This window comes from Barbus barbus (genome assembly GCF_936440315.1).
Source record: "Barbus barbus genome assembly, chromosome: 3".
NCBI lineage: Eukaryota > Metazoa > Chordata > Actinopteri > Cypriniformes > Cyprinidae > Barbus > Barbus barbus.
In genome coordinates, this window is record NC_136731.1 from 4,012,348 (window position 1) to 4,084,436 (window position 72,089).

The following is a 72,089-nucleotide window of genomic DNA, read 5'->3' on the forward strand; positions in this document are numbered from 1 at the left end:
GCTTCTTGGACCGCAGATGGAGTCAGACTGTTGTTTATCTGAAAAGAAGAATATTATTTACGAGTATTATTTTGATTCAAAACAAGAAATTTGAGTTCCCTTAGTTTTTCAGCTCAAGTTTCAATTCAAATTATGACCGTAATTAATGTTAATCACAGACCTTTTGTTACTCGTAATAACCCATTCATAGTTTGCATGTCTCAAAAATGTTCATTCTCTGTACTGGTTTTTCCAATTCAGTTGGTTCACTCCCATGTCTTTTTCTTACAGGCAGTGTGAACTCGCGCCCCTGGGCAGTCGCTATGTCACGACACACTTCTGCTGTCTTGCGGAGGATGGCCAACTGAGTGATTTCTCGATGGGTGAGGGAGCAGTCCTGAAAGAGAGGTTTGAATGCTGCTACCTGCGGTGGTTGAAACAGGGTCCCACAGAGGAGAAATACAGGCACTGCAACCAGTGAAACCATGACTGTCCACAAGAAGAGGTGCTGTGGAAAAATACAGTTTGAAAATTCCATCCCTGACCAGTCAAGAAAATCTATAGGCATTTGATGAAACATTACACTAAACATTATTATGGCAAAACACCCCAAGTCATTAGGGTAAAAATAAATAGCAGTTTTAAAAAATGTCATGTTTCAATATGCAGTGAGGCATTATCTAATCAAAATGCACTAATTTGCATACGCTTGCAAAAAAAAGAGAAAAAAAAAAAGCCAGGTTTAATTTTTTTTCTTCATTCTGTTGGCATATTAGTTAAAGAAGGTTTTTTTTCTCTCTTTTTATTCCATGAGTCTGTAACACTTTACAATAAGGTTCATTAGTTAACTTGAACTAAGAATGAACAATACGTCTAAAGCATTTATTAATATTAATTTAAGCATTTACTAATGCATTAATATCAAATATTATGTGACTGTACCATCGCTATCTCTCCAGTGTGTTCTTGCCTCTATCCCGTATTTCTCCTCAGCTTTGGCCAGATCATATGTTCCCGTTCTGCGGGAAGGAAAGTGAAGAGTGGCCCACTTGCAGAAGCTCCCCTGCGGTCTCCCTCCATCGGTCTCAAGAGCACCAGGGTCACGGTTCTCCCAGCGTCACAGGATTTCATAATCCTTTCTGTAAATGTGTGGTCAGTAAGGAAGAAAATGTATTTCCTTATTAACCGCTATTACTGACTGTGCCCTTTTCACCAGGGTCGTGCACAGGGGGGTGGCCTGGTGGCTAGAGCCACTGCCCCTCTGCCCTCATTGGCTGAGGTGCCCCTCTCACCAAACCCTCCCCAGTGAACGTGATTTCACCAAGTACAACATGTTGATCCTGGAACAACATTCCAATTATCCAATCAGAATTGAGGGATAATTTTCAGGAAATACTGTAGATCTAGCCAATCATCACTCGACACCGGGGGCCTCATTTATAAAATGTGCGTACGCTCAGATTTGATCTTAGAGTGTGTGTACGCTTAAATCGCCGCCAACGCTCATATTTATAAAAACAGTCTTTGACGTGGAAAAGTGCTTAGCGTCACGTCTGGGTCTGAGCAGACATACGCACTTATTCTTGTCGGTGTACTGCATGTTTTTGGAAATGAAAGCTGTTCTTGTGGCTTGCTGTTCTAAATTAAATAATTTGGACGATGACTGTGATCTTTTACATGTTAATGACATTAATTAGGAGTTGTTTACAAGCAGAGAGCTGAAACCATTAATTTGCGCGTAAATTCAAGATAATTTGTGATTCATAATTTCAACGCATACGTGCGTTTTCTGTGCATACGTTCATTCTATGAATCGCACGTACGCATATCTGAGAGATGATCGTAAGATCAAATTTAGGCAATGAGGCCCCTGGAGTTTAGAAGTTCTGTTCTCACTCATTATTATGTTCAGAGATACTGACCCCAGTGTTCACTCCAAGGTTTGAAATACTTGAATTTGACTTTTTGAAATTGAAGTCCTGGAAAACCCTTGAAAACAGCCATATATTTGAGAAGGTACTTGAATTTTTAAAGGGCAGTATATACCCGATTTAAATATTGTTGAATTATGCTGTGAAGTGAAACATCACCAGGCCATTGGCGCCCTCTGCAGGTATTTGTTATAATACATAATGTACTAAAGTATGTTATGTATAGGTATATTACATTATGTATTTTTACAGTGTTGCTCAATAAAACCATGTAATTACTTGGTTTTTATACTTTATTTGGGCCAATTATTATTGCCTCATCATTAGTTTATATATAAATAGACATACTAAAGACTATTTTTCACTTAGGTCTATTTTTTATTACTAAAATACTAAAAAAAATCAGATTAGGCCTACTCAGTTGTCAAAAATAATAATAACAGTAGATTACTTGATTACCAAAATAATCATTAGTTACGGCCCTAGACATGGATCGTACACATTTTTGCCAATAAAATTCTATGACTTTTAGATAAATATTCATGAATTAATGTTTCACGAAATGGCTATGAGGAGAAGAAAAATTAATGTTTTACCACAGCATATTTTTGCTAAAATAAATGATAAACTTTGTAGTTTAGAATACAAAATAACCATTTATTTAAATAATGCTTGCACAGTTACATGAAATAATACAACAAACCTTGAGAACCCCTTAGAAATGGATTAACGTAATCCATGGGAGATAATTAACATAAATCAATGGAAAGCAACAATGTCCTTAACTTTAACTGCCATAAATTAACCTAGCTCTTTAACAAGATAACATCTTCTTTTGATTTCCGCATCCCCCAAAAACAATCAACAATTATTTCTGAAAGCTTCTCATCAATCTGTTTTTCAATTTTGAGCAAAGATGCTTTCTTTTATTTTGCAGTACAGCAGAAATGGTTGGATTTGGTGATTAAGGTCAGATGCAGCCTGTTCAGCGTATTCATCCGCTGATTTCTCAAGAGCACAAATGTCTGCCTCCATCCTTGCCCTCTTCTTTTTCAAATCTTCCAGCTCATTTGTGAAGGCCTTCCTCTTCAAGTCAACAGCTTGCTGTTCTTTCTTTCTCTTCATCCAGGTACCCATGGTACTTCTGCCTGGTGATTTCCACCTTGGTTACGCCCCCTACAGATCTGACATGGTCGACAATGAACCTCTGAGCCACCAGAGATCTTTCTCTCTGATTCTCAACTATTAATTCTTAGTTGACTGAAAAACCTCTTTCGATGCTTGCCTGCCCCTGTGATAAGGCCAGAAGAATCTTCGCCTCATTTGAGTTACGTAGAGTTCCTTACTTTCAGCCATGCGTCTCGGGTCAAGGCACTGAATGATTTTCACTAAAGTGTGATGCACTGGAGCCTTTTTCAGCAACTTCTCCAGGAGTGTGATCAAGAGTTTGTTACAGTCCATCTTAATCTCTAGTCTCCGCCTTTCTGAAATGTTTTTGGAAGATTTGAATTGGTTCTGTAGGGGAATTTACAGTTAAGCCCAAGGACCCGGTATGATGAACAAAGACCAGGAGACAGAGATGCAATCAGTTCACTGAAGAAAATAGTTTCATCAGCGGAAGCCAGCTTTACCACTCTCGATGGAGTTCGTAGGCCGCTCTGCGTACATGTTCAAGACACTAGCAAGTACAGTCTAGCAGAGGTCACTAATACATTGATAAACAAGATTCTGTTTGGTCGAAACATAGATAAATTAAGAAAATCTCCACACATGGACGTAAAACTCAGAGCATATCCTCTAGTGATTATATTTGGTGACAATTGATCAGAGGTCAGACGCAATAGGTCTCTCCAGAGAAGTATATCTGTTACCCTGGACATCAGGTTGACGGCAAATGGCGGTTTCCTCCTAGAGCTCTCTCTCTTCATCTAGCTGTAAAGACAAACACTCGCACACGTACGCAGAAAACACTTATCTGTACTTCAAGGTTGCCGGGCTCTGCCCTGAATATTATCAAATATGTGTCTGGTCGTTCTGGTTCTCAGAGCTCTGTAGCGTCGACCAGACGGTAACAGTTCAAAGAGAGAGTGTGCTGGATGTGAGGGGTCCAGAGTGATTTTACCAGCCCTTTTGCTCACTCTGGATGAGTACAGTTCTTGGAGAGTGGGGAGGGTTGTACCAATGATTCGCTCAGCAGTCCTGACTACCCTCTTCTGAGGTCAGATTTGGTAGCTGAGCTGAACCAGACAGACATTATTCAAGAAGAAACAAATAATTGAGAGGTGCACTACCAAGACAGCATTACAGTAATTTGAGTCGATTTACAGTGGCGGACCATAATTTGAACCTTTAGAAATTGAACAGGTACAGTTTGTAACAGTCTACTGTAATGTACACATAATAGTTATTTAAGCATAATATACAGTACACTATAATACATGTATTTTACCATTAATGCATCCATGCACTGCATGACTGGTCACAGTCTGGTGGGTTATCATACTGTACAACAGTACAGCTGATTGTAAGAAGACATTTTGACTATATAGTATATATTATGTTACAGTTTATGGCACAAAGTTTATGGAAAGATGAAGGTTTCATGCTGGGCGAGGTCACATGTTCACCGAAGAGCAAGATACGGCTATTGTGAATTTGCGAAATACATCAATCATATCCTAAATGATGCCACAATTTTAGATGCTGTGAGACCTTTAACAATACATTGTGTCCTTAAGAGAAATCAACTGAGAATGAAACGGCTATACAGGGTCTCATTTGAAAGGAACTGACAGTGTCAAGAACCTTCGACATGACTTTGTCGATGTATGCATACCATACTTTCTCCAATATATGAGACTTGCACCTACCATGATGTTGAACGAAAGCTATTGTTGCCAGCAATAATTTGGTGTGGAGGAAAGTTGACTTTTTAGCATCATAATATAGGATTACAACACATATAGAAATCTGTTAGGATATTTGCTTCATGTGATTAAAATAACTAAGCAGATGATACAGTATACGCATGGATCATGAGCCGTGCGGGGCGGGGCTCCGCCCTACAGGGACAATCTGATTGGGAGAAGCAACTAGTGGGCGTACAGAATTCAGCCTGTTAAAACTGTGACAAACGCTTGCTTGCTTAGAAAAATTTGGTTTCGCCTCACTGATTGCGCACTGTGGTAATTCTAGACAGGCATGGTGGGGGTAAAGACTATGATTAATGCTCTGCACAAGGATAAAGGAAAATCAGATCTATTTCAACATGAAATTGAAAGAATAGCTGTCAAATTAGCTCAATTTATTTTGTAGGTTTGAAGAAAGTAGCATTGATGCTACTCTGGTGAGGGACAGGCAGGACACTATTGTGACCTCCCTGTCTCCATCATTAGATTTTACAATTAATGTCAGAGGTGTTGCACATTTTTTAATAACTAGTGCTTTTCTGGGTACTCAAAGCACTTTACATGGAAGGGGGGAATCTCCTCAACCACCACCAATGTGCAGCATCCACCTGGATGATGCAACAGCAGCCATATTGCGCCAGAACGCCCACCACACACCATCTTACTGGTGGAGAGGAGACAGAGTGATGAAGCCAATCGATGTGTGGGGATAATTAGGAGGCTAATGGGCAAATTTGGCCAGGATGCCAGAGTTACACCCCTACTCTTTTTCAAAGGACATTCTGGGATTTTTAATGACCACAGAGACTCAGGACCTCGGTTTAACATTTTCTCATCCGAACGACTGTGCTTTTGACAATATAGTGTCCCCATCACGATACTGGGGCGTAAGGACCCACACAGACCACAGGGTGAGCACCCCCTGCTGGCCTCACTAACACCTCTTCCAGCAGCAACCTAGTTTTCCCAGGAGGTCTCCCATCCAGGTACTGACCAGGCTCAACCCTGCTTAGCTTCAGTGGACAACCAGTCTTGGGCTGCAGGGTGATATGGCTGCTGACAAGGGTCAGTAACCTAGGGTCAGTTTTGTTTGTAGGGTCAGGAACCCCCCAAAAAAGTCCAGGACCTGATAATATTTCTGGAAATGTCTTTACAAAATTGCACTTAACAGCTAGCACTGTTTTTTACTGATCGTTTTAACTGTTCATTGAGTGAACTTACTGTTCCAGAAAGCTTCCAAAATTGTACCAGTGCCAAAAATGCCTACACCTTCAGAGCCAAATGACTTTCATCCCATTGTGTTGAAGGCTCTGGTGATGAAGTGTTTTGAGTGCATTGTGAAAAGGGTCTTAATCTCACAAACACAGCACCTTATAGACCCCCTTCAGTTCTTATCTTCTCTGTTTGATAACCATGGTAATTTCAGTTAGGACCACATTTAGGACAAAAGCTATTACAGAACAGCATTTCTTAAGTGCGTCATCTTAACTACAGATAGGAAAGTAGCATTACAGAAACCTCCTAACTTGACAAAACATCCTAAAAACTGTCTTAACTTTAGGACAACCCCACAGCTCTCTTAACTTCAAAATTATTTGAAAGCTAACGGAAAAAATCTGTGCTGTCCAACAATGGTATTACATTTATTAATAGTTGAAAATGAAGAACGAAGATGTTTAATGGTAGAAAGACTCTTGGAGGACCCAGAAGATGTGTTATATTTTGATGACTAAACACTTATAAGTAATTACAGACTGCCGCACAACATATTACAGTTAGCACAGGAACTGCAACCAGCATTATAGAGACCAACAAGAGTGTCACTGTCACGAGTCCGGGTACTGCACTTCTCCCTGGCGCCACAGGAGGTCGCCATCTCCCGTTCTCCCGGACTCCTCTCCCATATAACACACACCTGCCGCATCATCACACTCAGTACACCCACGGCTGTTCCCCATTAGCCACTGACTATTTAGTCTCCCCTCTCCCACCACTCTGGTGTGGGTTCATTACTTGTCTTGCCATTTTGTGATCTGTCGTGCTTAAGTGTTTGTTGTGCCGTGTTGGCCTTTGTTTGTTTATATTATTAAAAGCCTTACCTGCATTTGGACCCTGACCTCGTCTTTCCACGCCATTCCTGGGGGCGTACCGTGACAGAATGAACCCACACCAGAGTGGTGGGAGAGGGGAGACTAAATAGTCAGTGGCTAATGGGGAACAGCCGTGGGTGTACTGAGTGTGATGATGCGGCAGGTGTGTGTTATATGGGAGAGGAGTCCGGGAGAACGGGAGATGGCGGCCTCCTGTGGCGCCAGGGAGAAGTGCAGGACCCGGACTCGTGACAGTCACAGCATTACTGGTTGAAGTGCAAGTGCCTAATGCTTTACGATTTTTTTGCAAAAGGTGATTTTCAAAGTGAAGTAGCTTCTATTATTTAGTTTACTTCATCAGCAGCTGGAGGAGGGTTGGTTGCTTGGTAAAAGACCTGAGAGTAGATTGTCGAGCTTGATTATGCCATTTAAGATTTCCTAACTAGAGATAAGATACTCTTTTGTAAGATAGGATAAGAATCCCAAATCAAGTTAAGATTTGCTTCTGTAATACGAATTTGTGAAAAATCCTAATTTAACATATCATATCTTAAGTTAAGACCTAAGATAATAAACTTTCTGTAATACGCCCCTGGCCTCCAGAGTAGTGGAGGATGCTGTGCTGACCATGCTGCACCTACTCTACAAGCACCTTGAAAAACCAAAAGCTCATGCTAAGATTTTATTTGTGGACTTTTCGTCCGCCTTTAACTCTATTCATAGATTTAAGAAAGAATCCATCATTCATACCCACTTTTATTAATGGACAGGTACAATCAGTTGCGATTTACAAGTATCTTGGTATGGTTTTGGACTTTAATCTGAGATGAGGCCCCTGGTTTGACAGCATTATCACCAAAGCACAGCAGAATTTGTATTTTTTTTAAGAAACTGGAGTCCTTCCATGTTAATAACAAAATACTTTTGTTATTTTGTGATGTTTTACTTAGATTTCATTGAAAGTATTTCAGTGTTTAGCAGCATCTGTTGGTATGGTAACGCTACTGAGGCTCTGTGGTCTGTAATATATTTTCATTGCAAACCAAAAAGAAATTATGAAAAATGTTACTTATGATTATTTTTTGTAAGTAAAACAATAAAATGATCCAGAAGTTGAAGATGGTTGGATGATCCAGCAAACATGAAACATGAGGCCGAGAATGTAGGGGTATCATCCAACCTGGATCCAGTACCGACAGGTGAGACCATCACCACAATTGATCAACAGCAAGAGGTTCTGACTTCAGCAGGGGAGGTGCTTGCAGAGGTCCTAACCCTGTAACAAAGTAAGAGGTACATAGACAGGTCCAAGTAACGCTGCAGAGCAAAGCTAGTTAGTAAGTCCACATAACCTAGCAATAGAGATTAAATGGATTGTACTCACCCACCACAGCTCCCGTGCATGACTCAAGTTCACGGATATATTCTGCAGAAGAAGTCTGAAGAACACTTGGGTCTGGTCCGTCAGTAGGTAATTCTATGAGACATAGAAACTAACCAAAACATCATAGGTCCAGCATGAGAGACTGCAATGCAAGAACAGGATTCTCCTGCCTAAACTCGGGCAGGAGGAGGGATGGTGGCTTCGGGGGAATTAAGGGGAGGAAGATGAGAGCAGATGTTAATACCCTCAGAGAGAGGCGAGTAGATGTTTCAGGTTTTACTCTTGTCCAGACAAGAGCATTGAGAATGCCTCATCTGGATCACCTCCCTCAAGTCTTGCCTACTACCCTTTGAGTAGTGAGTGTGAGTCACGACACTAGACTTCTGTGCCAGGACCCCTTTGCTCTTTGGGCTTAGACCTGGACCTTCGTGGAATGAAGTACCCTCATTTGTGCTTTGGGGTCAATATGACCCCAATCGACTTTTCTTTAGTTAAAAATAATGGTTCCCTTTATCTCAGTGGAATAAAATCTTGTGACTTTTTCTAAATTATCTATCCATACACACACCAAAAAACTGGGCTTGATTCGGTTGTTCTAAAGGTATGTAAAAAAAAAAGTCACACTCATGACCTTTGGGGTCAATATGACCCCACATTGAAATGAATGGGAAAATAAATAAATAAATGTTTTTTTATTTTTCATTTGTCAAAAAAAATCTATAAACCCAGAATAAACCTGAAAATGTCCATACCACAATGAAGTCCTGGTACTAGAGCACAAATGTAATGTGGAACAAACATGATCACTTGCACACACACATGGAAGCCTATATTGGTCTGCTCCTCCTTGCAGGAGTGTATCGCTCAAACAATGAGGCCCTGTCCAGTTTATGGGAGGCTGAGACTGGACGGGCAATTTTTCGGGCTGTCATGTCACTAAGAAGATTTAGAAGATTGTCTAAAGTCATTCGATTTGATGACAGGGCCACAAGATCTGCTCGGCGCGAAAGTGACGAGCTGGCACCCATTCGTGATGTGTGGAATTTATGGGTTGAGCGTCTCCCACTGATGTGCAACCCTGGCCTGGACATTACAGTGGATGAGTGCCTGGTGCCATTCCGAGGTCGCTGCTCCTTCAAGCAGTATATGCCCAGCAAGCCGGCAAGATACGGAATAAAAATCTGGGCAGCATGTGACGCCAGGACAAGCTATGCATGGAACATGCAAGTTTACACCGGTAAGCCAAAAGGTGGGCAGCCAGAAAGAAATCAGGGCATGCGTGTGGTCCTTGATTTGACCACTGGTCTCCAGGGACACACAGTAACATGTGATAATTTCTTCACATCATATGCCCTTGGCCAGGAGCTCCTGAGAAGAAAGTTGACAATGGTTGGTACTGTCAGAAAAAACAAGCCTGAACTCCCACCTGCCCTTCTGACAACGAGAGACCGAGTTTGCTCCATCTTTGCCTTCACTGAGACACACAGCGTTGTGTCATACTGCCCCAAAAGGGGTAAAAATGTGCTGCTGATGAGCACATGCCACAAAGATGCCAAAGTGACTGACAGGGAGGACAAGAAGCCTGATGTCATCCTAGATTACAATCGCTGCAAAGGTGGAGTAGACAACCTTGACAAGGTATTTACAAATTTTATATTTTGATGCATTTTTTTGCTAATTTTTATTCAAAGTTGGTGACAGAGTGACATTTCTTTTGCCATCAGATATACTAATGTGTGTGTTTGTGTGTGTGTGTGTTTGCAATATTGCAGATGGTTGCAAGCTACAGTTGTAAGCGGAAAACAAATCGCTGGCCAATGGTGGTCTTTTCTACCATCCTGGATGTATCTGCCATAAATGCATTTGTCATTTGGAGGGAGGTAAATCCATCATGGGAGAGAGGGAAGAATTTCAAAAGGAGGCTCTTTCTAGAAGAGCTGGGGAAAGCTCTGGTGTCCCCTCACATGGAGCGACGAAAAAGCCTGCCTCATGCACCAGCCTCTGTAGCAATCCTGAAGAGAAAACAAGATTCTTCTGACGCTCCAGGCCCCTCCACTGAACCTCCATCATCCAAAAGAAAAAGATGTCAGGTTTGTCCACGGGCCAAGGACTCAAAAACAGATAAGCAGTGCGCAAAAGAGCCATCTGTGCTGCACACGCCGTATACCTTTGCCAGATGTGTGTGGACTGATTTTTGTTCATGATACTTGTTCATTCACAACATTCTGGACTGTGGTTTTTTTACAATGTGTATTATGTAATAATTTTTTTGTAGCTTGTTATAATTGGTTTTATGTTCAGTGTTCAGAATTTGATTATCAAAAAATTGTATTGTTATTCAGTGTTCATTCTTCACTCCTGTTCATTTCTGCATATTGCTGCTGTTTTTTTATATTATTAAATTAATATCTTCTAAATTTTTTCACATTTGGTTCATTAAAATAAATAATATTCAACTACAATCTGATTCGAAGTCTTGTCCTTTAGGTGTTTCTTATGTGGCAATTTCTGTGGTATTTTGTAAAATCAGACATTTCAAATTGCTTCAAAAACGACCAAAATTCTACTATTTGAAAGAATATTTATTTTTAATGTCTTTAATAATGTTTATAGATGTATAAATTCACAAAATCTATCACAAAAGTTATAATATGAGCAGTTGGCTACATCCAGTAAAATGAATGGATCTCTATTGCCCTCTTCTGGGTATCTATGGACAAAACAATTTCTTTCTTAAATTTGAATTCCTAAAGGTTTGTCTTTGACCAACAGATGGCAGAATTGTACAGCTAACACCTAGATCAATATCCAGAAACAACTTATATTTAATTTAGATCATTGTTTAAGTATTTTTTTCATAAAAAAATAATATTTTACATGCAAGCTAATGGTATAGTTGAGGAATTGTGTGGTAAATAGGTACAAAAGTACTTTGTATATCCAAAAACACAGCATTACTGTACAGATGAGAAGTAAACAAAAAAAAAAATATATATTATATGTATTATTAAAAATGTACATTTTTTTTACAATCATTCTTTAAATTTTGGGGTCATATATACCCCAAATGCACTGAGTGTGAAGAGGAAACTAAGGTCATATGAAAGTTTAAGGCAGCTGAGCGCACCTTTGTCTCTTTAAAAATCCTAACCACCATCTAGACGGAAGTGCCGAAAGGCTCAGAAGGCAAAACCAAAGCATCAAGGAGAAAGCCCTTCTGTTTCATCCAGATATCTGCCAGGTTTACCCATAGATGTCTCTCCATAACTACCATGGCTGCCATGGATCTGCCAATGGCAGTGGCAGTCTGTTTAGTTGCATGGAGAGAGAGATCTGTGGTGCGGTGCAGCTCAGTCACCTCATCAGGGGATAGACCCTGACCCTTGTCCAGGTCTTTCAGCAGGTCAGCCTGGTAAGCTTGTAGCACCGCTAATGAGGCTGCAGCCTGACCTGCTGCTGCATTAGTGGTGGAAATTTTGATTCTTTCCAGAGACTCGTTCATTTTTCGTTCGTTCACCAAAATGATTCGTTCAGATTCGTTCACTAATTCGTTCAGTGACCATTTTTCCATATTACACAAATACGTCAGCATGTGCGGCAAAATGTGTTGTTCAACTAACGTATTTATTTGTTACAAAATAAAAACCGATTTGGCTTCATTAAAAAGTTTGCCCTTCTCATTAAATTAATAAAATAAGTCTAAATAAGTGATCAAAGTCATTACTCTTTTTATCTTTTAAATTACACTCTTTTCGGATGACCAAAGCACAAGTGTTTTTTTATTTGTTTGCATACTAGGCTAGTTAACATTTAATTGTTTTGGCAGAGATTTACACGTTCAAATCTGAGATTATGTTAAACGAGGAGTTATGTTCTGTATGTAAAATATGAATATAAACAAGCGTGCACAGTACGGATACCTGTGCTTTGCATCCGCTTTCTGCTGATTGATGAACTAGATTGACAGAATGGCCGACCTACCCGGTCAACGAACTGGGTATAGCTACCAGTTCGTTCAATTCGTTCACGAACGGGAGATCTCTCTCTCGTTCAGACTCAAAACAGAGCCATCTCGGTCAATGATGCTATTATATTCGTTCGTTCGATCCAACCAATTACATGCCCCTTCTAAACCCGAGCTGAAATGCTATTTGCTGACGTGAGTCACGTGACGCAAATGAGATGGGATGACGTGACGCAAATAATCAATACTGCCATATTTTTTTATGTTTCACAGTTTTTAAACAAACAAAAGTGCATGACATGACTAACATAATGAAATATTTTTTTATTTAAAAGTATGTAACTGTTTGGATTGGATTGGATTGGATTCAATTTATTGTCATTGCACATGTAGGTACAAGGCAACGAAATGCAATAGAGAAGAAGAAATACAGCATAACATGAGGAAAGAGAGGAGAAAAAAAAGGGTCCTCACACTACGTCCTTGGAAGAGAGTGCAGTGTGAGAACAGACAAAAAACCTCAGCATAAAGCACAGTCAACACAGGAACATAACTTGCATAGTAATCCTAGTTCAGACGAAACAGCCATCCGGCCAGCAGCCATTACAGCGCAAACACACGGACCCGTTATCACTGACAGGATGAAGCGACGAAGGCGTGGGATGGGGGTAGGGAGGTGTATGAGTGTGTGTATGTGTAAGTTCGTGTGAGTTCGTATGCCTTGAAATCCGTTTCGCCAGCACTCCAAACCAGTCGACTCAGTTCGCAGGTTGTGATGCGACATAGCAATTGCCATGGAAACGACCTTGGACAGAGCACAAGCGCCCGACAATAACAAGGTGTTTTTGGGAGGAGGGAATGGAAGAAAGAGCGTCTCCCTGCAGTATTCACCGGAGAGTTGATACCAGAGCGGCCTTGCCAAGCCGTTCTGTTGTGGGAAGCCGGAAAGAGATAAGATTGTTTTGTCTTAGTGCGAAAAGCTGTCTTCCAGTTTCACAGCTATTCTCATTGTCCATTCTGATCTCCATGTCCATCAATTTTTCTTTCCAAAGCCGAGAACTTAGCCGTGATCAAATCCATATTGCGGTTAATCGCCTCAGTCTCCGAGGCGACCGCTCTGCCTACAGCCTCAATCATGACGGGCAGCCGTGAGAGGTTTTGGATAGCCAGTCCCGTCTCCTTAATTTTCTGATAATTTAGGGCAACGCCTAATCCAAATAGCAGAAACCCAGTTATCATTGTTCCGAATAAGAAGATGTCTTCAATGTCCTCCACGGAGAGAGCCGCCAGACACACGACCCGCCATCTCTCCCATGCGTCCATCGTGTAGCCAGCAGCAAACGTCCCAGCGGGACATTCCGGTTCTCCAGATCCCGCTTTCCTAGTCGAGAAGATGGTGTCAATTGCATTTAGAGACCAGTTGATCAGATCCATAATTTCGGTTTTGTAAATAGTGCAGCGAGAGTCTCTTAAGAAGGACAGGACAATACAAGAGAGCAAGCAGGGAAGTTCAGGAGGGAGGGAGGGAAGAAAAATGCGACCGCCTTCGAACAGAGCCAAACGAGAATAAACGTTCAAACATAAAACAACAATAATATAAATAAAAAAAACAAAATGATAAATAAAAATAAATAAAACAATAATATAAAAAAATAAAACAAAGAACCAGTTGTTCGAACGACGAACGTAATAATGAGACGAGATGTATGTATGTAACAGTTCATTTGACTCTTTCAAACTCAAAGCAACTCAATGAAGGGCGTATTCGTTCACTAGATTCAACAAATCACATGCTCCGTCCTCGTATCATACTCGAAGGCTATTGGCTCGAGGTTTAGTCATTCTTTGACAGATGAAACGGTCCAGAGCTACGCATGCGCGCAATAGCGGCGCGCTGCGGTAGAGGGAGGAATTTCAGTGAACGAGAAATATGAGTCAATGGATTACGTGAACGAGAATGATTCGTTCACCTAAAAGATTCGTTCAAAAAGAACGATTCGTTCACGAACGTAACATCACTACACTGGAGCCCCGAGCATCACTTTGAGCACAAAGTAAGTAATGATCTCCTGTTACAGCAAATTCACAACTTGTTTGACACAAACAATATTATGACAACTTGACTGCTGTTAGAGAATGTTTCCCAGATAATTAACATCAGTTTTTCATGAGTGTCTGTTACTTAGCCAACAGTTTTACAGCCTGTTCACTGACAACATCTGCTCAGAACAAGTAGTCTAGGCCTAGTCATATTTTCGTTATCACACAATGACTGACATATTGTCACATTATAAATATATCTCTCTCCAATAGGCTTAATAATTTTCTTAGCACTAAATTAATTAAAGTGTATTGCATAGTTGATGTTATAAACTTTTAAAATCATGTCATATTTTATAATTATATCCTGGCCATGGATGCATAAATCATTGCATCTGTCTTTCAAAGATGTCAGGTAAAAGGCAACTAAGCATCCTTTCATTCACCCTGAGAGGAAAGCCTCCCAAAAAGGGCAGGTTACAGGATGCTGGCCCAGAGAAGGTGGTGAAAATGGTAGGCACATTAGAGGAGGAGACAGAGGAGGAGACGGTGCAGGTGGAAGATGTAGAGACAGTGCAGGTGGAAGAGACGGTGCAGGTGGAAGAGGAAGAGACGGTGGAGGAGATGGCTAAGGCTATTGAGAAATAGAGACCCCTGGTTCCTTTTTTCAAAGGTGACTGGCTTGAACCAATTTGGGAGGCTATCAAAGATCGCAGCCTTGGTTTTAGTGTTTCCACATTCTAATGCTGATGCTGAGAGGGTATTTTCGATGGTTGGTTTGAACAAAACCTCAACACGAAACAGCTTGTCTCTGGACGGGACATTGTCCTCAATCATGACCCTGAAAATGGCTGGGCTTGAGCCGAACTGTTTCAAATGGGAGCCAACACCACAAATGATAAAGGAGTCCAAAAAGGCAACAAACACTTACAACAAACAACACCAGTCATAATCTCTCTCTCTCTCTCTCTCTCTCTCTCTCTCTCTCACACACACACACTCGCACTCATACACACACACACAAAAATTGAATAAACACTTTGTATTTGGTTAAATTGTCAGTGTCATGTGTCAAATATTTTCTTCTGCAAGTCTGAACAATTATTAATATACAATTAATTAACAACAAAAACACTAATAATAATATTATTAATGGAACACCCCCGGGTGGGGGGGGTGAGATGTCACTCTTGCCTGTCTTCAAAACTTGAGAGCCCTGATTTGCATTTCCATGATTCTGCAAAGTCAACATGCACGATTACACTGCTTTCATTACAGTTGTCTATCATCTTCCTGTATTCTCTGGACTGATTTTTAAGTGTTCATACAGCTGTATGAGTTCTGCTATGGTGCCAGTATGCTTCACAAGTTTAGTGTTGTGGTGAGATTCGCCTGCCACTTGGTCCTTTACCCATTCCCACTGCTGCCCCTCAACATTGATCAGCCCTGGCTGTGCTGCAACAGGTGTGCTTTTGTAAAGACAGTGAGGACAAACATGCAGGAGACATGCTTCACTTGGAGGAGAGCAATAAACAAGCTCAAAACTATTGAGCATGAGTAACCCCATGTTCTCTCAAGACCTCAAACATCATCTTTGCATATTCATGGTATTGGCATTGACAGGTCTTTCGATCAGATGGCTTGGGGACTGTGACACAGAAGAGGCGAAGAGCGCAGAAAGATGAATAACTCGACTAACGTCTGGGTGTTGCTTGATGAACTCGTTGTGGAGGTCAATCATTGTGTCTGAGAGGACCATTCTTTGATGCTTTTTCTTATTTCGTGTAATTGTGTCTTGTTTGTCAGTGGTCATACGTGCCGAATTACAAAAGAAGTTTCGGACTGTTTGTGTGATTGTTTGAAGGTAAGTCGGCCTTCTGATTTAGGATTCCTTTTGCCTTAGCAATTTGTATGTCAGACCAAGTTGCCTCATTTTGTAACCGGTATTTTTTAAGAATCCTCCCTGACAAGAGAAGGTTCTTAGATTTTACATGAAATCTCTGTTTTATTTCATTGAATTCTTTAATTAAAACATTGTGGAACATGAGAGTTTTCTTTACTGAAGGGGAGCTGATATTTCTACCGTGCATTATTCCCTCTGTGGTGGTTCTTGGTGATTCACATAGTGTGCTTTCATGTGTTGTTTCTGTTTTTTTGCGCCATATCCGTTTTCTTGATTTCCTGTTCTCTTTTTGGGCCTTGCTGAGTTTGGTCTTTAGTGTTTTCATTTCTCTTGAATGTCTCTGCCTTTTTTTGACCCTCTCTCTTTTACCTGCAGTCATTTCCCTGCAGAAACATGAAAAATTTTATTATGTGTTTCTATGGAAGTGTGTGTACTATGTGTGTGTTTGTGTGCACGTGCGTGTGTGATGTGATCCAGCATATCTGTTATTGTTCATCCTTCTTTTTACTCACACACCTATAGAAAAAGAGAGCGAGAGACCAAAAATGCAAGCGTAGTCCAAAGATAGGAGGTTCACACGGATAGTTCAAAATGGACCATAAAAATTAAAAAAACGCTCCTGAAATGTTCATTTATGGATTTGTCACCGGTCGGACACATACAAACAACATATTTCACCCACAGCAGTCATAGGCTGATGTCGGAATTCAACATATGCCGATTTCCACATCTGGATATCATTATGAGATCAAAAGGTCACATCCGGATATCATTATGAGGTCAGAGGGCACATATGGATATTATTATGAGGTCACAAAGGTCCAAGTCATTAATCATAATGACGTTTGGTAGAGGGTACTTACTACGTATGGCACAATTTTATCTAAAGCTGCTTTGAAATCATTCTAAAGAGGAATACATATATCCAGATTTGTCATGAGTAAATGCAGCAGGAGTCGGGAAAGGAAGTGTTAAGAAATATGTTTATTTAATAACATTTGTCTCTACGGAAACATATTAAACAAGTGTTACGGTCACAAGCAAAGGGAATGGAAATTTACTGCTTCTTAACAGTGACTTTTGGCCTTGAAAAACTTGCAGACAATTACCTTAGTATAGTCAGACCCTCGTTCCAGCAGTTATAGAAACAGCACAGAGGTAGAATTAGGCTTAAACATGATTCCTTACACAACATGTGACTACAGCAATACTTATTAGGAAACAAATGTACATCTGTAAGGAATAAAACATCAGTAAAAAAACAGATGAATAATGTCCTGGAAGAAAATTATTTTCTGTTTACATTTCCTTTCCTGTGTATTAGAGAAAAACATTTATTTAATAATTGTATTTCCCCCATTTTAAATTCTTATTATCAAATGAAAGGGTTAGATTTTTACGGAGCCCCTTAGAGCTCATGGTGGTGGAAAGATTTTGGGGTGGGTGAGAAAAATTTGGGGTGGGAGGAAAAAATATTTTTCAAATCTTTTGCGTTCAAAATATTTTTTCCTCCCACCCCAAATTTTTTTCACCCACCCCGAAATCTTTCCACCACCATGAGCTCTAAGGGGCTCCATAGATTTTTGTGAATTTTTAAAATAAAAGATCAAAAGGATTAACAATGCAGATGAATTTTAACAGCCTTCTTTGATAAGATTTACCAAGGATGCTGATATTTTTGTTTAGCCATGGCTGTATATCAAGAATATATGATAAATGAGTAATTGAATATATACAGTAAATGTATGAGTAAAATACAGTAAGATGTATGTAAAATGTATATAAAGAAAACTAAATATGGTTCAAGTACTACTCGTGTGCTCTCTGGAGGTCAGTACATCATTGGCATGACCTGTCAGCTCTCGCATTAAAAAACTACCACTACTTTAAAAAAAAAATCATATTATACACAATTAAGCATTCTACAAAAACATGCAATTGATTAAAGACAGATTAATATTGATGAATGTAAGATATGATAATATGGCAAACTAAAATAATGTCTAGTTACTAATACAGGGCATTAGTCCATGAGTTTCTTTGACTTGAGTGTCTTGATTTTTTTAACTGGAAATCTAGAAAGTTTTGTTTTCCTAGATTAAATGTTTCTCTGGTCATCAGTGAGATCTATCCATTGACTCAAAGTATGTCAAATGCAACTGGTCCATTCATCGAGAAACCAATAAAAAATGTCCCTTTTTTGCCAGATTCTGTACGTATTCTGAACATTGGATCAACCGTAACCGTAACATCTTCAACCCAGATCAAATTGTTGTCAATTCTGCCAGAAACTTTGCGAAGCTTCTTACTGTCTCCCACTTGCTTTCGTATTTTTGGATTATCCCATTGATTTGAGATGTCCTGTCCTGATCCTAAACATCTGTTTATATCCCTATTGGTAATTAGGCCACTATAACCCATTTTCTTCCCTAGGTAAAAATGGACAGCTGCCCTCTTTCCGTTAGACACAGGTGTCAGCTCGGTGTATGAGTTCTTCAGTTTTGACACAAAAGTGGGTAATTCACGGTTCTTCGTTTGCCATAACAACACAACTGTAATGTAATGCAATGCCAGGGACTCGCAGAAATTCTCAGTGCGAGCGATTGTCTCAAAGAGCAATTTCTGAAGTTCTTTGTAAGGCTTGATGTACCGAGATGCAGGTTTGATGTTGGCGAGAATTACATTGGCATAGATAAAGTTGACATAGTCCATCATGTCAACGTTCACTTGTGATTTTAGAATGAACTCATACTGCTGGATAGTCTCTTCAAGAGTTGATGCAGATTCTTCCTCATACAGATATTTCAGTAGGCCAGTATAGGAATCACCTTTGTTCCTCTCCAGATATTCACGGGTCTGCTCAATTGTCAAGTTATCATCGATGTGTAGCTCGCTCCAATTTATATCTACTTCCCAAAAGAGTTCACCATACCGTTTAAAATACCTGGAGATGGTGTACATTGTCAGTTCTTTTTGTTTGTCCTTCCCAGGAAAAAAAGGAACAAAGTTGACAGAAAAATTGGTGAAAAAATCAAAATGCTGCTTCATTGTGTTTTTTAGTTGAAGAAGAAAGGGCATATGATTCTGCAATACTTCACAATATTTCTTGTGTTTAAGGTACTTTCTTGGGAAATCATTGATGGCAAAATTACCCAATAAGAATCGAATAAGGTCATTGTTGCCATTAAATGTTTTTTGCAGTATATTTATGACAGTAACTGCCATTTGAAGTTCACTGAAATGACCAGCAGTGTTGTAGGTGTTATAATGGTTTTGCCTTTCCAGTTGAGTCATGGCCTCTTTGTTTGCAGTTTGTTGTGCTTCTTTGCAAGTTTCTCCTGCAGACTCAGCCAATGTAAGATACCTATCAAGACTCTCTGGCTTGATGGGATCATCTTTGTCGTTGTGAACAGTATGCTTGAGCTCACGTAAAAGGACCTGTGACACTGTATCGCATATGTATGAGTTGTCCTTTGAAAGGCCTTTGGCCTTCTTTGCCCAACTCAAGGCTGTGGGAAAGTCAGATTTTTTGATGTAGTAGTACCTGGCAAGGAGCTGGAATATTACCGCATCTTTTCTGTAGCACTTTGCTGCATTCTGTAGAATAATTTTTTCCATCCCTGGAGTCTCCTTCATTATATCTTGGATAAGAGGAGAAAAAAGTGGCTTTTCAGCCTCAGCTGAATACTGCCTCCTCACCAGAATGCTGTGAACATCCTGCATTAATTTTTGTTTTCCTAGAGCGCACTCGTAAAATAAGTCTGTTGTGAGCAGAAGTTTAGCGATTTCTGCTTTTGTCACTTTGGAAGACAAAGCTGAAAATTCTTTCAAACAGTGCTGAGCTATTCTGTAGTGAATCACCGTCACACCCTCAAAGCTAATTTTGGAATTGACTGTGCATCTTGTCAGAAGAGTGGAAAACTGCTCAAATCCATCTTCGACCTTGGAAGGTTCAAAATCTGCTTTTGTTTGCAGACCAAGGAACTCTTCACATGTAGAGACGGACAGCAATGCATCCTTGCAGTAGACATGCAAGAGGACAAGAACAGCAAAAAGTTGAGCGTGTTTGTCTTGGAAGTTGAAACCCTTCAGGGTATTTTTCACAACACCCTGAATATAGTCATTTGAAAAGTTGTTCTTCAGAATCATAAAGCCATAAAAAGTTTTAGTGTTTGTGTTGGTCTGCTCAAACTCCTTTAGCTGTTCCTTCTCTGATAAATTGTTTCCGATAAAAACGGCATCATCAGTCTGTTCACTGGATTCAGCTCTCATGCAGTTGACAATTATGACCTGTGAGACTTTGAAAAAATGTTTTGCTTCAAACATTCCTCCTCAATCTGAAGTTGGGGTTTCTTTACATCAGAGATATCCTGGGAATCATCAATCATGAGCAAAACGGGAAGTCTGGTAGGTTTCTCTTTTGTCTCATATGTCAGTAGCTGCACTACTTGTTCAGCTGTGGTAATGTAATCATCTGTTTTGTTTTTCAGAACTGCACAACGAAATTTATCCCTGAGTGTCCATTAAACATGCATGGCTAATGTAGTGCCCCCACAGCCTGGAAGATGGAAGATGCTGAAAAACTCACACAGTGTCTTCCGATTGCATATGTCTGGAATAATCGTGTTGACGATGTAATTGAATTTGTCTCGTTTGATGAATGGCATTGGCCCAGGCTGTTCTGAGAAGTAGAAGTTCCACCAAGACACCTTCCCTCCCTTGTAAAATATTTCCTCATGTTTTTGTTTGTCCTCATTTCCTCCATCACATTGGTTCACGCAAAGAACATTCAGCGTTTCTAAGGAGTCCTCCGTTTTCTTGGAGAGCACAACATTACTGCCACCACCACAAGGCAGAAAGCGGCTTGATTTGCGATTATCTGACCACAGACTGAGCACAGTGCCATTGACCTCAGCAAAACTCAGCTCATAAATGCATCTTGTAGAGATGTCAACGCTACACCGGCCCTCAATGAGATCCTTCCAGTAGGTGTGTGACGTTTCATTGTCAGTAATACACAAGATTTGGTTTACTTCCTTGAGTTCTTGTAAAAACATACTGAAGGTCTCAAGCAAAGGGTCTTTTCCATCGCTGACCTGACTTAATAGCAAGAATATGGTGAGAAATTTCTTCAAACTTATCTGTGTTCTGAAGACTAATACCCAGAATTTGTCCATGTGGTTTGTCTGCCACTCCGAAATGAATAGTGCCATTTGTGCGGCTGTTCATACAAGCTGCAGCAAATCGAATGACCTCATACGTGTATTTGTCATATCTGTTGCCTTCTGTTGTGTTTGTGAATTCTTTGACTTCATGGCATGGTTGTATAAGATCTTTAGGACCAGTTTCAGTTATGTCTAGAATGTGGTATTCTCTGTACCTGTGAGCAGCATTAAATCTACTGAAAGGGTAAGGCTTCACGCTACAGGTCTGAGTCGCCACATCCTTCCGCTGCTGAGTCGTTTGTTTCAACCCATCAATGTTGTGAATAATCAGTTTCCTTGCATTTAATGATAGGCGTTCTTCTTTGAGGTTATCATCGTTCAACAGGAGAAGACCAGATCCATTAATTTTCTGATTGTACAAAATGTCTGCATCTTCTGCGTCCACTTTTATGTCGAGCATCCATTGTCTCACATGGTCTCTATTCCAGTCAGTGATTTTCACTGGACATCCAGATGAAACAACTGTCTCATCTTCTTTCTGAAAGAAAATGAGCATTTAATGCAATGTGGCATAGATCCTAGATGCCTAGTTTTTAATGCAACAAATCTTCATTATCTGGTGGAATGCTGAGATGATGCACATAAAAATATTGAACTTTCTAATACTAACTACTTACTTCAGAACATCTTGAAGTTTCCATAATGGAACCAGGAACTCTTCTGATTAGAAGCTGTTGGTAAGAAATGTTAACATGCAATCAAAACACTGTTTTGCATAACATAAATTATTGTAATAATAATAAGCTTGGATTTATAGTAAGAATAAAAATAATAATTAAAATCACTAATGATTGACTTACCTAAACAAGAACAGGATTTATGTGTTAATGTTGTATGGGTTTTGTAACATTTGAGTGCCTCCTTGAGTGTGTGTGTGTGTGTGTGGGGGGGGGGGGGGGGGGGGGTTGGATTACATTGCAGTTGAAGGCCTTGAGGTGTAGAGGAAATATACTGAAGGAAGAAAAAGAAAATATTACTCTACTGTAAACATACAGGTAAATTCTTATGAATTTTAGAGCCATTCAATCCATTGTGGTCTTTATTAAGGTTCTGGTAGCAATATAAAAGTCTACAAATCAGTTTTGGAAGCCTTCTTAGTATTGTTACTATAATCAAAATAATAGTCAAGCCAAATGCAAGTAAACTTAGTAGATGTTATCTAACAAAAGGTACATTTACAGTACTTCAGATAGCTTTTTAAATCAGTCTTTTTCCTCTGCTGTAAAATGCATGTAATTTACTGTGTAGTCTTTGATCAGGGGCTACTTTGTTGTATTCTGCTTTTTGATAAAAATGAATGCTAACTTAAAAGATCAATGAAAGATGAAAGAGCTGTTATATTTACCACCATGTCAGATGTCCTTATTGAAAGATTAAAGTATGTTATAAACTGAAATGTTATGATTCTTCTATAATTTGTCCTCTTCTTCTTATGGGAAGAGCAGTAAGAACAAAGAATTCAGCAAGGTTGCCAGATATTTTCCAACATCACACACGTTTGTCGGCACTCTAGGGTGTGAGTCTTTGTGGATTTATCTTTTCAAACTTTAACAAGGCTGTCATTTTAACTCCTGTATATTGTAAATGGTGAATATACTAAGAGAGAAGGCAGAGAACTTGTGTAAAGCAGGTTTCTGATATGAGCAGGATGTGTGTGTGAAAGACAAACTTGTGGGTTTCCTGAATTCAGAGAAATTATTTTACTGCTGTTACCCAGTGGCCAAAATAAATTAAAAGGAACAAGTTTGAGTTTTTCAGAATTTTGGGGTATATCTTGAAGCAGCCAGTGTTAAACGGACAAGAAATATTTAGTAAAACAGCACTGGAAGGTTCACTGAACACTCAGGCGCTTAAAAGGTTCTTCACAGCGATGCCATAGAACTATTCAGTCGAAGGGTGGAGGTCTCGCTGTCATTCGTTTGCAGGAAATAGCTGAGGAAATAGTTGTCATTCATCCAAGAAAAAGTGGGTTGCATGTTGATTTTTTTCCCCTCTCAAGACTGCTTATTTTCAGAATACATTTCCAGCTCTGTTGCCAAAAATCTTGCAATCTTGAGAGGGGAAGAAAATCAACATGCAAACCACTTTTTCTTGGATGAATGACAACTATTTCCTCAGCTATTTCCTGTAAACAAATGACAGAGAGACCTCCACATCTCTTTAACACAGCATCGTCTTTATGTCTTTTTAAAACTTTAGACTCATTCAGAATGCAACAGGAATTTGAAATATGTACTTCAACCCACAAAGATTGCACAAACTGACAGTGTATAAGCAGATAACACACTAGCTTATTAGGTTCTTCACATGTTTTATATATTTGTTAACTGTTTGTTTTTTCAACTTGGAATAAAGTTAACGGATGTTCTTCACATGATCGGTGTTGTGCATATTGTTATATACAGAGCCCCCTCATTAATGTTATAAAACATGAAAAGTCAGCTCAGCAAGACTCACCAAAACAACAAATGACACACCTAAACAAAAATATTAGATCTTAATGATAATATATGCATATAATAGTATTAAGCCTGTTGTGAACCAAAAACAGACAGAAAATGTGGTATACTTTGTTCTGTTGTTAAATGCTTAATAATTAAAAGATAAATGAAAGCTGAAAGAGTGGTAACTGTTATATTTACCTCCATGTCAGATGTCCTTGTCAGAAGATTAAAGTACGAAATAAACTCAAAGTTTGGATTCTTCTCATTTTTCTTCGTCTCCTTCTTATGGGAGGAGTTGGTATTTATATAAAGAAAGCGTTCAGCAAGGTTGCCAGATGTTTTCCAATATCACAGACATTTGTCAGCACTCTAGGGTGTGGTTCAAAATTGTAGAATTTATCCCCATTCTTAAAATTAATTTTATTTATATAATTTTTTATTATATTTGTGCATTGAGACAATATATAAATATAATCAATCAATCTTAAGCCTGTTGTGAACCAAAAGAGAAAGAAAGAAAGGTTAGTATGTTTTGTTCTGTTAGTATTAATGATTTCATTTATTATTAGGGAGATTTATTATACATCTTAAACTACCACATGACAGGTTAGTGTTATGGTCTCATTCTGCTTTAACTAATCAAGGTCTTCAGGCTCGCTAGAAACTTCCAAGCAGGTGTGATTTGGAGCTGGATGGAGCTAAACTGCAGAGCTGTGGCCCTCCAGGAATTGAGTTTGAGACCAATGCTCTACACGAAAGACTGCACATCTAAAGACCCCTCTGTCAAGCTCCTGGCCTCATCCAGGACGGTGACGAGTCTGCTTACAGACAAGAGGTCAATACTGGATGTTTTTCCCTTTTCACACCATTCTTTGTAAACCCTAGAAATGGTTGTGTGTGAAAATCCCAGTAACTGAGCAGATTGTGAAATACTCAGACCGGCCCGTCTGGCACCAACAACCATGCCACGCTCAAATTTGCTTAAATCACCTTTCTTTCCCATTCTGACATTCAGTTTGGAGTTCAGGAGATTGTCTTGACCAGGACCACACCCCTAAATGCATTGAAGCAACTGCCATGTGATTGGTTGATTAGATAATTGCATTATTGAGAAATTGAACAGGTGTTCCTAATAATCCTTTAGGTGAGTGTATGTTGACTCTGTTTTAATGGCCGTGCCATTAAACCTTTTGTACCTATCTTTTGTAGTTGGATGAATGATCCCCCAGTAAAATATGTTGCAGCTGATAACAGGAGGTTGCCCATTGGTGTACTTCCAACTATGGGCTGGCTCTGCCATTTCCGGTTGTACAAACACTTGGGGCAAAGCTGCCTGATTGCAACATATTGTTGTAGCTCCATATCAGATTGTGAATTGCAAATCGGACACGTGGAGAACAACTCACGCAAACATGTTTCAAACACAATGTATTTTGTGTCTGCATATATGGACCTTTGGCCAAACCTAATAAATAAGTAAATATTTTTAAGTTTTACAGATAACACCTATTAGTGACATATTGAACTTATAGATTTATATATAGATATAGTGTATTACTTACATTTCTGATTCCTGTGAAATGATTGTGTCAGCGGGGTTAAAAGTTGAATCATGAGTTTCTGTCGGAATTTGTATGTCTGACTCTTCCTCCTCTTCTTCCAACAACAAATGAGGTATTTTGGGTGGTCTGAAACCAGACTTTACTGGTGTTGATGCGAACGGTATATCATAGGTGGTTGATCAGGTGTCTATCAGTTCTTGTGTCATTTATGACCTTAATGGATCTTAATCAAATCATGTTTCTATTATTCTCCATTTTTATTAGTTTCATGAGCAAAAACATACAAAGCAAAGTTTCAAGGATCATTATTTAAGATTACTTCATTTTTGATGTTTGTAAATGGGTTATAGGCTTCCCCCATTAAGGTGTTGCCATTAAATAAATCAAGTGAGGTTAATTTTTGGGGGGTGGGAGGCTGTTGTTGAAAATGCCGGGGCTTCTGCCAGGGGGCACAATGACTGCCACAGAGAGCATATGTATAGAATTTGGCAAATAAAATCAGCCCTTTATGTGCTATGGAAACACTGGACGCGTGTATTACAGCCGAGAATGTAGTTGTTTAAAACTCAAATCTGCGGTTTATTTATAAAAACAGCCCCTATTTGAAAATGTGCTTCGCAGATTTCGGAGCTGTGAGCTCCAGGCGATCACCGGGCGCTCGTGCTCATGTATCCCGAAGAGAGGAGCATAAACTCGGCTAGTCCTTCTGACATTTGCCGCTGGCTCTGAAGTCTCTGTAGTGGATAAACATAAGATATAATTTGTTTTGGGTAAATCTAACAGGTAATCTTTGGTCTATAGTACAGTTCCGGATACAGCTACGATGATTTAGTCCTCTATTGTTGTTTTGATTTCTGCCTCGCTCGTAATCACGTCACTACTAGAGCAAGCTCCTGATTGGTTAGCACGGCGCAAATATCCGCCAAAGTTCAGATTTGCGCGTTCCGCGCGTCAAACGCTCGAAACGCTCAATTCGCGCGAATCGCGCCGCAGGATGTCTATTCGCGTCGTTGCATTGACTTAACATGTAAATCACTCGCGCTTAACGCTTCATTCACGTCTGGTGTGAACGCACCATAACTGAAAAAGTTTTACACATGAAGAAAAGTTGTGTTTTTGTGAGGAATCATTTGACGGGTGTACATCACATAAATGAAAACTGTACTGTGTATAGTCTTCTATAAAAAAGTGTTTTAGGTATATATTACGAATGACTTGTTACTTAAATGACAAATCCAGTGTTAAAAATATTAAGTTTTGTGTGTCAGTATGCCCTTTAATAAATGTAATATAAATACATTTATTAAATGCAGATGAGTCCTACACCATTTAGATGCAACAAAAGGTTGCCTATCTTATTTCAAAATGTTGCACTCGACATATGTGACCCTGGGGGCGTATTACAGAGCATTTCTTAAGTGCGTTATCTTAACTACAGATAGGAAAGGGGTATTACAGAAACCTCCTAACTTGACAAAACATCCTAAAAACTGTCTTAACTTTAGGACAACCCCACAGCTGTCCTAACTTCAAAATTATTTGAAAGCTAACAGAAAAAAACTGCTGTCCGCCAATGGTATTACATTTATTAATAGTTGAAAATGAAGAACGAAGATGTTTAATGGTAGAAAGACTCTTGGAGGACCCTGAAGATGTGTTATATTTTGATGACTAAACACTTATAAGTAATTACAGACTGCCGCACAACATATTACAGTTAGCACAGGAACTGCAACCAGCATTATAGAGACCAACAAGAGTGTCACAGCATTACTGGTTGAAGTGCAAGTGAATAATGCCTTACGGTTTTTTTTGCAAAAGGTGATTTTCAAAGTGAATGTGATGGCAATCCATTCTATTTGTGATTTCTTTTGCTTCTCCTTCGTGTGAGCGTGTATTGAACTCGAATAACTTAAAAAAGTCCAGTAATTTCCTTTTCTACAAGATTTATTAACAAAAATTAACTGGATGAGTTACACGGTCAAAAAACTGTGTCGCTCCATTCTTGCATGAAACAAATTCTAACGGTCCTTGTCGGAAATGACATCATCATTTTCAATCTTTATATGAAACATATTAAATTATTTAAATGCAATTATTTAACAGTTACTTAATCCAAACAATAACTTATTTCACATCTATAAAAATAAACAAACACTTAAATGGCTCTTACAGTGAAGTAGCTTCTATTATTTAGTTTACTACATCAGCAGCTGGAGGAGGGTTGGTTGCTTGGTAAAAGACCTGAGAGTAGATTGTCGAGCTTGATTATGCCATTTAAGATTTCCTAACTCGAGATAAGATACTCTTTTGTAAGATAGGATAAGAATCCCAAATCAAGTTAAGATTTGCTTCTATAATACGAATTTGTGAAAAATCCTAATTTAACACATCATATCTTAAGTTAAGACCTAAGATAAGAAACTTTCTGTAATACGCCCTCTGGACCACAAAACCAGTTTTAAGTCGCTGGGGTGTATTTATAGCAATGGCCAAAAATACATTGTATGGGTCAAAATTATAGATTTTTCTTTTATGCCAAAAATCATTAAGTAAAAATCATGTTCCATAAAGATATTTTTGTAAATTTCCTACTGTAAATATATCAAAACTTAATTTTTGATTAGTAATATGCATGGCTAAGAACTTAATTTGGACAACTTTAAAGGTGATTTGCTCAATATTTAGATTTTTTTGCACCCTCAGATTCCAGATTTCCAAATAGTTGCATCTCAGCCAAATATTGTCCAATCAATGGAAAGCTTATTTATTCAGCTTTCAGATGATGTAATGAATCCCTTATGACTGGTTTTGTGGTCAGGCCACTACGCACTCAAGCCACGATTCAGGCCTGCTCCGAGGTGGGTTGTGTGTGTGTGCGTGTGTGTTGTTTATTATCAGTTCATATCGTGTTATTCAGCGCGCTTAAGAAATGTGAGTGTTCAGAGTAGTATTTTGAAACACAAAGTGAATTATTCTGTACATGTAGTTTCAAGGGTGTTAATTTGCTCAATTAACTCGAAGCGTATTGGACACAGAGGTCAATTCAGTATATAGGTCACGTGATATTCCCCTTTTTGGGGTTATATTATACCAAACTTGAGATTAACTTGATTGAGTAACATTTAGCAAATTTGAATTCAAGCTATTTCTTACTCTATAATTCTACTTATTATTAATATTAAATTCTGTATATTTTTCTACTTCTTTATTCTACAGAGTTTATTCTTAACCAGTGAACTTGTGTGAGCATAGATGTATTCTGAGTAGCTTTCCAAAAGAAAAGTATTTATTTCAGTGACATCAGAGGGGCCTTTTAATAACTAAAACACTTTAATACATTTAGTTACATTAACAAAAGTAGCGGTTACACTTTATTTCATGGTGTCCTTGTTACATGTATAATAACAATAAATGATGCATAATTACCTGCAAGTAACCCTAAACCAAGCCCTAATCCCTAGGCAAATAGTAAGTACATAGTTAATAGTACTTAGTACTTACATGTATAATTACACTGTAAAAAGGACACTTAAAGTAAAGTTGTAACTAAAGTAGCTTTAAGGGCCAGATGCAGTAGAAGCAGCATCTTTAACATGTTTCTCAGCTGTATGTTAAAGGATGTTACTGTACCATAATGAGAAATGTGTTGAATTTAGATGAAGATTTGGCATTTCTGAATAGATTACTCTCTATCTTTTTTATCTGATTTAATATATTTATACACTGTATATTATAGGTACAGTATATACTATAAAATTTTGCTCATCGCAAGGCTTCCATATTTTACTGGAAATACATAAACAGTAGGTTTGCAGTTTGATTCATAGTCGTGCAGTCTCTCTAGTTTATATGGTGGAAGGTGTTTGCAGTGTGATCTACATGACTATTACTGTACATGCAGTAATACTAACACACAGTGTCTTATAACGACCTTGTGATCGACTGGACATACATCAGAGGAATGACGAGAGAAGAGGAGATGCTGCTGGTGTATTTCCTGGAGGCTTTAATGATGCTGACGTGACAATGACCTCTTCTACATGAACTCGTATAAATCCAAAATATAGATTAGAAGCACCATAAGATTCTGTGCCTCAAGCTTATTAGTGTTACAGGTGTTACTACTCCAATAATATTAAGAAAATCACTTCATAAACAGTAATTCAAGTTAATATCATTCATCCTTGTGCATCCATTTTGTATTTCACATTTTTTGTATTTTGATCATTTTGGCTCTGTTACTGCAAATAGTATAAATTCAGCATTTTATGTATTTTTATAAGAATTGTAATATTTCAAAATGTAATTTACACTTGGTACACACAATCCTTACACTCAGCACACAAATGTCCCACTGAAACAAATGAAAACCCACAAGTGTGTTGGGATGATATCAGTGCATTATGCAAACGAACAGACATGTCAAGGGTTAAAACCCTGTTTAAAAATTACATCAATGCAAGCAGAAAAACAACTATATCTAACTTTTTAATGACTGTTCTTTTTTGACAGATATTTTTGTCCTCCAAGGACCTTGGTGTATTTTTTTAATGAATGCACAATGGTTAAGTTTACTCTGGTTACTCTATTTGACCGTACAAGAAAATTAAAATGAATAAATTGGAAAAACAAAATAAACACCATGTTAGGAAATGTCCTAAAGGTGAACTAAAATGGTTTATTCTCAATGCATATCAAAACGACGAAATATCGATATGTTCAGTCAAGTTATTTGAAGAGAATTGTGTATTTTGGTCATCAACCCACATAATTGTAGATGCTGTTGTGAAATGGTCAGTTAAATCTGGTCAGTTTTAGTTTCTGATTGAGAGTAATTTTGGCTTATTATTGTTTGAATTGTTTGCAGGTTTCTGATTGGTTGAAGCGGACATACATTGAGGGAAGTGATGAGCTAGTTATGGTGGGAGTAGACGAGTGCAATGCCTTCTTTGTCCTGTCAGAGGAGCAGGAAGTGGTAAGTTTAATAATAAATGAGATTATAGTGAAGTTACTTGGATGAGTCAAAACCTCACAACTTTCTCTTTTTGGCCATCATGCAGTGGTTTGATGATTACAACGAATATCTGCGTTCAGTGTTGATCAAGAGGAGACGCAGAAGATGCAGTTTAGATGAAGCTGAGAAATTCTTCATGGACTCTTCAGGGAAACCGGTCGACAATCCCTGTGAGGACCTAAAGAAGCTGCATGACAAGTGAGTGCACTCAAACTTTTATTTTATCTTTAGTTTTTTGATTCAGGCATTGTTTTGTGAAATTTCTTTGTTCTTTACTAAACCACCTTTTGTTCTGGATGCAGGTTTTACCTCCCAAGCATCACCACTGATATGGTCAGATCACTGTTGTACACAGATTGCATTTGACGGATGATGAGAAACTTTCAAGGTACTTCAGCTACTGGACAGGCAACGAGGAGAAACCTCGTCCAGTCCAGCTGGGTCTTTATTTTATCTTGCATTTTCTCCATCATTCAAGTATCCTGACCAATATTGTGTTTCTTTAGTCCAGCTGAAGCGCCCGAGGCCGAATGGATGAATGCAAACATAGCTTTCTGCTTGCTGAAGATGTCACATCCGGTAATGGTACATGCAGCGCCTCCAGAATTAGCTGCACGGGTGAAAATATCCAGGAGATTCGAGAGCCATTGCCACTTGCTTTGGTGCGCGACTCAGAAGAAACTCCGTGAGCGTCTTGTACTTGGTAAGTCGTTCATTCAAGTCATCAAAACTGATATTCCTCATTTGGGTGTTACATCAACATTGGCAGATCTGACAGGTTGAGCTTTATTAAAACAATTGTTCCTTTTCTTAATTTATTAATGCGTTTATTTTGTGAAAAATTCTGACAAATTATTCCTCATGCTCCCTGATCCTCACTTCAATATGCAACTTTTCTGACCAGCAAGTGTATAACGTCTTAGTAAAGACTAGTCATAGTGTAAAAACAATGCTAAAAGTGTCTGAAGCAGTTTTGGGAGTCACATGCACAGCTAATATCATCTTGTTTCTGCAGATACGTTTGGTCCACGTCGGCCATCTGAGAGCAAAGTACACCGCTGGATCGAGAAGCAGGGATGGACGGAGAACGTGCCAGATGCTGCTGAAGTTGTGAAGGACTGGAAGCCTCCACGAAGCATCCAGGCTCCGACAGACAGTAAATCGATCCGTCGGATGAGCCGCAGGCAGTGCTGGAAAGGCCTGCAGCTGATGGACAGAGAAGGCAAGGGTCTCAGGGTCGTCACCAGCAGGCCGTTTGCTTGCGGAGAGCTGATCTGTGACTTCCACGGCCGGCTGATCTCCAGGGACGAGGGACTGGAAATCCAGCAGAACAATCAGACACAAGCTGGACATCTGTTTTTCTTTACCGGCAAGAACGGACAGGACATGTGTTTGGATGCTCATGAGGAGCGCTGCGAGTGCCATCCTAACAAAACTACGTTTGGCAGACAAATTAAACACTCTGCGAGACACGCCAATCTCAGTCCTAGACTGCACTTCGTGGACGATGAACCGGTCATACTTTTCATGGCCACACGGGACATTCAGACCGGCGAAGAGATCCGCTATGACTACGGAGACAACAGAAGGTCCTACGCTGGGGACGGTCTGGATCTGACGCCGTCCTAACTGAAGATGGACATTATCTAGAATATGTGTAGGCTTTTGGAAAGTATCTATATATGGATGGGACTTATTGTTTTTGCATTAATATTTTGACGACAGATAATTATGCAATTTACATCAATAACTGGACTTGTCTGTACATTACAAACAAAAATATACAAACAACAAACCTAGAATTTTTTTGATAATAATTCTGATCTATTGCTATAAAGGGTTAACTTTTATATGCAGTTATAAAATCGAAGGTTGTTCAAATAAAGAAAAATCATATCTATTTTTTGTGTTCTCATAATTTCACGTGTTCTTTTGCTTCAACGATTTATTTTTATTGTATTTAAATTGTACAGTTAGCACAGGAACTGCAACCAGTATTATAGAGACCAACAAGAGTGTCACAGCATTACTGGTTGTAGTGCAAGTGAATAATGCTTTACGTTTTTTTTGCAAAAGGTGATTTTCAAAGTGAAGTAGCTTCTATTATTTAGTTTACTTCATCAGCTGGAGGAGGGTTGGTTGCTTGGTAAAAGACCTGAGAGTAGATTGTCGAGCTTGATTATGCCATTTAAGATTTCCTAACTCGAGATAAGATACTCTTTTGTAAGATAGGATAAGAATCCCAAATCAAGTTAAGATTTGCTCTGTAATATGAATTTGTGAAAAATCCTAATTTAACACATCATATCTTAAGTTAAGACCTAAGATAAGAAACTTTCTGTAATACGCCCTCTGGACCACAAAACCAGTTTTAAGTCGCTGGGGTGTATTTATAGCAGTGATTTTAGTATGACTATTTATATATGAACTTACGATGAGGCAAAATAAAGTATCAAAAACCAAGTAATTACATGGTTTTATTGAACAACACTGATAAAATAGGCCTACATAATGTAATATAACCAGTATATTGTGTATTATAACAAATACATGAAGAGGGCGCCAACGGCCTGGCCATGCTTGACTTTGCATGATGATTCAAGGACGTTTAATCCATGTAGTATTTTAATATTTGGCCACATGCAAACTCTGAGCGAGGGTTTGAACTTTTATTTTGAAATTGCTATGTATAACAAATTGCATATTTAGAAATATGTTGTTGTATTCTCCTGTGTTGGCATAGGTTTATAAAGTTTTATAGTTTTAGTTTTAGTTACTTTTTCTTATTTGTAAATCGTTTTGGACAAAAGCGTCTGCTAAATTACTAAAAGTAAAAAGTAAAGTAAAAGTAAATGATTTACGGTACAAATTAAGTGAGATAACATGCATTTTTTCCCAGATAAATGTTAAGCAAGATACGTTTCATTTTGGGGTGGAGTAACCCTTTAAGACTTGTTGGCCTGGTTTCACAGACAGGATTAGGCAATAGTTCAATTAGGACATTTAAGTACTTTTTATAAACATGCCTTTGAAAAAAACAATACTGATGTGTATCTTGAGACAAAACAAAGGCACTATTTTAAGATCAGTCAGTGCAAGTTTCTTTAAGATGAAACAGCTCAGATTTATATAATAGTCTGGGATTAGGCCTAAGACTTGTTTGTGAAACCGGGGGGTTATGTAGAGGATACTCTCATACAAAAAAGACATGCAATAGTTAAACCCTTCACTGAACTCAATGTGCGCTATAATACTGAAGTGCAAATGTCCAATTTTTTATTTAGTATCAAACAGGAACACTTGTGCATGCTTGGACCATGTGCAAGTCAATTAAACAGTGTTTTTTATTTTAATTTAAACACTGGTTTAATAATGAACAAACGGTTGGTCTGTTTTTAAATAAGTTTAATTATAATTCATTCATCAGCTAATGGTTTAAATTCTGGGGAGTTCATTTTCTTGCACTTAACTATAAATTACAATTATGCCTATAAGGCAGTTTTTACATTAACATCTAAATCTAATATAAGATATCACTAACAGTTTAAGTAAAATATAATGAATATAAAGGCCAATAATTAGCCAAGCAATGTCATGCTATAACTAGTAGTAAAGAGGAAGGGATGATTGCACTTGAACTGATACAGATCTGTAACGACACATTAAAAAGCATCAAAACAACACTCATCGGTTACATTTTCTGGAGAAAAAATGGACAAAATTTAAAAGATGACACTTTTTTCTTATTGAAATGAGAAAGTTTTCAATTAAGTTCCACAGATGCAGTGGTTAAAACAGCACTGTATTTGTTACGGACACATGCAAACCAACCCGAAAGCTGTTTTTGAAATAAATATATACTGTAAAGCCTTATTATGTTAAGTTGTGTATAAGTAGAGTTAAGACATAGCTCCACTTGAGCTTATTAAAACGTATGTAAATTATTTACAACAAATATTTTACATTTTAACACATTTATACACTTTCCCAGTGCGGTCGTAATCATTTCCATAGAACTGTTTTGAGTGCAGTCTGTTTTGGGCCAAACACCAATAAGATGAAATGGTTTGTATTCCAGGTATGTGTTGGTATCTAACTGTAGACACGCGTTTCTATAACTTTATGGCTTCATGTTGTCGACTCTCATGCTCTTCTTGTCTCTTGTATCACATTTGCAACAACTTTTCTACCTTACTGCTTTTCTACTTTCACTCAAATATATATTTTGGCTCAATACTTGGGACTCTCATGTACTTTCTCTTAAGTAGCTTCTGTCTTCTCTAAATAACTCTACAATAGAGAGACTCAAATAACCACTAAAACCAGCAGCAGGGCTGTTCATTAGCACACATTCAGTCTGAAAACAGCTTTTGTGTCATAATAGCGGTAGTTTGCACCTTGTACACGTGAAGACCTAACAACTCTGATCTTTGGAAAGTCTCAAGATCATTAAGATCATATGTGTTCTCAGGTATAATGGTTGAGGTGATCTGGTGATAACGAAGCATCAATAGCTGGTCTGTGGCTGAAGCTACAGTTTCTCTCAGACATGATTTAAACCCACACTGAAAGTGGTTCATTTGTTGACATCTAAATGAACTCTTTATTAATCATTGAAAAGACAATTAATAACTAAAACACTTTAATACATTTAGTTACATTAACAAAAGTAGCGGTTACACTTTATTTCATGGTGTCCTTGTTACATGTATAATAACAATAAATGATGCATAATTACCTGCAAGTAACCCTAAACCAAGCCCTAATCCCTAGGCAAATAGTAAGTACATAGTTAATATTACTTAGTACTTACATGTATAATTACACTGTAAAAAGGACACTTAAAGTAAAGTTGTAACTAAACTCATGTGACCTTTCAGTCACATTAAATTTTATAAGTAAATAAATAAATATGTACATACATGCATGCGTATAAAAAAACAAATATATATTAATATCACCCCGAACATCTGATTTGGGTTTGGTCGGAGCTTAAAACCTAAGCATGTTTTTTGACTATTTTGTAGTTTCTGAAACTAAGTTAAAATGTACTATTAGATACAGAATAATTAACTTAATTTTTAATGACATATGTAACGTTGGGTGGTGGTCTAATAATTCATTAAGCGCTGTATGTAGATGTATGTTTGTAAATGACTATGTAACATAAATGTTATGTTTTATTAATTATAAGTTTAATAAATAATAATAATTCAATGTAATCATAATGAAATTAAATAAGTATTAATTACAAATGCAGCGTTTCTCCAGAGCTGCTTTACAGATGAATGAAACTCATTCCATAATTTCACACAGAACTCGACTCATGAAAATGTGACTTTATATTAAATCAGTGTACAGCAAACAAAATGTGCAATATGTTAAGATTTGGCATTTCTGAATAGATTACTCTCTATCTTTTTTATCTGATTTAATATATTTATTCACTGTATATTATAGGTACAGTATATACTATAAAATTTTGCTCATCGCAAGGCTTCCATATTTTACTGGAAATACATAAACAGTAGGTTTGCAGTTTGATTCATAGTCGTGCAGTCTCTCTAGTTTATATGGTGGAAGGTGTTTGCAGTGTGATCTACATGACTATTACTGTACATGCAGTAATACTAACACACAGTGTCTTATAACCGCATTTTAAAATGTATTAAAATGTCCTCAAGCTGAAGAAGCTAAATCAAGATATTCATATGAAAGTGAGCAAACATATACAGTACATGACATTCTGCTTATGTAAAAACTACACTATTCAGTGCTTTCTCATTCAAATGAGTTTCTGCTCCATTAACATGATGGCCCATCACTGTGAATCACTGCTGTTTACGGCAGGAAGGGGAACGATCTTCAAATGCTAATGAGCTCGTCAGCTCAGGATTGGTGGCCTGTTTTGCTGATCTGATCGTTTAAAGCCTCCACAGCTCACAGATTTCAGCAGATCTCTTCTGAACGGACTTAAGTCACCTCAGCAAGCTCACAGACTTGTTTTCTTTCTGGAAAAATCCCCATTTGGAGATATCTGGACACTGAAATGGCTTCTGACAGGTAAATATTTTGCTTTTGTTGTCTTGATGGTTTCCACTGAATAAATTTATAGCATTTATCAGCAATTAAAGGCATTTAAACTAACCCCAGTATTGCTGAACTAAGGCTACACATAAAACTAAAAAAGCTTAAATTATATGATGGATATTTGTATGTTTGTTCTCAGACATTAATAACCTATACATTTTGCAGAAGATCTGTGCGTGAAATTTACAGATTTTAATAATTCAGTTAATAGGCAAGAGTTTATATACAACCTTTTAAGATTAAAATTTGACTGCAGGCTTTTAATTTTTAAAGTTAATATTTAAAATCACCTTCCATCACATTATAGTAATGTAGTCATCTGAGCCCATAGACTGCTCCAAACTCTTTATGTTGAGTATCTTGGCTTCTGGTTTTTGCAGAATTTAGAGAATCACAGATTTAAAATAAAAGAGTTAAGAGTTAAATCTTGGATCTCATATTTTCTTATCAATCCTGGCATGTTTGCAGTGGTTTTTGATGAATCCCTTCACTCTTCTCCTACAGGGTTCTTTCACCAGAGCAGTGCTGGGAGGTCTTGCAGTCTGCTGAAGATGACGTCTTGAGAGACCTTGTGATCGACTGGACATACATCAGAGGAATGACGAGAGAAGAGGAGATGCTGCTGGTGTATTTCCTGGAGGCTTTAATGATGCTGACGTTCCTCCAAGAGCCAGAAGTGGTGAAGAAAATGACGGTGAGTGATTTAGTCTCAGTGACAATGACCTCTTCTACATGAACTCGTATAAATCCAAAATATAGATTAGAAGCACCATAAGATTCTGTGCCTCAAGCTTATTAGTGTTACAGGTGTTACTACTCCAATAATATTAAGAAAATCACTTCATAAACAGTAATTCAAGTTAATATCATTCATCCTTGTGCATCCTTAGAGACATTTTGTATTTCACATTTTTTGTATTTTGATCATTTTGGCTCTGTTACTGCAAATAGTGTAAATTCAGCATTTTATGTATTTTTATAAGAATTTGAATATTTCAAAATGTAAATTACACTTGGTACACACAATCCTTACACTCAGCACACAAATGTCCCACTGAAACAAATGAAAACCCACAAGTGTGTTGGGATGATATCAGTGCATTATGCAAACGAACAGACATGTCAAGGGTTAAAACCCTGTTTAAAAATGACATCAATGCAAGCAAAAAAACAACTATATCCAACTTTTTAATGACTGTTCTTTTTTGAGAGATATTTTTGTCCTCCAAGGACCTTGGTGTATTTTTTTTAACGAATGCACAATGGTTAAGTTTACTCTGGTTACTCTATTTGACCGTACAAGAAAATTAAAATGAATAAATTGGAAAAACAAAATAAACACCATGTTAGGAAATGTCCTAAAGGTGAACTAAAATGGTTTATTCTCAATACATATCAAAATGACTCCATTTAGAAACTGAAAATATGTTCAGTCAAGTTATTTGAAGAGAATTGTGTATTTTGTTCATCAACCCACATAATTGTAGATGTTGTTGTGAAATGGTCAGTTAAATCTGGTCAGTTTTAGTTTCTGATTGAGAGTAATTTTGGCTTATTATTGTTTGAATTGTTTGCAGGTTTCTGATTGGTTGAAGCGGACATACATTGAGGGAAGTGATGAGCTAGTTATGGTGGGAGTAGACGAGTGCAATGCCTTCTTTGTCCTGTCAGAGGAGCAGGAAGTGGTAAGTTTAATAATAAATGAGATTATAGTGAAGTTACTTGGATGAGTCAAAACCTCACAACTTTCTCTTTTTGTCCATCATGCAGTGGTTTGATGATTACAACGAATATCTGCGTTCAGTGTTGATCAAGAGGAGACGCAGAAGATGCAGTTTAGATGAAGCTGAGAAATTCTTTGTGGACTCTTCAGGGAAACCGGTCGACAATCCCTGTGAGGACCTAAAGAAGCTGCATGACAAGTGAGTGCACTCAAACTTTTATTCTATCTGTAGTTTTTTGATTCAGGCATTGTTTTGTGAAATTTCTTTGTCCTTTACTAAACCACCTTTTGTTCTGGATGCAGGTATGACCTCCCAAGCATCACCACTGATATGGTCAGATCTACTGTACACACTGTTGTACACAGATTGCATTTGACGGATGATGAGAAACTTTCAAGGTACTTCAGCTACTGGACAGGCAACGAGGAGAAACCTCGGTCCAGTCCTGCTGGGTCTTTATTTTATCTTGCATTTTCTCCATCATTCAAGTATCCTGACCAATATTGTGTTTCTTTAGTCCAGCTGAAGCGCCCGAGGCCGAATGGATGAATGCAAACATAGCTTTCTGCTTGCTGAAGATGTCACATCCGGTAATGGTACATGCAGCGCCTCCAGAATTAGCTGCACGGGTGAAAATCTCCAGGAGATTCGAGAGCCATTGCCACTTGCTTTGGTGCGCGACTCAGAAGAAACTCCGTGAGCGTCTTGTACTTGGTAAGTCGTTCATTCAAGTCATCAAAACTGATATTCCTCATTTGGGTGTTACAGCAACATTGGCAGATCTGACAGGTTGAGCTTTATTAAAACAATTGTTCCTTTTCTTCATTTATTAATGTATTTATTTTGTGAAAAAATAATGATTCCTCATGCTCCTGATCCTCACTTCAATATGCAACTTTTCTGACCAGCAAGTGTATACCGTCTTAGTAAAGACTAGTCATAGTGTAAAAACAATGCTAAAAGTGTCTGAAGCAGTTTTGGAAGTCACATGCACAGCTAATATCATCTTGTTTCTGCAGATACGTTTGGTCCACGTCAGCCATCTGAGAGCAAAGTACACAGCTGGATCGAGAAGCAGGGATGGACGGAGAACGTGCCAGATGCTGCTGAAGTTGTGAAGGACTGGAAGCCTCCACGAAGCATCCAGGCTCCGACAGACAGTAAATCGATCCGTCGGATGAGCCGCAGGCAGTGCTGGAAAGGCCTGCAGCTGATGGACAGAGAAGGCAAGGGTCTCAGGGTCGTCACCAGCAGGCCGTTTGCTTGCGGAGAGCTGATCTGTGACTTCCACGGCCGGCTGATCTCCAGGGACGAGGGACTGGAAATCCAGCAGAACAATCAGACACAAGCTGGACATCTGTTTTTTTTTACCAGCAAGAACGGACAGGACATGTGTTTGGATGCTCATGAGGAGCGCTGCGAGTGCCATCCTAACAAAACTACGTTGGGCAGACGAATTAAACACTCTGTGAGACACGCCAATCTCAGTCCTAGACTGCACTTCGCGGACGATGAACCGGTCATACTTTTCATGGCCACACGGGGCATTCAGACCGGCGAAGAGATCCGCTATGACTACGGAGACAACAGAAGGTCCTACGCTGGGGACGGTCTGGATCTGACGCCGTCCTAACTGAAGATGGACATTATCTAGAATATGTGTAGGCTTTTGGAAAATATCTATATACGGATGGGACTTATTGTTTTTGCATTAATATTTTGACAACAGATAATTATGCAATTTAATTTGAAGAACATCAATAACTGGACTTGTCTGTACATTACAAACAAAAATATACAAACAACAAACCTATAATTTTTTTGATAATAATTCTGATCTATTGCTATAAAGGGTTAACTTTTATATGCAGTTATAAAATCGAAGGTTGTTAAAATAAAGAAAAATCATATCTATTTTTTGTGTTCTCATAATTTCACGTGTTCTTTTGCTTCAACGATTTATTTTTATTGTATTTAAATTGTACAGTTAGCACAGGAACTGCAACCAGTATTATAGAGACCAACAAGAGTGTCACAGCATTACTGGTTGTAGTGCAAGTGCCTAATGCTTTACGATTTTTTTGCAAAAGGTGATTTTCAAAGTGAAGTAGCTTCTATTATTTAGTTTACTTCATCAGCAGCTGGAGGAGGGTTGGTTGCTTGGTAAAAGACCTGAGAGTAGATTGTCGAGCTTGATTATGCCATTTAAGATTTCCTAACTAGAGATAAGATACTCTTTTGTAAGATAGGATAAGAATCCCAAATCAAGTTAAGATTTGCTTCTGTAATACGAATTTGTGAAAAATCCTAATTTAACACATCATATCTTAAATTAAGACCTAAGATAAGAAACTTTCTGTAATACGCCCTCTGGACCACAAAACCAGTTTTAAGTCGCTGGGGTGTATTTATAGCAGTGATTTTAGTATGACTATTTATATATGAACTTACGATGAGGCAAAAACCAAGTAATTACATGGTTTTATTGAACAACACTGATAAAATAGGCCTACATAATGTAATATAACCAGTATATTGTGTATTATAACAAATACATGAAGAGGGCGCCAACGGCCTGGCCATGCTTGACTTTGCATGATGATTCAAGGACGTTTAATCCATGTAGTATTTTAATATTTGGCCACATGCAAACTCTGAGCGAGGGTTTGAACTTTTATTTTGAAATTGCTATGTATAACAAATTGCATATTTAGAAATATGTTGTTGTATTCTCCTGTGTTGGCATAGGTTTATAAAGTTTTATAGTTTTAGTTACTTTTTCTTATTTGTACGTCGTTTTGGACAAAAGCGTCTGCTAAATTACTAAAAGTAAAAAGTACGGTAAAAGTAAATGATTTACGGTACAAATTAAGTGAGATAACATGCACTTTTTCCCAGATAAATGTTAGGCAACCCAAACTCACAGCATAAGCAGAGGAAGACCTCACAATTTACAAATTAAGCACTGGCACAATGAAAATGATTCGGCTGCAAGAGAAGAATATCTTGTAAAAAGAAAAGAGATTAAAATGTAGAAGAGAATGCAAAGTTGCACTGTACATCATGCAAAATGAAAGCTGCCAAAAGACTTGTTAAAGGGTTACTCCACCCCAAAATTAAAATTTTGGGATACGTTTCACAGATACGTTTCATTTTGGGGTGGAGTAACCCTTTAAGACTTGTTGGCCTGGTTTCACAGACAGGATTAGGCAATAGTTCAATTAGGACATTTAAGTACTTTTTATAAACATGCCTTTGAAAAAAACAATACTGATGTGTATCTTGAGACAAAACAAAGGCACTATTTTAAGATCAGTTAGTGCAAGTTTCTTTAAGATGAAACAGCTCAGATTTATATAATAGTCTGGGATTAGGCCTAAGACTTGTTTGTGAAACCGGGGGGTTATGTAGAGGATACTCTCATACAAAAAAGACATGCAATAGTTAAACCCTTCACTGAACTCAATGTGCGCTATAATACTGAAGTGCAAATGTCCAATTTTTTATTTAGTATCAAACAGGAACACTTGTGCATGCTTGGACCATGTGCAAGTCAATTAAACAGTGTTTTTTATTTTAATTTAAACACTGGTTTAATAATGAACAAACGGTTGGTCTGTTTTTAAATAAGTTTCATTATAATTAATTCATCAGCTAATGGTTTAAATTCTGGGGAGTTCATTTTCTTGCACATAACTATAAATTACAATTATGTATATAAGGCAGTTTTTACATTAACATCTAAATCTAATTTAAGATATCACTAACAGTTTAAGTAAAATATAATGAATATAAAGGCCAATAATTAGCCAAGCAATGTCATGCTATAACTAGTAGTAAAGAGGAAGGCATGATTGCACTTGAACTGATACAGATCTGTAACGACACATTAAAAAGCATCAAAACAACACTCATCGGTTACATTTTCTGGAGAAAAAATGGACAAAATTTAAAAGATGACACTTTTTTTCTTATTGAAATGAGAAAGTTTTCAATTAAGTTCCACAGATGCAATGGTTAAAACAGCACTGTATTTGTTACGGACACATGCAAACCAACCCAAACGCTGTTTTTGAAATAAATATATACTGTAAAGCCTTATTATGTTAAGTTGTGTATAAGTAGAGTTAAAACATAGCTCCACTTGAGCTTATTAAAACGTATGTAAATTATTTACAACAAATATTTTACATTTAAACACATTTATACACTTTCCCAGTGCGGTTGTAATCATTTCCATAGAACTGTTTTGAGTGCAGTCTGTTTTGGGCCAAATACCAATAAGATGAAATGGTTTGTATTCCAGGTATGTGTTGGTATCTAACTGTAGACACGCGCTTCTATAACTTTATGGCTTCATGTTGTCGACTCTCATGCTCTTCTTGTCTCTTGTATCACATTTGCAACAACTTTTCTACCTTACTGCTTTTCTACTTTCACTCAAATATATATTTTGGCTCAATACTTGGGACTCTCATGTACTTTCTCTTAAGTAGCTTCTGTCTTCTCTAAATAACTCTACAATAGAGAGACTCAAAATAACCACTAAAACCAGCAGCAGGGCTGTTCATTAGCACACATTCAGTCTGAAAACAGCTTTTGTGTCATAATAGCGGTAGTTTGCACCTTGTACACGTGAAGACCTAACAACTCTGATCTTTGGAAAGTCTCAAGATCATTAAGATCATATGTGTTCTCAGGTATAATGGTTGAGGTGATCTGGTGATAACGAAGCATCAATAGCTGGTCTGTGGCTGAAGCTACAGTTTCTCTCAGACATGATTTAAACCCACACTGAAAGTGGTTCATTTGTTGACATCTAAATGAACTCTTTATTAATCATTGAAAAGACAATTAATAACTAAAACACTTTAATACATTTAGTTACATTAACAAAAGTAGCGGTTATACTTTATTTCATGGTGTCCTTGTTACATGTATAATAACAATAAATGATGCATAATTACCTGCAAGTAACCCTAAACCAAGCCCTAATCCCTAGGCAAATAGTAAGTACATAGTTAATATTACTTAGTACTTACATGTATAGTTACACTGTAAAAAGGACACTTAAAATAAAGTTGTAACTAAAGTAGCTTTATATATAATTATTATTATTATATATAATAATGAAATTAAATAAGTATTTCACACAGAACTCGACTCATGAAAATGTGACTTTATATTAAATCAGTGTACAGCAAACAAAATGTGCAATATGTTAAGATTGGGCATTTCTGAATAGATTACTCTCTATCTTTTTTATCTGATTTAATATATTTATACACTGTATATTATAGGTACAGTATATACTATAAAATTGTGCTCATCGCAAGGCTTCCATATTTTACTGGAAATACATAAACAGTAGGTTTGCAGTTTGATTCATAGTCGTGCAGTCTCTCTAGTTTATATGGTGGAAGGTGTTTGCAGTGTGATCTACATGACTATTACTGTACATGCAGTAATACTAACACACAGTGTCTTATAACCGCATTTTAAAATGTATTAAAATGTCCTCAAGCTGAAGAAGCTAAATCAAGATATTCATATGAAAGTGAGCAAACATATACAGTACATGACATTCTGCTTATGTAAAAACTACACTATTCAGTGCTTTCTCATTCAAATGAGTTTCTGCTCCATTAACATGATGGCCCATCACTGTGAATCACTGCTGTTTACGGCAGGAAGGGGAACGATCTTCAAATGCTAATGAGCTCGTCAGCTCAGGATTGGTGGCCTGTTTTGCTGATCTGATCGTTTAAAGCCTCCACAGCTCACAGATTTCAGCAGATCTCTTCTGAACGGACTTAAGTCACCTCAGCAAGCTCACAGACTTGTTTTCTTTCTGGAAAAATCCCCATTTGGAGATATCTGGACACTGAAATGGCTTCTGAGAGGTAAATACTTTGCTTTTGTTGTCTTGATGGTTTCCACTGAATAAATTTATAGCATTTATCAGCAATTAAAGGCATTTAAACTAACCCCAGTATTGCTGAACTAAGGCTACACATAAAACTAAAAAAGTTTAAATTATATGATGGATATTTGTATGTTTGTTCTCAGACATTAATAACCTATACATTTTGCAGAAGATCTGTGCGTGAAATTTACAGATTTTAATAATTCAGTTAATAGGCAAGTGTTTATATACAACATTTTAAGATTAAAATTTGACTGCAGGCTTTTAATTTTTAAAGTTATTTAAAATCACCTTCCATCACATTATAGTAATGTAGTCATCTGAGCCCATAGACTGCTTCCAAACTCTTTATGTTGAGTATCTTGGCTTCTGGTTTTTGCAGAATTTAGAGAATCACAGATTTAAAATAAAAGAGTTAAGAGTTAAATCTTGGATCTCATATTTTCTTATCAATCCTGGCATGTTTGCAGTGGTTTTTGATGAATCCCTTCACTCTTCTCCTACAGGGTTCTTTCACCAGAGCAGTGCTGGGAGGTCTTGTGTGTGTGTATTGTGTGTAATGTGTGTAATGTGTGTTCTGTTTGTAATGTGTGTTCTGTTTGTAATGTGTGTGTAATGTGTGTTCTGTTTGTAATGTGTGTGTATTGTGTGTTCTGTTTGTAATGTGTGTTCTGTTTGTAATGTGTGTTATGTGTGTAATGTGTGTTCTGTTTGTAATGTGTGTTCTGTTTGTAATGTGTGTGTAATGTGTGTGTAATGTGTGTTCTGTTTGTAATGTGTGTGTAATGTGTGTTCTGTTTGTAATGTGTGTGTAATGTGTGTTCTGTTTGTAATGTGTGTGTAATGTGTGTTCTGTTTGTAATGTGTCTGTAATGTGTGTTCTGTTTGTAATGTGTGTGTAATGTGTGTTCTGTTTGTAATGTGTGTTCTGTTTGTAATGTGTGTTCTGTTTGTAATGTGTGTGTATTGTGTGTTCTGTTTGTAATGTGTGTGTAATGTGTGTTCTGTCTGTAATGTGTGTTCTGTTTGTAATGTGTGTTCTGTCTGTAATGTGTGTTCTGTTTGTAATGTGTGTTCTGTTTGTAATGTGTGTTCTGTTTGTAATGTGTGTGTATTGTGTGTTCTGTTTGTAATGTGTGTTCTGTCTGTAATGTGTGTTCTGTTTGTAATGTGTGTTCTGTCTGTAATGTGTGTTCTGTTTGTAATGTGTGTTCTGTTTGTAATGTGTGTTCTGTTTGTAATGTGTGTGTATTGTGTGTTCTGTTTGTAATGTGTTTGTAATGTGTGTTCTGTTTGTAATGTGTTTGTAATGTGTTCTGTTTGTAATGTGTGTTCTGTTTGTAATGTGTGTGTAATGTGTTCTGTTTGTAATGTGTGTGTAATGTGTGTTCTGTTTGTAATGTGTGTTCTGTTTGTAATGTGTTTGTAATGTGTGTTCTGTTTGTAATGTGTGTGTAATGTGTGTTCTGTTTGTAATGTGTGTGTAATGTGTGTTCTGTTTGTAATGTGTGTGTAATGTGTGTTCTGTTTGTAATGTGTGTGTAATGTGTGTTCTGTTTGTAATGTGTTTGTAATGTGTTTGTAATGTGTGTTCTGTTTGTAATGTGTGTTCTGTTTGTAATGTGTTTGTAATGTGTGTTCTGTTTTTGTAATGTGTGTGTAATGTGTGTTCTGTTTGTGATGTGTGTGTAATGTGTGTTCTGTTTGTAATGTGTTTGTGATGTGTGTGTAATGTGTGTTCTGTTTGTAATGTGTGTGTAATGTGTGTTCTGTTTGTAATGTGTGTTCTGTTTGTAATGTGTGTGTAATGTGTGTTCTGTTTGTAATGTGTTTGTAATGTGTGTTCTGTTTGTAATGTGTGTTCTGTTTGTAATGTGTGTTCTGTTTGTAATGTGTGTTCTGTTTGTAATGTGTGTTCTGTTTGTAATGTGTCTGTAATGTGTGTTCTGTTTGTAATGTGTTTGTAATGTGTGTTCTGTTTGTAATGTGTGTGTAATGTGTGTTCTGTTTGTAATGTGTGTGTAATGTGTGTTGTGTTTGTAATGTGTGTGTAATGTGTGTTCTGTTTGTAATGTGTGTGTAATGTGTGTTCTGTTTGTAATGTGTGTGTAATGTGTGTTCTGTTTGTAATGTGTTTGTAATGTGTGTGTTCTGTTTGTAATGTGTTTGTAATATGTGTTCTGTTTGTAATGTGTTTGTAATGTGTTCTGTTTGTAATGTGTTTGTAATGTGTTCTGTTTGTAATGTGTGTGTAATGTGTGTTCTGTTTGTAATGTATGTGTAATGTGTGTTCTGTTTGTAATGTGTGTTCTGTTTGTAATGTGTGTGTAATGTGTTCTGTTTGTAATGTGTGTTCTGTTTGTAATGTGAGTTCTGTTTGTAATGTGTGTGTAATGTGTGTTCTGTTTGTAATGTGTTTGTAATGTGTGTTCTGTTTGTAATGTGTAATGTAATGTGTTCTGTTTGTAATGTGTTTGTAATGTGTTCTGTTTGTAATGTGTGTGTAATGTGTGTTCTGTTTGTAATGTGTGTTCTGTTTGTAATGTGTGTTCTGTTTGTAATGTGTGTTCTGTTTGTAATGTGTGTTCTGTTTGTAATGTGTGTGTAATGTGTGTTCTGTTTGTAATGTGTGTTCTGTTTGTAATGTGTTTGTAATGTGTTCTGTTTGTAATGTGTTTGTAATGTGTTCTGTTTGTAATGTGTGTGTAATGTGTGTTCTGTTTGTAATGTATGTGTAATGTGTGTTCTGTTTGTAATGTGTGTTCTGTTTGTAATGTGTGTGTAATGTGTGTTGTGTTTGTAATGTGTGTGTAATGTGTGTTCTGTTTGTAATGTGTGTGTAATGTGTGTTCTGTTTGTAATGTGTGTGTAATGTGTGTTCTGTTTGTAATGTGTTTGTAATGTGTGTTCTGTTTGTAATGTGTGTGTTCTGTTTGTAATGTGTTTGTAATGTGTGTGTAATGTGTGTTCTGTTTGTAATGTGTTTGTAATGTGTTCAGTTTGTAATGTGTTTGTAATGTGTTCTGTTTGTAATGTGTGTGTAATGTGTGTTCTGTTTGTAATGTATGTGTAATGTGTGTTCTGTTTGTAATGTGTGTTCTGTTTGTAATGTGTGTGTAATGTGTTCTGTTTGTAATGTGTGTTCTGTTTGTAATGTGAGTTCTGTTTGTAATGTGTGTGTAATGTGTGTTCTGTTTGTAATGTGTTTGTAATGTGTGTTCTGTTTGTAATGTGTAATGTAATGTGTTCTGTTTGTAATGTGTGTGTAATGTGTGTTCTGTTTGTAATGTGTGTTCTGTTTGTAATGTGTTCTGTTTGTAATGTGTGTGTAATGTGTGTTCTGTTTGTAATGTGTGTTCTGTTTGTAATGTGTTTGTAATGTGTGTTCTGTTTGTAATGTGTGTTCTGTTTGTAATGTGTGTTCTGTTTGTAATGTGTGTGTAATGTGTGTTCTGTTTGTAATGTGTGTTCTGTTTGTAATGTGTTTGTAATGTGTTCTGTTTGTAATGTGTTTGTAATGTGTTCTGTTTGTAATGTGTGTGTAATGTGTGTTCTGTTTGTAATGTATGTGTAATGTGTGTTCTGTTTGTAATGTGTGTTCTGTTTGTAATGTGTGTGTAATGTGTTCTGTTTGTAATGTGTGTGTAATGTGTGTTCTGTTTGTAATGTGTGTGTAATGTGTGTTCTGTTTGTAATGTGTGTGTAATGTGTTCTGTTTGTAATGTATGTGTAATGTGTGTTCTGTTTGTAATGTGTGTTCTGTTTGTAATGTGTTTGTAATGTGTTCTGTTTGTAATGTGTTTGTAATGTGTTCTGTTTGTAATGTGTGTTCTGTTTGTAATGTGTTTGTAATGTGTTCTGTTTGTAATGTGTTTGTAATGTGTTCTGTTTGTAATGTGTGTGTAATGTGTGTTCTGTTTGTAATGTCTGTGTAATGTGTGTTCTGTTTGTAATGTGTTTGTAATGTGTTCTGTTTGTAATGTGTGTTCTGTTTGTAATGTGTGTTCTGTTTGTAATGTGTGTTCTGTTTGTAATGTGTGTGTAATGTGTTCTGTTTGTAATGTGTTTGTAATGTGTGTGTTCTGTTTGTAATGTGTGTTCTGTTTGTAATGTGTTTGTAATGTGTTCTGTTTGTAATGTGTTTGTAATGTGTGTGTTCTGTTTGTAATGTGTGTTCTGTTTGTAATGTGTTTGTAATGTGTTCTGTTTGTAATGTGTTTGTAATGTGTGTTCTGTTTGTAATGTGTGTTCTGTTTGTAATGTGTTTGTAATGTGTGTTCTGTTTGTAATGTATGTGTAATGTGTGTTCTGTTTGTAATGTGTGTTCTGTTTGTAATGTATGTGTAATGTGTGTTCTGTTTGTAATGTGTGTGTAATGTGTGTTCTGTTTGTAATGTGTGTTCTGTTTGTAATGTGTGTTCTGTTTGTAATGTGTGTGTAATGTGTTCTGTTTGTAATGTGTGTTCTGTTTGTAATGTGTTTGTAATGTGTTCTGTTTGTAATGTGTGTTCTGTTTGTAATGTGTGTTCTGTTTGTAATGTGTGTGTAATGTGTTCTGTTTGTAATGTGTTTGTAATGTGTGTGTTCTGTTTGTAATGTGTGTTCTGTTTGTAATGTGTTTGTAATGTGTGTGTTCTGTTTGTAATGTGTGTTCTGTTTGTAATGTGTTTGTAATGTGTTCTGTTTGTAATGTGTTTGTAATGTGTGTTCTATTTGTAATGTGTGTTCTGTTTGTAATGTGTTTGTAATGTGTGTTCTGTTTGTAATGTGTTTGTAATGTGTGTTCTGTTTGTAATGTATGTGTAATGTGTGTTCTGTTTGTAATGTGTGTTCTGTTTGTAATGTGTGTGTAATGTGTGTTCTGTTTGTAATGTGTGTGTAATGTGTTCTGTTTGTAATGTGTGTGTAATGTGTGTTCTGTTTGTAATGTGTGTTCTGTTTGTAATGTGTTTGTAATGTGTGTTCTGTTTGTAATGTGTGTTCTGTTTGTAATGTGTGTTCTGTTTGTAATGTGTTCTGTTTGTAATGTGTTTGTAATGTGTGTGTTCTGTTTGTAATGTGTGTTCTGTTTGTAATGTGTTTGTAATGTGTTCTGTTTGTAATGTGTGTTCTGTTTGTAATGTGTTTGTAATGTGTGTTCTGTTTGTAATGTGTTTGTAATGTGTGTTCTGTTTGTAATGTATGTGTAATGTGTGTTCTGTTTGTAATGTGTGTTCTGTTTGTAATGTGTGTGTAATGTGTGTTCTGTTTGTAATGTGTGTGTAATGTGTTCTGTTTGTAATGTGTGTGTAATGTGTGTTCTGTTTGTAATGTGTGTTCTGTTTGTAATGTGTTTGTAATGTGTGTTCTGTTTGTAATGTGTGTGTAATGTGTGTTCTGTTTGTAATGTGTGTGTAATGTGTGTTCTGTTTGTAATGTGTGTGTAATGTGTGTTCTGTTTGTAATGTGTGTGTAATGTGTGTTCTGTTTGTAATGTGTTTGTAATGTGTTTGTAATGTGTGTTCTGTTTGTAATGTGTGTTCTGTTTGTAATGTGTTTGTAATGTGTGTTCTGTTTTTGTAATGTGTGTGTAATGTGTGTTCTGTTTGTAATGTGTGTTCTGTTTGTAATGTGTGTGTAATGTGTGTTCTGTTTGTAATGTGTTTGTAATGTGTGTTCTGTTTGTAATGTGTTTGTAATGTGTGTTCTGTTTGTAATGTGTGTTCTGTTTGTAATGTGTGTTCTGTTTGTAATGTGTGTTCTGTTTGTAATGTGTCTGTAATGTGTGTTCTGTTTGTAATGTGTTTGTAATGTGTGTTCTGTTTGTAATGTGTGTGTAATGTGTGTTCTGTTTGTAATGTGTGTGTAATGTGTGTTGTGTTTGTAATGTGTGTGTAATGTGTGTTCTGTTTGTAATGTGTGTGTAATGTGTGTTCTGTTTGTAATGTGTGTGTAATGTGTGTTCTGTTTGTAATGTGTTTGTAATGTGTGTTCTGTTTGTAATGTGTGTGTTCTGTTTGTAATGTGTTTGTAATGTGTGTGTAATGTGTGTTCTGTTTGTAATGTGTTTGTAATGTGTTCAGTTTGTAATGTGTTTGTAATGTGTTCTGTTTGTAATGTGTGTGTAATGTGTGTTCTGTTTGTAATGTATGTGTAATGTGTGTTCTGTTTGTAATGTGTGTTCTGTTTGTAATGTGTGTGTAATGTGTTCTGTTTGTAATGTGTGTTCTGTTTGTAATGTGAGTTCTGTTTGTAATGTGTGTGTAATGTGTGTTCTGTTTGTAATGTGTTTGTAATGTGTGTTCTGTTTGTAATGTGTAATGTAATGTGTTCTGTTTGTAATGTGTTTGTAATGTGTTCTGTTTGTAATGTGTGTGTAATGTGTGTTCTGTTTGTAATGTGTGTTCTGTTTGTAATGTGTTTGTAATGTGTGTTCTGTTTGTAATGTGTGTTCTGTTTGTAATGTGTGTTCTGTTTGTAATGTGTGTTCTGTTTGTAATGTGTGTGTAATGTGTGTTCTGTTTGTAATGTGTGTGTAATGTGTGTTCTGTTTGTAATGTGTGTGTAATGTGTGTGTAATGTGTGTTCTGTTTGTAATGTGTTTGTAATGTGTTCTGTTTGTAATGTGTTTGTAATGTGTTCTGTTTGTAATGTGTGTGTAATGTGTGTTCTGTTTGTAATGTATGTGTAATGTGTGTTCTGTTTGTAATGTGTGTTCTGTTTGTAATGTGTGTGTAATGTGTTCTGTTTGTAATGTATGTGTAATGTGTGTTCTGTTTGTAATGTGTGTTCTGTTTGTAATGTGTTTGTAATGTGTTCTGTTTGTAATGTGTTTGTAATGTGTTCTGTTTGTAATGTGTGTGTAATGTGTGTTCTGTTTGTAATGTATGTGTAATGTGTGTTCTGTTTGTAATGTGTGTTCTGTTTGTAATGTGTTTGTAATGTGTTCTGTTTGTAATGTGTGTTCTGTTTGTAATGTGTGTTCTGTTTGTAATGTGTGTTCTGTTTGTAATGTGTGTGTAATGTGTTCTGTTTGTAATGTGTTTGTAATGTGTGTGTTCTGTTTGTAATGTGTGTTCTGTTTGTAATGTGTTCTGTTTGTAATGTGTTTGTAATGTGTGTGTTCTGTTTGTAATGTGTGTTCTGTTTGTAATGTGTTCTGTTTGTAATGTGTTTGTAATGTGTGTTCTGTTTGTAATGTGTGTTCTGTTTGTAATGTGTTTGTAATGTGTGTTCTGTTTGTAATGTGTGTTCTGTTTGTAATGTGTGTTCTGTTTGTAATGTGTGTTCTGTTTGTAATGTGTGTGTTCTGTTTGTAATGTGTGTGTAATGTGTGTTCTGTTTGTAATGTGTGTTCTGTTTGTAATGTGTGTGTAATGTGTGTTCTGTTTGTAATGTGTGTGTAATGTGTGTTCTGTTTGTAATGTGTGTTCTGTTTGTAATGTATGTGTAATGTGTGTTCTGTTTGTAATGTGTGTGTAATGTGTGTTCTGTTTGTAATGTGTGTTCTGTTTGTAATGTGTGTTCTGTTTGTAATGTGTGTGTAATGTGTTCTGTTTGTAATGTGTGTTCTGTTTGTAATGTGTTTGTAATGTGTTCTGTTTGTAATGTGTGTTCTGTTTATTTATATGTGTTTGTAATGTGTTCTGTTTATTTATATGTGTTCTGTTTATTTATATGTGTTTGTAATGTGTTCTGTTTATATATGTGTTCTGTTTATTTATATGTGTTTGTAATGTGTTCTGTTTATTTATATGTGTTTGTAATGTGTTCTGTTTATTTATGTGTGTTCTGTTTATTTATATGTGTTTGTAATATGTTCTGTTTATTTATGAGTTTGTAATGTGTTCTGTTTATTTATATGTGTTTGTAATGTGTTCTGTTTATATATGTGTTCTGTTTATTTATATGTGTTTGTAATATGTTCTGTTTATATATGTGTTCTGTTTATTTATATGTGTTTGTAATGTGTTCTGTTTATTTATATGTGTTTGTAATGTGTTCTGTTTATTTATATGTGTTTGTAATATGTTCTGTTTATATATGTGTTCTGTTTATTTATATGTGTTTGTAATGTGTTCTGTTTATTTATATGTGTTCTGTTTATTTATATGTGTTTGTAATGTGTTCTGTTTATTTATATGTGTTCTGTTTATTTATATGAGTTTGTAATGTGTTCTGTTTATTTATGTGTGTTCTGTTTATTTATATGTGTTTGTAATGTGTTCTGTTTATTTATATGTGTTCTGTTTATTTATATGTGTTTGTAATGTGTTCTGTTTATTTATATGTGTTCTGTTTATTTATATGTGTGTTTGTAATGTGTTCTGTTTATTTATATGTGTTTGTAATGTGTTCTGTTTATTTATATGTGTTTGTAATGTGTTCTGTTTATTTATATGTGTTTGTAATGTGTTCTGTTTATTTATATGTGTTTGTAATGTGTTCTGTTTATTTATATGTGTTCTGTTTATTTATATGTGTTTGTAATATGTTCTGTTTATATATGTTCTGTTTATTTATATGTGTTTGTAATGTGTTCTGTTTATTTATATGTGTTTGTAATGTGTTCTGTTTATTTATATGTGTTCTGTTTATATATGTGTTCTGTTTATTTATATGTGTTTGTAATGTGTTCTGTTTATTTATATGTGTTTGTAATGTGTTCTGTTTATTTATGTGTGTTCTGTTTATTTATATGTGTTTGTAATATGTTCTGTTTATTTATGAGTTTGTAATGTGTTCTGTTTATTTATATGTGTTTGTAATGTGTTCTGTTTATTTATATGTGTTTGTAATATGTTCTGTTTATTTATATGTGTTCTGTTTATTTATATGTGTTTGTAATATGTTCTGTTTATATATGTGTTCTGTTTATTTATATGTGTTTGTAATGTGTTCTGTTTATTTATATGTGTTTGTAATGTGTTCTGTTTATATATGTGTTCTGTTTATTTATATGTGTTTGTAATATGTTCTGTTTATATATGTGTTCTGTTTATTTATATGTGTTTGTAATGTGTTCTGTTTATTTATATGTGTTTGTAATGTGTTCTGTTTATATATGTGTTCTGTTTATTTATATGTGTTCTGTTTATTTATGTGTTTGTAATGTGTTCTGTTTATATATGTGTTCTGTTTATTTATATGTGTTTGTAATATGTTCTGTTTATATATGTGTTCTGTTTATTTATATGTGTTTGTAATGTGTTCTGTTTATTTATATGTGTTTGTAATGTGTTCTGTTTATATATGTGTTCTGTTTATTTATATGTGTTTGTAATGTGTTCTGTTTATTTATATGTGTTCTGTTTATTTATGTGTTTGTAATGTGTTCTGTTTATATATGTGTTCTGTTTATTTATATGTGTTTGTAATGTGTTCTGTTTATATATGTGTTCTGTTTATTTATGTGTTCTGTTTATTTATATGTGTTTGTAATGTGTTCTGTTTATTTATATGTGTTTGTAATGTGTTCTGTTTATTTATATGTGTTTGTAATGTGTTCTGTTTATTTATGTGTTCTGTTTATTTATATGTGTTTGTAATGTGTTCTGTTTATATATGTGTTCTGTTTATTTATATGTGTTCTGTTTATTTATGTGTTTGTAATGTGTTCTGTTTATATATGTGTTCTGTTTATTTATATGTGTTCTGTTTATTTATATGTGTTTGTAATGTGTTCTGTTTATATATGTGTTCTGTTTATTTATATGTGTTTGTAATGTGTTCTGTTTATATATGTGTTCTGTTTATTTATATGTGTTTGTAATGTGTTCTGTTTATTTATATGTGTTCTGTTTATTTATGTGTTTGTAATGTGTTCTGTTTATATATGTGTTCTGTTTATTTATATGTGTTCTGTTTATTTATATGTGTTCTGTTTATTTATATGTGTTTGTAATGTGTTCTGTTTATTTATATGTGTTTGTAATGTGTTCTGTTTATTTATATGTGTTTGTAATGTGTTCTGTTTATTTATATGTGTTCTGTTTATTTATGTGTTCTGTTTATTTATGTGTGTTTGTAATGTGTTCTGTTTATTTATGTGTTTGTAATGTGTTCTGTTTATATATGTGTGTTCTGTTTATTTATATGTGTTTGTAATGTGTTCTGTTTATATATATGTGTTTGTAATGTGTTCTGTTTATTTATATGTGTTTGTAATGTGTTCTGTTTATTTATGTGTGTTCTGTTTATTTATGTGTGTTTGTAATGTGTTCTGTTTATTTATGTGTTTGTAATGTGTTCTGTTTATTTATGTGTGTTCTGTTTATTTATATGTGTTTGTAATGTGTTCTGTTTATTTATGTGTTTGTAATGTGTTCTGTTTATATATGTGTTCTGTTTATTTATATGTGTTTGTAATGTGTTCTGTTTATTTATGTGTGTTCTGTTTATTTATATGTGTTTGTAATGTGTTCTGTTTATTTATGTGTTTGTAATGTGTTCTGTTTATATATGTGTTCTGTTTATTTATATGTGTTTGTAATGTGTTCTGTTTATTTATGTGTGTTCTGTTTATTTATGTGTGTTTGTAATGTGTTCTGTTTATTTATGTGTGTTCTGTTTATTTATATGTGTTTGTAATGTGTTCTGTTTATTTATGTGTTCTGTTTATTTATATGTGTTTGTAATGTGTTCTGTTTATTTATATGTGTTTGTAATGTGTTCTGTTTATTTATATGTGTTTAAATGTATTTGGAGGTGATTTTCTAGGTGACATCCGGGACTTTTATTTTGCTGTTGTGTTGTGTCGTCACAGGTCTGCGCCTCGCTGCTGCTGAAGGAAGGTTTGTTTGTTTATTTATTAAATAATGCAAACCACTCTTTATAGTTTTTGACGTCTGGGCTTTAATATTGCTGGATTTAACATTATAATGCTCTGTCTAACATTAATGCCTGTTATTTTGTGTGAGTGAAGTGCATCTGATTTTGCTCCAGATATCATAAGTTTATAGTAAAAGTCAGTCTGTGTCAAGTAACTGTTATTTATGAGAGAAACAGAGAGATTTAGTTTGCATTTAATTTCCTTTCTGTAAATAATTCTCATTTTAGTCATGACCGAGCATTTAAACAGAAACACACTTCTGCTGAAGCAGCTGAGGTGACACTATTATAAAGATGGAGTTTATTAAAGAGGAGAGTGAAGACATGAAGATTGAAGAAGCTTTCGGAGTCAAACAAGAAGATACTGAGACACAAACAGGTGGGTTTTCATTGATCTCATGGATCCAGAAGTGTCTGTTTTTCCTTCAGCAGCAGCTCATCTACATCCACTTTCATGAGTTTAACCTGCAGCTTGTGATCTTCAATAAACATTAGGAAAGGCTCGTGTGGACACAAATATACTTATAATAATAGTTATAGTTGTTGTTATCGCTCTTTGGCAAAGCTTAGTCCCCCCTGTCCACAGGTCAGAGGTTAACAGGGGCTTGAGGCAAAGATGACCTGCACAATTAATCTATCACTGCTGTCGTGAATACAGCAAAAATGAAAAGTGTAAATTTTGGCATTCAATTTATATCTGCTCATGTTGCAATATATAAGTAGTTAAGAGATGACTAAATATGAGAGGAGTAATTTCACAGTGTAGATGGCTTAATTCGTTATGAATTCAGTGATTTATTGTAATTGTTCTTTGCTCACTTTTTGTATATAACTCTGGAAATTAAAGTATTATAATTAGTTACAATGTTTTTTATTTAATTGTGATCACATTGCAATCCAAATTTAGGCATATTAAAACTGTTTTATGACTTAAAACGCATATCTGGTACTTGCCTAAAAGACGGGTTTGTGATGTGTGTAGTTAATAGATTTATCTTTTGGAAATGCACTCTTGGTACAAATACATTTTTTGTTAAAAATCTAATAAAAAGAAAACTGGAAATGTTTCATTCTTGGTTATAAGTTGTTATTGTCACAGCAAACAAGAACTATTCTAGACACATTTAACTTTTGAGTCACAGAAAAAAATTACGCTATAATTCACTCTACCTATGAATTATTAGCAGCCAGCCACATTAGTGGATCCAGATACATATGTACTGTGTGTTGACAAAATGTAAAAACAGACATCAGGTAGTTCTTTAAAATTGGAGTGATGTGGGCAGAGCGCTTGGTGTGCAAGCAGGTAAACCACTTGGTTACCTTGGTTAGCAGGTAAACCACCGAAAAGGGCATTGCAATAATCAAGGTGGAATGTGACAAAAGCATGGATAATGGTTTCAGCATCTTTAAAACTAATAAAACGGCGGAGCTTGGCATTGGGACATAATTGAAAGAATGCAGACTTGGTAACAGAGTTAATATGAGCTTGAAAGGAGAGTGGTGAATCGAAAATAACACCTAGATTTTTAACAGTACAAGATGATCTAATGGGAGTACCAGCTATCTCAGAAAAACAGTCATTAGGAATGCTTCTAGTGAGTGACGGGGTTCTAACAATAATGATTTCGGTTTTGTCCATGTTTAGTTTATCAAAATTTGAGGTTACCCAGTCTTTTATTCAGAATCAGAATGAGCTTTATTGGCCAAGTATGTTTACACATAGGAGGAATTTGTTTTAGTGACAGAAGCTCCACGGTGCAACAGAGAGACAGCAACAGGACAGGACACAGATAATAAAGAATAATACAAATATCCAAATAGGCAATGTTCAAAACAGCAAAAACACAATATATAATACAGACAATATGTGTGTACAGGTCTGATATGTACAAATTTGAAATGGAAAAAAAAGATAACGTAAGCAAGTGTGGTGAATAAATAATAGAGTTGTGTGTTCCGTGTTTTATTGTCAAGTGTTCATGAGATGAATGTGTTTCATGTGTACAAGTAGAGATTTGGTCAATTTGGGTGGATAGAGCGGGCCTAAATATTGAGTAAATTTGAATGTCGTCAGCATATAAGTGGTAATTAAAGCCATGACAGTACAAGATTTGACGCAGGGGTAAATAATGAATTATAGTGGGAATAATAACAGATCCCTGGGGGATACCTTGCTTCAAATGGACAGTAGGGGATCGAAAATCATGCACTGAGATGTAGAACTGTTTATCAGAGAGATAAGAAAACAGGGAAAGAACAGGACCAGAAATACCCATATCAGAGAGGCGGGAAAGGAGTAAATCATGAGAAACTGTATCAAAAGCAAAACTAAGGTCAAGTAGCAAAAGTATAGGGAGAGAAACAGAGAGTAGAAGATCATTTAGTACTTCTACTAGAGCATTTTCTGAGCTATGCAACGGATGAAAGCCAGATTGAAAGGGATCAAAGAGATTATTTTCAACTAGAAAAGACTGGTAACAGTACTTTCCAATAGTTGGGCAATGAACAGTAAATTTGAAATTGGAAGATAATCAGATAAAACTGAGGGATCAAGGTTGGGTTGTTTTGAGAACTGGGGTGACTTCAGCAGTTTTAAGTGGCATAGGGAATGATGAAGAGGTAAGAGATGCATTGATGAAATGAGAAATAGATGCAGAGATAACAGAGTGGCATAGTTTTAGAAGAGGAGTAGGAACATGATCAAGATAACAGGTTGACGAGTTAGTTTGCAAAATTAACTCAGAATCAGAAGATAGTTTGGTCAAAGAAAAGTTTAGAGCAAAGTTTTAAAAGTCAGTGTCATGTTTTCACTTGCTCCGAGAGCGCTCCACTACCTCTCCATTACGAGTACAATTCATGCCAACGGCTGGAGCGGAGTGGTAATTGAATGCTTGGAGAGCGGAAGGGAAATTGTTAAACGATGGCGGATGGGACAGAGTATTTGGTTTTCAAGCGAAAGTAAAATAAAAGACTGCTTCTTAAACCAGAGAAGGTGAACATGTTGGTTTTGTCTTTGCTGTTTATCTCTCGTTACGCTATGGAGATTTTCGTTAAATTTTCTTTATTTATTTGATTCCTCAGTGTTTGCTAAACGTTCTGGTGTAGCCTATGCCATGCCTCGTCTTATTCCTTTATGTTAATTACGTTAGTTTGTAGCCTAATGTATTATTTTTGTTGAGCTTTTCAATTAAGATTAACAATGAATCCATATTTCAATCATTTGTTTTTTATGATTGAATAGATGTAAGCAAAACTGACAATTATCTTTTATTGTAAAAAGTGACGGTTGTGAATTCGAAAGTGAAAGCGTCCGAAGCCCGGCTTATAGCACAGCAAAAGAGGAACTCCCGTTTGCAAAATTCAAATCACAAATAATACTGATGAAAAAGAACAGGTTGAATGTTAACCACTTTTGTGACCAAAAATTTAAACATAAACTTTCACTTTCCTTTTTTCTTCATAAAAACCTTAATGCCAGATTTATTCAAACATGCATATACAATTGTAAGTAAAAAATCTCCTCTTCAGTTTATAGCTAACTAATGAACTGAACAGCAGAATAACTTCGCTGAGGTAAATGTCACGTTAAGTGACATACTGTTCACAATTAGTTTTATTGCCATCTTTCCACGGTTGAAACACTGATTGAGCGATTACATTTTGGTAAATCATACTGTATCTTTCAACATTTTATGATTTACATACATGTGTATTTTGCGTTATAACTTATTAAAGTGGAAGAGACTTAAACTGAGGTGCAATAGCAATCTGTCACGTCACATTTAAAAGGGTCAAAACGGCAAAGTAAATTCAACAGAGATTTTCTTCACTCACAGTATGAGTTGTAGTCTGATACGTTTTCCCGCTACCTTTTGATTGACAGGATATAATCCGTCCTGATCATCGGCTGATTTTGAACAATGATATTTAGATAATATCAGCAAAGAAGAAGAGAGAGCAAAGACTTCAGAAAGAACAGAGGAAATAATGGAAGTACAAAATGATGTAACATCAACAGTTTTATATTAGGATGTTCATATACACAGGCAGGCTTAACATACAGTCAAGAAGTTTATGATCAGAGATACCAGTGTTATGGAAGATGGAAGAGATATCAACCCCTGATGTACATATTAGAACAAGAATATGGCCACGCTTATCAGTAGGAAAATGAACATGTTGAGTCAAATTGAAACAAGTCAACTGACAATGATTGGACAACTGATTAGATGTAGAGCAAACAGCATCAACATGACTATTAAAATCACCAAGCAGAACAGAAGAAGACAAGGAACAGGCGAGAGTCAACAATTCACAGAGTTCAGAAAAGAAGTTAGACAAAATCTTAAAGGGATAGTTCACCCAAAAATTAAAATTCTGTCATCATTTACTCTCCCTCAAGTAGTTCCAAACCTGTATGAATGTCTTTGTTCTGCTGCACACAAAGGAAGATATTCTGAAGAATGTAGAAAACAGAGCATTTCTGGGGCACCATTGACTTCCACAGTATATATTTCCTACTATGAAAGTCAATGGTGCCCCAAAACAACAAACTTTCTATGAAGACTTTGTCTAGGAGAACGATCACATGAGCTCTACAGTCTTCCTTCCTATTGGCTGTCGCTCCCATTTGAACTGAACATAGTTGAGAGGACACCATGTTGTCTAATATTATAGACATATATAGTTTAGTATGTATTGGATATAGTATACATGTTGTTCATTTTTTATGTTTGTTGCTTTATGGCTAAGTTGTATTTGCCTTTTTTCATTCTAGACCTGATGATACTGAAAGAGGAGAGTGAAGTATTGAATGAAATGGAAGAGCAAGATCATTACGAGAAACAGCATGCATTCATAACTGGAAAGCAATCATTGATTTGCTCACAGTCAGAAAAGACATCCTCACAAAAAACTGCTCAAAAGACAGGAAATAGAAGTTATTTCAACTGCCAACAGTGTGGAAGGCGTTTCAGTCAGCATGGAAACTTTAAAGTCCACATGAGAGTTCATACTGGAGAGAAGCCTTACACATGCCAACAGTGTGGAAAGAGCTTCACTCAAAAAGTGTCCCTTAAAAACCACATGACTGTTCACACCAAAGAGAGGCCTTACACATGCCAACAGTGTGGAAGCAGTTTCACCCAGCTAGGAAGCTTTAACAGGCACATGAAACATCACGCTGGAGAGAATCCCTTCACCTGCAAACTGTGTGGAAAGAGCTTCACACAAAAAGTACAACTTAAAGACCACATGACAACTCGCGCTGACGAAGGTGCTTTCAGTTGCCAACATTGTGGAAAACGTTTTCACAGAAAAGAAAACCTTAAAGTCCACATGACAATTCACACTGAAGGGAGCTCTTTCACCTTTTTTACAGTAGTGTCCCCGTCACTATACTGGGGCATTAGGACCCACACAGACCACAGGGTGAGCACCCCCTGCTGACCTCACTACACCTCTTCCAACAGCAACCTAGTTTTCACCGGAGGTCTCCCATCCAGGTACTGACCAGGCTCAACCCTGCTTAGCTTCAGTGGGCAACCTGCCTTGGGCTGCAGGGTGATATGGCTGTGGTAAATGTTGCTCTTTCTTTTTTTTCCCAAAAGGTTCCAAAAATTATATTATATTAATATATTTCCAACATTGATAAATTGCAGTGATTTCTGAAGGATCATGTGACACCGAATACCCGAGTAATGATGCTGAAAATTCAGCTATGCTTCACAGGAATAAATTATATTTTAAAGTATATTAAATTAGTGAGGTTATTTTAAACTGTAATAATATTTCAAAATATTACTGAGGCTTTTTTCCTATATTTTTGATCAAATAAATGCAGCCTTGATGAGCTTAAAAAAAACTTTCAGAATCTCTATAGAGCACTAATTTGTTCATGTTAATTTGATGGAGTAGCATGCTGGGGTTAATGACGGTATCGGCAGGATTTTTAAAATCAAATTTAAAGGCTTATTCCACCCCAAAATGAAAATTTTGTCATTAATCACTTACCCCTATGTTGTTCCAAACCCATAATAGCTTTGTTCGTATTCAGAACACAATTTAAGATATTTTGGTTGAAAACCAGGAGGCTTGTGCACGTGACGTCACGCTGCTGCATCGCGAGAGCGCGAAATTCAGATGGAGGGCAGGAAGCGAAATAGCTGAGGATCTGCCAGTGCCGTCTGAAAAAATGCCAATGTTTTGTGTAGTTTACGGCTGCTCCAATCGTTCAAACCGAGAAAAGGGAAAGGGGTTTTACAGAGTACCAAAGATTGTCAGTCATAAAGGTGAGAAATGTAAAAAGCTCACAGAACAACGCCGTAAAAAGTGGATTTTTAGCGTACGTCTGCGGTCGGGAGGAGCAGACAGTGGCGGAGCTAGACTTTTAAAACAGGGGTGGCAAGGTATTATTTTGGGGGGTCAATATACAAAGTGTTCAATTACACTAAAAATTAATTATTTTCCACAAAATGTATACAGATTAATTAAAGTTGTTTATTTTCCAAAATGTACACAATTATATATGTATTAAGTATACAGCAAAAATAGAACAAGTATTCAAAGTGCTCCTTGGACTAATCAAGTCCAGTAGTAAACAAAAACTGAGGTAAACTTGGACCTGTCAAAACAAGGCAGGGCAAGGCAGTTGTACACATTCAAATATGTACCACAAGAATAATAATAGAACAACAATACAAAAAAAAAAAACATAGAGCCCTTTAACACTGACTCTAATGATAAACTTCAAAAGTTGTACCAGGTATGACCTGCATCTACCCAGTGGTATGGCACCACCAAGTTCACAAAAACAAACATTCAGAACAGCATAATTCTGCGGTTCTGGTGAGATGAAGCAAAATGTTTTACAAAGTCCTCCATATTAATGGAATATGCCCTCCTTGACTCAACACTAAGTATGCCCAGGTGACTTAATCTATCATCTGCCATTGTTGTCCTGAGGTGGGTTTTTATTAATTTAAGGGCAGAGAAACTTATTTCGCAGGATGCAGTTCTAACTGGAATCACAACCGAAATTTTACTAAGCCTAAAAAGTTCATGGAAAACCTCTTTGTAGGGTTCCAAAAACCCCACAAACTCAAGTAGAGAAGCTGGTCTCTCTCCACTTTTCTCCCTTCTTAAAAGAAGCCGTCTCGTTTGATGAAGCTCATGCTTAAGGTCTTCTAAATCTGACTCGAATGTTTTCCCCAAAGCAAGCAGGGGTTCCTCTTTTAAGAATGATGGGCTTTTGGGGTCAAGAGACTGCACTCCTTCCATTATCTCACAGTTCTTTTCGGAAAAACGCCTATCTATTTCTGCTGTAAGACAGTCAAGTACCTGATAGAAAATACTTTTATTGAACTCTTCATTGTTTGCAAACTCAGAGTGCCTCTGTCCAACAGTGCTCATTACAAGTGAATTCAGAAATTTCAAATTGGTCTTTGTCGTCTCTTGTTTTGTGCTTCTGTGCTAATGTTGCAGTGGTGCACAAGTTCTTCAGTCTCCTTCCATAATTCACCAAATTATGCCATGCTTTGCAACGAGATTCAAAATGGATAAGAAATTGCCTTCATTCTCAGACTCACCATCCTCCCTGTGGCCCCTCTGTGCAATGTTTTGAGTAGCAGTTAAGAGTAAGACCTCTGCAATTGTCTTGATGTAATTTTTATTTTTCTCAACTTGCTGTTTTCTATTCTCATTTAAGGCATCAAATATTGATTTCTCACTTTCCCTGCTTCTTTTGCATTCTGCCCAAGCATACATTGCATTTGCATGTTGGTCTGATCTTGAGTGACGTTTAAAACCAGAATCTTTAAATAATGCCTTTTTCCAGTTGGAAAACCCACATTCAGATGTAAAGGAAGATTCTGTGGAACCTGGGAGGCAAAAGTGGCAGTAACTCGCATTTTGACTTACAGAGTACTCTAGCCATGGATTGTCCTTATACCAAAAGCTGTTGAATGACCTTGTAAATTTTTCAAATGGGGTTCGTGGAAACCTGGCAAGACATGGCTGAACAGGTTCTTCATCCTTCGATCTTGAGATGTCTTTAAGTAAAAATGAAATGAAATAAATACCACAGACACTTTTTATTATACTAGATCAAGAAGTGAACAACACTAGTCTAGATCATGGCTATTATACTGTTAAAGGGATACTCTACTGAAAAATGAAAATTCTGTCATCATATACTCAGCCTCATGTTGTTTCAAACCTGTATGAATTTCTTTCTTCTGCTGAACAGAAAGGAAGATATTTAGAAGAATGTCAGTAATCAGACAGTTTTAGATACCATTGACTTTATACTACAGTGCAATGTCTCCCTTACTTCCCGTTAAAACAGTACTTCGTTTAATTTAATACCAATAAAAGCCGTACATACCAGCAAAACGCTCTTCATCGGTCCCGTGTGTGCTGCCGCGATGTTTTGGAGCCGTTTGGAGCACGAAAGAGCTGCGTGTCAGCTTAACCAATGAAAAGTGTAGCAGCAACAGCACGCGTAAGGATGCATTCACGTCCGCTGGGAGATTTGAGAAATGTTCGTAAAAATCAAACAGTGTAATGTTTTCAGCGGGGTGGCAACAGCGGTGGCAAGGACTTCGTCTGGGGTGGCAATTGCCACCCCAACTAGCCCTCTGGCTCCGCCACTGATTCATGAATTAACTAATTATGCTCCCCACTGATATGTTGTAGGCTATGTAGATGCCGGATGCCAGACTGAGCTAACAATGGATGACATTGAGAAGATGGAGGATGTTCTGAGACAAAACACAACAAAGCTGGGAGATCTTCGAGCCAAAGCAATGGACATACAGTTCAACAAGGAGTCCTTTGAAAAAAACGAAGACAAGACCAGGTTCTACACGGGCTTCCCAACTTCTTAGTTTTAATTCAGATTTTTGAGCTGTGCAAACCCTACATCAGCTGTGGTCCTATGTCTGTGCTGTCTAAATTTGAACAGTTCATTTTAGTTTTGATGAAGCTGAGACTAAATCTCCCGCTGAAAGATTTAGCTTTCAGGTTCAAGATCTCTCTTCATACTTCATGAAAGGATGGAATTTCAAATTGAGTGGCCAGAGCGACATGTTCTTCAAGCTACAATGCCAATGGGATTCAGACAGGCATTTGGATGTAAAGTTGCTGTGATAGTTGACTGTTTCGAAGTTTTTATTGAGAAGCCCTCTAATTTACTAGCCCAAGCACAAACATGGTCAAACTACAAGCATCACCATACTGTAAAATTTCTGATTGGTGTTGCACCCCAAGGCTATGTCACTTACATATCTTGTGCCTCGGGAGGGAGAGTCAGCGATAAACAGATCATAATAGAGAGTGACCTCCTAAAAAACCTGTTACCTGGAGATATTGTCCTAGCAGACAGTGGGTTCAATATTGGTGATGGTGTCGGATTTTACTGTGCTTCACTACAGATACCTGCATTTACCAAGGGGAGAAAACAGCTGTCAGCGTAGGAGGTGGCAGACACAAGAAAAATAGCGAATTTGCGTATTCATGTTGAGAGAGTTATCGGTTTAGTCAGAAGAAAATATCAGATTCTGCAAAGCAGGGCTATGCCCATAGAGCACATGGCAACAAAACAAGGTGAGGCACTAGCATTGATTGACAAGATTGGGGTTATTTGCTGTGTCTTGTCTAATCTTTCAGAGTCTGTTGTCCCATTGGAGTAAGGAGGAGGGTCCAATTATATTATATGACTAGTCCAATTGTACTGGCTATATGTATTATATGTAATGAAATGGATTCTAATCTGTTATTGCACACCATGTTCTTATAACAATTGTTGAAAAATCTAATCTTGTAAATAAACCACCATGTATAATTCTGTCTTCTCAATGGCATTTAATGTTTTCATTTATATTACACAAGAGCCAGAACTCACAAAGACCACACTCATAACAATAGTCAAAATGTAATCTTGTCTCAAACAACAGTATTGATATAACAGCAATATCACTTTCAAGAGTGCCTGGATCCTTTCATTACACATGCGAGTTTGTAACTTGCTGTCCCAGTATTTCTGGAAGTATACGGTTTCTAAAAAAGCACTCAACTTTAGGGATAACATCATCCCAAAGTTCAAGATCGGGCAAAATCCTTTAAACAAAAATGCTCTTCTAGCTGGAATACCTGGCATAGCTCTCCAAGCTCTTTGGGGGGTAGCTGCAGAGTCTCTGGTGTTCTGTATTCAAGAACAGTTTTAGGAAGCATACTAGATTTGGGGATGAATTATTTGTAGTAAGGCTCCCTAGACATCAGTGCTGCACTCCTTGGACAGTTTTTGCTTAAAGTCTCAAAAAAAACTAGCATATGTTTCTGACCCTCTCTTCACTCTTGGGCATGAAAGTGATTTCCCAACCTGGTTTTCAGTTGTCCTGCCATCAATGGAACGGTCAAGCTTTTTTTTTTTTTGGCTTTAGCAGAGTAGAAGTCGATCAGAGCTACTGGAGCAGCAGGAATCTATAAATAAGTTAACACAAAGAAGATCATTAAGTGGTCCATAACCATAACATATTTATATGCAGTATAAATCTGGCATTTATCCTATGGCTGTGAGCAAAACAGGTAAGGCTATCATTACAGGATTGAGATGCCAAACTGTGTTTATGTGGGTCTATACTGTCTTAGCTTCTCTTTGTCCAACAGGGAAATTGTGACTGACCACATTGTCACAAGCTACACAGATTAAGGCAGAATATAGAATAGAAATAATTTAATAATCCCCAAAATTAGGTATGATGGAATATAATGAAAATCCCCTAAAAGAAGATGAAATGTAGACGAAGACAAGCAATCTGCCTGATGAATTAACCAGAGCAAAGACATAACCAAAGGGGCACAATATAAACATTAATTTATCATCATAATTTAGCCTACAGTTACACAGTGCCTGAGAGTGGTTTACCTTGAAACATAAACGATTGTCAGTCTAACGTCGTCGTTAAGATGTGTTGCATGTTTCTTGATATTATAGCCGTTACTGCTAGCATCTTCACACATAAAACAATATAAGAACAAACACTCACCCTGGCGAAGACCAAACGATGATCATCGTGGAGCCGTTTTGTTCCGAGGTTGTGGACCCACCCGCTGACAAAAAAGTTGTACGCCTCCAGACTTTTATACGCCTTCATTTGCTGTCTGGTGTAGTACGATGTCTGAAGGACCAGATAGTTGGTGATGTCAACAGCCTCCACTGTCGGCAAATCTTCATGTTCGACCGAAAACTCACTCATCTTCATGAGGAACGGGTCACGTCCAACATATCTGTTTACTAACTCCTTGTATCTATTTCTTGAAACTGGTTCTAAATTCATAAAATACGGACTCTCCGCAACGGTTTCCTCCATAGACGTATTCTCCATGTTTACTTCCTGCCCTCCATCTGAAATCGCCCCGCCTTCGCGCGTCATCATAATCACGTGACTGAAACCCAGCTATTGACTGCCAAACAATTAACACTGTCAAGGCCCAGAAAAGTATGAAAGACATTGTCAAAATAGTCCATCTGCCATCAGTGGTTGAACCGTATTGTTATGAAGCTACAAGAATACTTTTGGTACGCAAAAAAAACCCCTTTATTTAACAATTCGTCTCTTCTGCGTCAGCGTAACGCTATTTTGGAGAATATCTGCTGGACGCAAACTGCTTACGCTGTTCTGTCACAGTCGCATCAATCAACTTTCTTTTCTTTTTTTTATTCAGGAAATTGTCCATTTTGAAAAATTAGGTTTAAACACAATGCAATGCGTCCCTACAGCTAACCCATAGGTTATTGGTCGAATCAGTGAAGTTTTGATTTCTAAAATGAGGGAAGGGCAACAGATATACTGTACACATCTACTAAATGCTTGATTGAAGCAAACTTCAAAATAGACATGGTGTCCTGTGTCACCTCCTGGTTCTCTCAGGAATGTGATTTTTCAAGGGATTGAAGGGGGTTCCTGGATTTTTGTGGGTTTTTTTTTTTGTTTCCACAGTTTCAGACCTCTTCACCATGTGACACAGATTTGAAATGTCTTTGTGGTGTTTATCTTTGCTGCTGCATGACAAATCACTTTATTCTCTGTGTAAAAATGTTAGATATTTATATGAATTTCGCAATATACTGTACTGAAGCAATGAACATAGTTCAGATTAACATAACATAGATTTCAGACAAAACGTGTAGATATGCAAATAAGCTGATATCTCATTAAATATGTGCATATTTACATATATTTAAAAAACAAAACTCTAGACACTGAAAACATTTGTAATCATATATTTAATTTTAATAACATATCAGTGTTGCACATTTTCACTTTCTTTCTGGGACTTTTCCAAACTCCCTTAAAACTGCAGTTGTTAAGCCCCTTCTGAAAAAGCGCAATCTTGATAACACCATGTTGAGCAACTATAGACCCATATCAAATCTTCCTTTCATAGGTGTTACGTCCAGAGCCGTAAGGTTCTGTTTGTGTGTGTTCAGCTGTGCTGTCTCTCTTCATAGGAGAAATGGTTCCACCTGATACAGATAATCAATGGCCTGCTGTGATTGGATGCTGGGAGTATTTAAACTGCAAACTCCATCAGAGCTGTGTTGGTGGTGGCTTGACTGTGTGCAGCAGCAGCAATGAAGGACCCATCTTCAACCCCAGATCTGAGACTTTGTTGAAGCCAGTAGTGAACCGTGTATCTCTACCTTTTATTGTGTATACTACTTAGTGAAGTAGTTTTCTCTTTTTAGTCTCTTTCTATTTCAATCCCTGATTGAGACTTTAAAGGCAGAAGTGAGTGTTACCTTTAATAGTTAATCATTGTTTGACTTAATGGATCATTTTCTCTTGGTGTATTTGAAGTTTGTTATTTAATTATTTATTTCTTTATTTTGTGAGGTTAGTAGGGAGGTGGGTGCCATTTATTTTGAATCATACTTTTTTTCTCCTGTTTATGCTAGCAAGGGAGTAAGCTTATTTTGTTGTACTTTTGTTTCCTTTGTTTTTAGTTTAGGTAGTATGATTAATGAGGAGTAAGATTGATTATGTTTGTTATTTTGGCTATACCCTCTTCTGAACTTGATACCTCTTTTTCTTTTGCCTAATTTGTAAATAAAACTACTTTCTTGAATGAGATCACTGTGGTTATTGTGAAACAACTCTGGGTCTGGAGACGGGGTGGCTTCATGCTGTTGCACATTCGTTTCACCACCATCCATTCTTTTTACTGTTTCATTCCTCCCCTAGACCAATCAGGAAATCGTAACATAGGTAAGATAATTGAAAAGGTAGTTTCTAATCAACTGAACAACTACTTAAAGTCAAATGGATACCTGGACAATTTTCAATCTGGTTTCCGAGCACAGCACAGAAACAGCACTCGTTAAGATAATAAATGATATTCGCGTCAATTCTGATTCTGGCAAAATATCAGTGCTGGTACTACTAGATCTTAGTGCTGCGTTTGACACTGTCGATCATAACATACTTTTAGAGAGACTGGAAAACTGGGTCGGGCTTTCTGGGATGGCACTCAAATGGTTCAGGTCATACTTAGAAGGGAGAGGTTATTATGTGAGTATAGCAGAGCATAAGTCTAAGTGGACGGCCATGACATGTGGAGTCCCACAAGGCTCAATTCTTGCACCGCTCTTGTTTAACCTGTATATGCTCCCACTAAGTCAGATAATGAGGAAGAACCAAATTGCCTATCACAGCTATGCTGATGATACCCAGATTTACCTAGCCTTATCTCCAAATGACTACAGCCCCATTGACTCCCTCTGCCAATGCATTGATGAAATTAACCGTTGGATGTGCCAGAACTTTCTTCAGTTAAACAAGGAGAAAACTGAAGTCATTGCATTTGGAAACAAAGATGAAGTTCTCAAGGTGAATGCATACCTTGACTCTAGGGGTCAAACAACTAAAAATCAAGTCAGAAATCTTGGGGTGATTCTGGAGACAGACCTTAGTTTCAGTAGTCATGTCAAAGCAATAACTAAATCAGCATACTATCATCTCAAAAATATTGCAAGAATTAGATGTTTTGTTTCCAATCAAGACTTGGAGAAACTTGTTCATGCCTTTATCACCAGCAGGGTGGATTACTGTAATGGTCTCCTCACCGGCCTTCCCAAGAAGACCATTAGACAACTGCAGCTCATCCAGAACACTGCTGCCAGGATTCTGACTAGAACCAGAAAATCTGAGCATATCACACCAGTCCTCAGGTCCTTACACTGGCTTCCAGTTACATTTAGGATTGATTTTAAAGTACTTTTACTCGTTTATAAGTCACTCAATGGCCTAGGACCTAAATATATTGCTGATATGCTCACTGAATATAAACCGAACAGACCACTCAGATCATTAGGATCGAGTCAGTTAGAAATACCAAGGGTTCACACAAAACAAGGGGAGTCTGCTTTTAGCTATTATGCGGCCCGCAGTTGGAACCAGCTTCCAGAAGAGATCAGATGTGCTAAAACATTAGCCACATTTAAATCAAGACTCAAAACTCATCTGTTTAACTGTGCATTTGTTGAATGAGCACTGTGCTATATGTCCGAACTGACTGCAATACATTTTATGTATAATCATTTTCTTTAAATTTATTTTAAATCATTTTCTATATCATTTTAAAATTCTTTGTTTTTATTATTTTTATTTCCATGTTTTTATTGATTTTAATGTCTATTTCACTTTCTTTTATGTAAAGCACTTTGAATTACCACTGTGTATGAAATGTGCTATATAAATAAACTTGCCTTGCCTTGAACAGATTTTGGAGATCTTTTTTTAATTAAAAAAAATATTAAAACTCTATAAACATACATTAGAATGCGATTATCGCCATATTTTTAACCCAAAAATGGTATGTAAATCGGGTAGAAAAAAAACATTGTGTTTTTTAACATCTGGAGGAAATGAACACGGATATAAGGTTCTCGGTCATACACTTTCCACCACCATGCCGAAAAAACTGGCACACAGGCAGAAAGATGTTAGAAAACCTTGGGTTATTGGTAAACCAGTCACAAACCAGAGCAGAGTGATGGAAGCTGAAGTTATCCCAAACGAAAATGTAGTGAGGCTGCTCTGGCTGTGCTGGTTCCTTGTGGTCCAGCTGGAACATATGCTCTCTAAGACCGTCAAGGAAAGCAAGGAGGAGCAGAGTGTTACAGGGTTCTGGTGGAGTACCCCTCATTGGCTGATGGTTGCGGACATTCACTCCGTGCTGACCAGGGACATTTACCAGATGGCCAAATTATGTTCCTCCCCCTCCTCCTTCTTTTGGTCAGGTTGAAACCAGCCTCATCCACAAAGATAATTTCATGGAGAACAGGCTGGCCTGCAATCTCAAAGATTCTCTGCAAAATACACTAAACACAGTAACGTGAATCACTACCCTGAAGCACAATTCAAGAGAGCACAAATGGCAGCATAAACTGGTCCCACTCACCTCGCTCCGAGCGGGATTCGAACCGCTGTCTCCAGCGTGGGAGGCAAGCACTCTAACAAGGAGGCTAAAGACCACGGCCTTTAGCATCAATCGCTAGACGCAGCCACTCTTACTGGCCTACGACTGTTACATGTGTCCTACAAAAATAGAAGCACCCATTAGTGTAACTGTCGCACATCATTTTTACTAGAAAAAATGGAAACATACTGAAACTCTATTTGTATGCGAGACAATTTGATGCATTTCTTTATTACAGTATCATAGTGCAACAGAGTGTAGTACAAAGTACAGCACTCAAAAGTTACTGTACCGAGGAGTCTTCAGAAGGTTCTGGAGGCAACGGTGAAGAGACTGAAATTTAGCTGTACTCCTCCTGCTATGTTTCACATACATGGACGAAACTTGGTAGATACATGTCATATCTTAGTACCTACAATACATTGTATTTCCTCTGCACATTTTATTTAGTTCCCTTCCGAGGGAACATCGAACTGCGTCCTCTAGTGGTCGCTATGGGAAACGCCTTCGGCATGACCGGTGGCTGAGGCATACATCTAAACACGACAATAAAATAGTCACCGCAAGCACTGGCATTTTCTAAAAATTACTTGCCTAGTAAGATACAAAAAAGCTACCCCTCATATTTCTTGTTTGTGTGTTAAATACATATTCATCTTGTTTTCTATCTTTAGGACATGGAAGAAGATCTTTTACAGAGTGCCATTGAGAAGACCACCATGGGCATCTTCGTGATAAAGGACACTGCAGACAATGAAGCCCATGATGTGGGAATTGTGCTAGAGGGTGTGACAGTGCTTCAGGACCTTGACAGCGTGGCTTTTGCAACGTCAATGTTGTTCGGTATAATTTATGCCCTTAACCTCCAGTACCCCACAAAGTTGCGTTTTACTTTTGAAATTCTGCAAAAACTCATCATGGAGTTGGATGGAGGGGAACTCTCTATCAAGGCCCAAAATTTGATGGACCGCTTTTTGAATGACTGCTGAGACTATAAATGATAAACCCCAGAAAAATTCCAACAGCCTTCATCCAAGACACCACTGCAGAGCGCAAACTGTGATCTCATCATTGTTTATACTGTTCCCCTTTGCCTCTCTTGTTTCTTAATCCCTTTTTGTCTGAATTTGGCCCTTCTTTGGACTGGCTCAAAAGCTGATTGATTAGAGAGCTGAATCTTTGACACATGGATGATCTAGCATAAATAAGATAAATTGTTTATAGTTATAGTTTGGGTAAGGGTCAGATACTGTATGTCAACATTATTTTTTACATGCATTTCAGTTATTAAAACATTAAGAGGAGGATTAATATAGAAAGTGCTCTTGGAGAAAATGACATAAGAGTACAATTTGGCTGACCTTTTGGAGCAAGTCTTCTAAAAATGCTCCAGGACAAATTGATCAATACAGCATTAAATAATAAAAACTATTCAAGCTATGATCTTCAGCATAGACTGCTAGTAGATTTTGTAATGAATCTATATAAATATCTTTGAAACAAAAGTGTTTTGAAATAACAGTTCCAGGTACTGGTTTTCTTGGGTACAGTTTTAAGGTTTCTGAGAGCAATAATTTTATGAAATAAAATGATTAGTGTTACAATTTTT

The 72,089-nt window shown here is 36.8% G+C and overlaps 1 protein-coding gene and 1 pseudogene across 2 annotated transcripts; one reads left to right on the top strand and one right to left on the bottom strand.

Annotated features, from left to right (window-relative positions):
• Positions 1–18,221: 18,221 nt before the first annotated feature.
• Positions 18,222–22,310, bottom strand: LOC306854921 (sterile alpha motif domain-containing protein 9-like; annotated as a pseudogene). The gene is made up of 3 exons (XR_013785792.1): positions 22,226–22,310; positions 22,043–22,096; positions 18,222–21,903 (listed from the first exon to the last, which is right to left on the bottom strand). The product of XR_013785792.1 is annotated as a sterile alpha motif domain-containing protein 9-like (transcript).
• A 13,985-nt stretch (positions 22,311–36,295) lies between these two features.
• LOC306854556 (uncharacterized protein) lies at positions 36,296–40,175 on the top strand. Its single transcript, XM_079392683.1, has 7 exons — positions 36,296–36,511; positions 37,043–37,232; positions 38,116–38,223; positions 38,309–38,460; positions 38,565–38,660; positions 38,780–38,976; positions 39,282–40,175. The coding sequence occupies exons 1-7, from the start codon at positions 36,498–36,500 to the stop codon at positions 39,893–39,895; spliced, it is 1,371 nt and encodes a 456-aa protein (XP_079248809.1). The 5' UTR covers positions 36,296–36,497; the 3' UTR covers positions 39,896–40,175.
• The last annotated feature ends 31,914 nt before the right edge of the window (positions 40,176–72,089 follow it).

Bases quoted from the DNA above. Each gene is read 5' to 3' on its own strand.
- LOC306854556 (XM_079392683.1), top strand. The intron at 37,233-38,115 runs GTGAGTGATTTA...AATTGTTTGCAG, and splicing joins AAGTGGTGAAGAAAATGACG to GTTTCTGATTGGTTGAAGCG. The intron at 38,661-38,779 runs GTACTTCAGCTA...GTGTTTCTTTAG, and splicing joins GATGATGAGAAACTTTCAAG to TCCAGCTGAAGCGCCCGAGG.